Here is a 72089-nt window from a genome sequence, read left to right as displayed (position 1 = left end):
ACCATGGAGAAAGTTTGGAGATTTTTGTTTGTGGGCACAGTTAGAAAGTGATTTTGAGTCTTCCTGCAATTTTACTACATTTCACAACACAACTTAAACTTCATTCCAACTTGTAGTTCTAAAGGCCACACATTAGAAACATGATTCACAGAATTAACAGGGGCTAAGATTAAATACTATATAATGTCAACCTAGAACATGATAGTTATTTTTAAGTTTTCATTTTGTTATCTTAAAATACAGATTCCATCATTTGATATAAGCAGTTATTATCTAAGAAGAATAATTTAAACTGTACTTAAATGAAAAAAAGTACATTTGGGCTTGTGATAGTATGAAATTAAATTATTCCAAAAGGTCCTATTCTTCTATTATTAGAAAAGGGTATCATTGATGTTTGTAGACTTCTGATGGGTGAAGGAGTGTAAAAGGAGCACACAGATTAATCAACATGCATTAACTTATTAAGAGCAGTGTATAAATGCATTTAACACATGAATAAAATGTGAATCAAAACTGGAAAAAAGACTAACTTAAAAATTAACTATATTTACTACAAGAAAATTCAAACCTTTATTTCTCATTTGTTTTTATTTACTAAATGTAATGAGGAGTGACTCCTAATAGCATATTTTTCAGATATATTATTATAGCTTTAAGTAGAAATGTATATATTTTAATTTCTTTTATTTTTTTCATAGTTGGAATGCATTTAACTTTAAAATGGATGCTATGAATATAAGAAAGTTATAAGAACTAGCAAGTGTTTTGATGACTCTCATCACTAGCTAGAAAAAAAATGAAAAGCAGAACATTACCTGGTTTTTTTTCAAATGTGTAATGTATGTATATGTATGTATGATGCATATATGTAGACAGATAGATGGACTACTTTACTTTGAATTCTAGGATCTGAAGCAAGAGTTGTTTTTATAGTCGCCTCTAATGTTTATACTGTAATCTAAGAAAAGCACATTTAACAAAATCCTATTGATTTTCATCTAAACTTGTTGAATTTTACTATAAAATTATTTATAATTTATATTCATTCATGAATTTTTTCAAAGTAATTTATTGAGTGCCTATATATAGTAGGCACTCTGTTATCTATTACTACTACTGAGATAATGATGAAGCATGCTCAGGAGTTTAGAGTCCTTGAGTGATTGTATATATATGTATAAATAAAAGTGCCCAGATAAAAATATATACAAAGAGCTATGATAAAAAGACCAGAGATCCACTAGCTGAAGCCAGGGTGTCAGAGAAAGGTTTAAACTATTTGGTACTTGGGCTGAGCTTTGAACTATGAAAAAACCACTTTATGTACAAATATATCCTGGTTTGGTAACAATTTTTGTTACAGGAAAATTACATGCACACTACTTAAAATATCTTCAGTAAGGCTCACTAGCTAGGTACATCATGAGATAGCGTTTATTTTTATATTTCCTTTGAGTATATTTTGCTCAAAATTGTTGAAGCAGATGACATCACTAAGCCAAATCTGCAAGTTAGAACTGATAATGGCAAGATATCTGGGCGAGCAAGGCAAAACAATTCATCATTTTTAATGCTCTCTGAAGATAGATTACATAGTAATCAATAGTGATAGTTCCTCAGAAGAATGATAACAATGGAGAAACTTTTTACATTTTCCTTGGTCCAGGTAACAGAACTTCATTTTCATTATCTCACATAAAGGTCTAACATGACATCCAGGAATCAAGACCACCCAGTCATCAACAAAGGGCCTCGCAGAACTGAACCAATAGAATACTGACTACCTAGAAATCTCCTCATGATGAGCCGCAGTGACTCTTTATAAAATTGGAGCTGATTGCTTCTGATATAGTGGGGAGTTCAGGCATCTTATCATTATTGTTTTATTCTACTAAGCTCTCATTACATCATCAGAAAAGAAGATCAATACTGACTTTACCAATAAGGTTCAAGAAAAACAAGAATAATTATACCCATCAGTCCTCATCTTAAACAGAAGTGGCTGAATGTAATAGGATACAACAAAGATTATCATGCATTTTTACAATAAAGACTTAAGAAGGATAGTGATAGAAAAAAATGAAGAGAGGGAGAGACTATGTAATGGTAGATATTACACCTTGGCCTTTGATATCAGAGATCAACAGTGTAGAAAGAATCTTGAAGAGGTCCCCTTACCCTCGACTTGTTGATGCCACTAAGAACATGGGTATCATTTTAAGAAGAAAGAGAGAAATGAGACACGACTGAAATATGGGTAGAAAATGATAAGTGAACTTCTAGTCTGTGTTTGTTTCTAGGCTACTAAGTATTGTAAAGAGAGATCTGGGCTCAAAAAATGGAATAAAGATTCTAGTAGCAACTGTCCAACCAAATAGATATTTTGCTGTGAGACTCAGTTTTATCACAAACAAAAGCCAGTGATTTTATTTGGTCTTTTTGCTTTAGAAAAAAAACCCTAAGCATCAAGTAAAATGATTAGTGTGAATATAGTTTTAAAAATATGAAGTTTTATGAAAATAAGTATCACTCAAATTTACCCCATCTATGCCCATTTCTTCCTCAGTGTAAACACCAGTGCTTTTCAGACTTTTTCTTTCTTCTTTTTCCTCCTGTGACTCGTGTCTCCCTTCCATCTCCCTTTTCTTCCAAAATCATCAGGTCAAAGTGCCTGTTTAGATTGGGCCATTGGTAGGATGGATCTGAAGACGGCGGCTGAAGTTACTATCTCAGTAACTTTCTCCTGATTTCAGTGAAAAAAAGACTGGCAAACTATTTATGGCTAGGTTCTTAAAGCCAAAGAATATCAGAAAACAAACCAAAATCCTTCCTTTCTCACTTGTGTGTATGAGTCTTGATATTTGACCACCTGCATAGGGTGTCATGTGCAACATGTTTATTTTACAAACAAGCAGTTTGTGTGGTGGAACCAATATCTGAAAACAGAACCTTTTCCCCAGGCATTGGTTAGAGAAAAATAAGAATTAAAATGACTTTTTAGATTAAATTCCTTGGAGAGATCAGTAATTCAGAAAACAGGAGTGAAAGTCAAATCAATTCCTGACTCTTAAGTGACTTTGCTTGTTCAGGAATAAACAACTCTGCTGAATATTTATCAGATGTTCTCTTCCCAGTATCTTTTCTCTTTCTTGATTTTGTCTCTAATATCTATTAATTTTCTAATCATCATACTCCAGAAGATGATAGGAAATGACGTCAGCGTTCAAGTTTTGTGACCCGTGATAGTGATTTGGGAGGAACATACATAGTCCCTGGTCCTTGCCTCAAAGTTTACAAAGAATTAAAAAAAAAAAAAAGCTTAAAAATTAGAAGGAGTGACAGTCTATAAAGACATTTAGCAGTTTTAGCAGAACATGAAGTTACCTTAAAAACAAGTAGTGATAATTGGTTAATTAGAAGTAGAAGATTGGCTAGGTATTAAGAGAATTCTGGGAAGAAAGCATGAACATAAAGGAACAAAAGCTGAGCTATAAAGATAATTCTCCTTTTTTAATGTCTCCAGTTCAAAAAATATTGGCGATCTTTTAGATTTTAGGAAATAGTGTCGTGTAGAAAATAGTCGAAGTAATTAAAAGAGGATCATTACGGAGCAGCATGAGTAGTTTGCTTTATTCACTGATGATCCACCAATTTAAAAAATGCCGAATAGAAAAGAGATTTAAGTGTTTACATTCTCTAAGCTGATATTATTAATAGCTCACAATTCTATTTACTTAAATAGGTGTAGTCATCAGCATTAAGGGGATGAGCTGTTTCATGATTTGAGGGGTTTATCTCTCTAAAAAGAAGAATTGGTCTATATGTCCTAAGATTTCTAACTCGAATATTGTAAAATTAACTCTTTTTGGCATACATTACATGTTTTGACAAATTCATAGAGTCATGGTACCTCCACCATAATCAAGCTGCGGAGGAGTGCCATCATTCCAAAGAGACTCCCTCGTACTGTCCCTTTGTAGCCAAACCATCCTCCCTGCCCCCTTAAACCTTGTCAACTGCTGAAATGTTCTCTGTCCTTGTGATTTTGCCTTTATTGTGCTTATATATACATGTAGTCTTATAGTATATAAGCTTTTGAATTTGGATTCTTTCACTTTGAATAATGAGTTTGAGATTTGCCTATGTTCCTTTGTGTACCGAAAGCTTTTTCCCTTTTATTACTGAGCAGTATTCTACTGCATAGATGTGTCAGTGGGGTTTGGTTATTCGTTTCCCAGGTGAGAACGTTTGGACTGTTTCTGTTTTTTATTTGTAATTTCCAATAACGCTGCTGAAACATTCACATGTAGGTTTGCATGGTGAGAAGATACAACCATAGGCTCTCACTCAGCCTGGGTTGGTTTACTTACTACTGTTACAAAATATTTAGCAGGCTAGTGACAGAGTGTAAAGCTGGCCCCTTATGTGTCAGCATCTCTTGAAGACATCAGTTAACTACTTGACTACATTAGATTATCCACCTCAGGAATTTATCTTCGGTGATATCAAATGTATTGTGGGTATGGATTTGTCTTTTTGCTCTATGGGGCCTTAGCCAGTGCTGTTATCTGAGAGCTCACTAAGTTGTTGATCTTTTGTCATGGGATCTTACCTAACATTACACTGGACCAAGAGACCTACTCTACATAAAAAGAGATGCAGCAGGGAGATGTGATCATGAAATCAATGAGGCTTATTCCGTGCTGCCCCACTCAGAAGCTGCCAGTCTGGATAGAATAATGAAATAGCCTCATGAGATACCAACTTGGTGATGAAACTCTGCCATTATGGAGTATCATCCTCCAAAATGAGTTTATACTCTAAATAAACAATCATTGTTTTATTTGTCCTACATGTTCTATGGACTCAGGGGTAGGATACTTGGATATGAGAATTTAGAGGAGTAAGAGGGACTTGTCCTACTGTCACTCCAAGGGACTTACTTGGGTAAATTTGTATTACTCTGGACTCTGCAGGTTTAAAGGGTTTCCAGAGGAAAAATGCTTTCAGTAGAGGACATAGAAAAACTCTCATTCCATTTCAAACTCTGTCTGTCCTTTTACTGAGTTCATTGTGAACCCAGAGAATAAGAAGCAAGAAATAAATTTGACATAATCACCGGGATGCTGTAGGGCTGCTGCTAACCAAAGGAGAAATGTATGTTTTGGTATCCGGTGATCCAGTGAAGCCTTACTTGGTACTCTCTTGTTCATTTCTTACAGTAAAAGGACATTACAGTGAGAAGTCACAGTATGGTAATGGCCTAATGACCAGGGCTCAGACCCCTCAGCAGCGAGGGCCTGGGATGCTGGTGGAGAGTGAGGAAAATCTAACAGACTTGTGGAGAAAGAAGGTGATGGGTATTAGTTGTGGTGTTCTCAGAACAGCTGCAGTGGTGGGAGTTGTGGTGCATGTGACTAAGTGGCCTCTTGTCAGTCTTTCCTGAAAGAGACCCACCAAAAGGCCCCAGGGGATGGATGGAGATGTCACGGGAGTTACCTTGCTCATCTGAACTGCTCACCCAGGGACTGCCGCACAAGACGCATACAGACTGGTCTTTCATATATATTTTAGCCTTCTACTTTGATCTCTGCTTAACTGATCCCTGGTTTTGGGCTAGTTATCATGAGGGTTGGGGAATAAGGGTGTTGCTATTTTTCTCCTGTGCTTGAGACAGTGTTTGCTCAACGACGTTTATTTCTTTGGTTTTCTATTTTGATACATTATTTTGAGTTCAGTCATTGATGATTCCCCATGTTAATCCTGAGCAAATTACTTCACTCTCTAAACATAGATATCCACATCTGGAAAATATGGATAACAATGGCACTGGTTCACAATTTTGGAGGAATGAATAAATAACTAGTTTTGTTTGAATCAGGACGGTGCATTTATTAACTGAATGTGCGCTGGCAAATTATTTCAACTTTTTGAGCCACATATTCCTTATTTATGTACTGAAAATAGTTGTTAAAAATGAAATAATATTTCAAGTAAAATGCTTAGATTAGTCCAGTTTCTGTTATAGTAATTTGTTGCTATGATTGTTATCTGCGAGACTCTGGCTGAGCAATTCCAGATTCCCGTTTTTCTTGTAGTGAGCAAAGTTGTCAAAACAGTAAACATATCAAAGTGGGAATGTATCGTTGTAAGTCATATTTTCAAAACAGGTGTTTCTTCAGATGTGTGTTATGAACATTAACGTTATCATTAATTTAATTGGATTTCCCCAAACTGATAACCTGAATCTAATCATTGTCATGGGTAATCATTTATAATTCATCAGACTCCTTAAAGTGAGACTTGATCTCTTCCTATTTAGCTGGCTGTTTAGCTCTATGTCCTCAAAAGGATGTGACGAGCCAATACCTTACCTCAGGAAAATAATAGTAATTGCAATAATAATAGTGATAAAATGAAAATAAATGTCAATTCTACCATACCTGGCCTCAATTAGTTCTTATGAGATATTGAATAAAGAATATAATTAAATAATAGTTTAAATCCTATAAAAGTATAATTAGGCTTAAAGATAAAGCCAAGTGTTCTCCAGCATCAATTGTCCTATGTGTTTTTTAAAGCTTAATGTCCCCTTTAAATGAGACCGTAGCTATGACATTTCACAACTTCTGAGCCAGAGATGTACAATTAATGCAAATTAAATTTTGCTTGTATGTAGTGTTGGATATTTTCTTCTCATTTGCCATAACTTTCCCTTATTTGTATCCTTAGGCTCTTTGTGCTTCAGAATGAGAACAATAAAAATATAGATTTGCATATACTCTCTTTGATCTTTGCAAAGTCAGTCATAGTCCTAAATGTTGCTTCTGTGTGAGAAAAGAAAAGAAAAAAGATGAAAAGTCTCAGGTATTAGGGTCAGAGAAACTACTCAGGAAACTGTATCTAAAAATTATATTAGATAATATTTGCCTCAATATTGAACTTGGAAAATAAGAGAAGAGAGAGAAGATCAAGATTAAGTGTGAGAGAGAAAACAAGTTGCAAATTTTATACGGTATTTGTATAAAGATGACAGAGATCAGTTTTTAGAAGACTTATTATTTTTTTGGCAAGTATACCAAACTATAGTCCTAAAAGTAAACAGCATTCTGTCTCATCTCCCTTGGTTGCTCCTTAGTGTAATGACCTTGAATGATGTTGAAACAAGGTATTTGGCTTTTTTGAACCCTGGCTTCAAAGATACAAAGTATTCTTAAAAGTGTCTCCAACCGTACACTCTCATATTCTCATATACTGCCGAATATACCCCCAAAATTGTGTAAAATACAGTGTTCCAAAAGTTATTATCTAACACGCCTTCCAATGCTCTGATCAAAAAACAATGCCTTTATTCCTTTATTTAAGAGGAAGAATGAAGCATTTTTCTCTATAGACTTGAATTTCAGAAAAACTAAGTAAGTTGCCCAACCGGCTCTCCCAACCAGCTGACACCAAAACAGAAGGAGATTTCAAAACGTATGCCCATGTCCTGAATTGCAGGGTGCTAACATTGCTGTGTGCTCCTCTTCTTGCTCCCAGGCTGTTTGCAGTATTCTCTGATTGCTGCATTTCTAAGGAACCTTGACCTCATGAGAGGGCCCGTAGCATGTGTTCTGTTCGACGACTCTGACTCAAGGACCTGTCCATTCAGATGAATAAGGACCCTTATCTCTTGAAACACAGAGAAAGGAAAGGAAGTTTTTCTAAAGCCACACTAACGTTCTTTTTATTTTACACAAGATTACAAGATGGTTTAGGCATGTGGGTCAAAATTTGTTCTATTCCACGTTGATGGGCAAATACTTCTCCTTCATGGAAAATATTTAGACTGATAGTTCGGGATACAGATATATTTGGATTTTAATAGCAAAGAGTTACCGACTCATGGCCCAAGAGATCTACCTGTAGTATGTTTAGCCCTCCCCTCCCCACCCCCTCACTTCTCATAAATTTGCTACTGTTTTGGTCAGACAACTATAAATAATAGACCACAATGATCTCTTTTTTTTACTTCTGAGTTTCCCTGTGTTTTCTTACTATTTAATAACAACAACAAATGCATAAAGTGATGAGATGATAAGCTATTAGAAATATCTGAAACTCTAGTCAGTGTAACTATAGTGTTTATAAAGAGGTAACAAGAAAAAAGATTTATTTTGTTAAGTTTAATATTCAAAACATTTATTGAAATAATTCTAAGTTCAATGGGAGCTCAAAATGTTTGTGGTAAATTGTTTATTGTACTCTACTAACAGTGCAATAACAAAATCACAGTCTGTTGAAATTATATAAATATTTTTTTCTCTATATAACTTTCTTTTCACTTATTGGAATGTAATACAGGTGATTCTTGGCTTGTCTGGAAATCGAAATTCTCATAGTCTTGGGTCCTTTGTGAGAAAGTACTCAAGTCAACATAGATGGAAACTCCTAGATTCAGATAGCAAATCACTATAAACATATAAGCATATAGTTATCAGTTACCAAATTCCATTAGCTGCTAATGTAACTATTAATTACAATGTTAAGATATTGTAAACAATTTTTTAAATTAGCGAGAAAAAAGTTATTTTGTTAAAAAAAGAAATGTTGAGGAAAAAAATTCTTTGCAAAGCTATTTTGAATCGAGATTCAGTTTCCATATACTCAAGAAATGGTCCAGGGCACTGAAATGCAAATAAACTTTGAAACTGAACTGACTTTTTAATGGTACATTACATGCATTTAATAGAACTGGTATTTTCCCTGATTTCTAAACTTAACACTTTATTTTTTTTTCCAAAACCTTATCATTTTAACTGAAAATTTTATAAGTGTTAGCAGAAGGGAAAGCAATTCTGTAATCATGATAGAACGGGAGGGTTACCTTAATCTAGTTCAGGAAATCTTCCCTGAGGATGGGCTTGCTTGTGGAAGCTCATAGTTACTGACAATGAAAGCAAACCCCAGGTCTCCAACTGGTGTTCCTTGGGGCTAATACTTAAGAGACACCAGAGTAGCAGTCTTTTGGGCTGGACACCTGGTAAATACATTGCAAAAATACTCACTGTAGTTGATAAATGAGCTTGTATGTATACCTGCCTTTTGGTACTAATAGGTTGGTCATGTCAGGTTTTTTTTTTTTTTAACATTTTTTATTGATTTATAATCATTTTACAATGTTGTGTCAAATTCCAGTGTTCAGCACAATTTTTCAGTTATTCATGGACATATACACACTCATTGTCACATTTTTTTCTCTGTGAGTTATCGTAACATTTTGTGTATATTTCCCTGTGCTATGCAGTGTAGTCTATTCTACAATTTTGAAATCCCAGTCTATCCCTTCCCACCCTCCACCCCCCTGGTAACCACAAGTCTGTATTCTCTGTCTGTGAGTCTATTTCTGTCCTGTATTTATGCTTTGTTTTTGTTTGTTTGTTTGTTTTTGTTTTTGTTTTTTAGATTCCACATATGAGCGATCTCATATGGTATTTTTCTTTCTCTTTCTGGCTTACTTCACTTAGAATGACATTCTCCAGGAGCATCCATGTTGCTGCAAATGGCATTATGTTGTCGGTTTTTATGGCTGAGTAGTATTCCATTGTATAAATATACCACCTCTTCTTTATCCAGTCATCCATTGATGGACATTTAGGCTGTTTCCATGTCTTGCCTATTGTAAATAGTGCTGCTATGAACATTGGGGTGCAGGTGTCATCCTGAAGTAGATTTCCTTCTGGATACAAGCCCAGGAGTGGGATTCCTGGGTCATATGGTAAGTCTATTCCTAGTCTTTTGAGGAATCTCCACACTGTTTTCCATAGTGGCTGCACCAAACTGCATTCCCACCAGCAGTGGGAAAGGAGGGTTCCCCTTTCTCCACAGCCTCTCCAGCATTTGTCATTTGTGGATTTTTGAATGACGGCCATGCTGACTGGTGTGAGGTGATACCTCATTGTAGTTTTGATTTGCATTTCTCTGATAATTAGTGATATTGAGCATTTTTTCATGTGCTTTTTGATCATTTGTATGTCTTCCTTGGAGAATTGCTTGTTTAGGTCTTCTGCCCATGTTTGGATTGGGTTGTTTATTTTTTTCTTATTGAGTCGTATGAGCTGCTTATATATTCTGGAGATCAAGCCTTTGTCGGTTTCACTTGCAAAATTTTTCTCCCATTCCGTAGGTTTTCTTCTTGTTTTACTTCTGGTTTCCTTTGCTGTGCAGAAGCTTGTAAGTTTCATTAGGTCCCATTTGTTTATTCTTGCTTTTATTTATTCTAGGAGAAAATTTTTGAAATGTATGTCAGATAATGTTTTGCCTATGTTTTCCTCTAGGAGGTTTATTGTATCTTGTCTTATGTTTAAGTCTTTAATCCATTTTGAGTTGATTTTTGTATATGGTGTAAGGGAGTGTTCTAGCTTCATTGTTTTACATGCTGCTGTCCAGTTTTCCCAACACCATTTGCTAAAGAGACTGTCTTTATTCCATTGTATATTCTTGCCTCCTTTGTCGAAGATGAGTTGACCAAAAGTTTGTGGGTTCATTTCTGGGCTCTCTATTCTGTTCCATTGGTCTATATGTCTGTTTTGGTACCAATACCATGCTGCCTTGATGACTGTAGCTCTATAGTATTGTCTGAAGTCTGGGAGAATTATTCCTCCAGCCTCTGTCTTTTCTCTTCAATAATGCTTTGGCAATTCTAGGTCTTTTGTGGTTCCATATAAATTTTATTTTGATTTGTTCTAGTTCTGTGAATTATGTCCTGGGTAATTGGAAAGGGATTGCATTAAATCTGTAGATTGCCTTGGGCAGTGTGACCATTTTAACAATATTGATTCTTCCAATCCAAGAGCATGGAATATCTTTCCATTTTTTAAAGTCTTCTTTAATTTCCTTCATCAATGGTTTATAGTTTTCTGTGTATAATTCTTTCACCTCCTTGGTTAGATTTATTCCCAGATATTTTATTACTTTGGGTGCTATTTTAAAGGGGATTGTTTCTTTACTTTCTTCTTCTGTTGATTTATCGTTAGTGTAAAGAAATACAACTGATTTTTGAACGTTAATTTTGTAACCTGCTACTTTGCTGAATTCTTCAATCAGCTCTAGTAGCTTTTGTGTGGACCTTTTAGGGTTTTCTATATATAGTAACATGTCATCAGCATATAATGACACTTTTACCTCTTCTTTTCCAATTTGGATCCCTTTTATTTCTTTCTCTTGCCTGACTGCTGTGGCTAGAACTTCCAGGACTATGTTGAATAGGAGTGGTGATAGTGGGCATCCTTGTCTTGTCCCAGATTTTAGTGGGAAGCTTTTGAGTTTTTCACCATTGAGTACTCTGCTGGCTGTATGTTTGTCATATATAGCTTTTATTATGGTGAGATATGTTCCCTCTATACCCACTTTGGCGAGAGTTTTTATCATAAATGGGTGTTGAATTTTATCAAATGCTTTTTCTGCATCGATTGAGATGATCATGTGGTTTTTGTCCTTTCTCTTGTTGATGTGATGTATTACATTGATTGATTTGCGTATGTTGAACCAGCCTTGTGTCCCTGGGATGAACCCCACTTGGTCATGATGTATAATCTTTTTTATGCGTTGTTGGATTCTATTTGCTAAAATTTTGGTGAGGATTTTGGCATCTATGTTCATCAGTGATATTGGCGTGTAATTCTCTTTTTTTGTAGGGTCATGTCAGTTTTAAATCATGACTGTTTAAATGACTAGCAAATGAGGGCAACACTTTATTTTTTGCTTCTGATCATTTGAAGCATTATTGTGTTTTTTTCAATTAAAATTTTAAAAAAATGAAGTGTAACATATGAGTATGTATTTTAAGTATAACCGAGCACACGGGTCAATACCAAGAAACCATCTTTGTATCCATTTCCAGGCATTATTTCCCCACCAAGGGGTAACAACTTTCCCCATAATAAAAATGTTTCACTTGCTTTTAAACTTAATTGAAATGAATTATACATTATTACTATTTTATGCCTGGGAAATTTTGTTCATATAGGCATAAGATTTGTGAAAGTTTCGTATGTAGTTGTTATTTCAATCTGGTTGCTTTACTTTATCCATTGTTTTACTATACCACAATTTATTTACCCATTCTATGGTTCATAGATACTTAAGTTGCTCCCAGTTTGCCGAAGTTTGAATATTGCTCTATAAACATAGAATATATGTCTTTATTGAATATAGGCATGCGTTTCTGTTGGGTATGCAATATAGGGGCACTTTTGTCGATCCACAGCTTATAAAGCTATTAAACTATAGTTAGATAAAGCCAAAGAGTTTTACAAAGTGTTTGTGCCAATTTGTACTCCCACCAGCAATATTCAAGAATTCCTGCAGCTTCACATCTTTTTGATTTTTTTAAAACTTCTGGATCTATAGTGGGCTCTTAATGGTATCTAACTGTTGTTTTAGTTTAAATTCCCTAATGACCAAAAAAAAAAAAAATTCTAAATCTTTTCATTTGGAATTGTCCCTATTTTTAATATATAACAGGATAAAATAATTTTTACAAATAAATTTTTTCTATTTACATATTGTTTTAAAATGTTAAGGAAGAACCATTTTAAACGGCCTTAACTTTGCTGTGGTCAATTCATTCACATCACCTTTATTTTCTTTTTATTAAGGGAAAAAAGTTTCTATTTTCAAGTTTGCAAGTTACATTTGTAGAACCTTAATGGTTATTTTTCTTCATCTATCATGTTATACATAAACTAAAGTCAATATTATCACTATGAAATAAATATATTATTATCAAATACCATTTTACAAAATAAATTATATATTTATAATTTACCATTCCCTAACAATTTAAATAAATGCATTGCCTTATAACTATATTTTTTTGACATGATGATAACATTTTCTCCAACTAGTAAAATGACCCTTGGAAGCAGTGGGAAAATCAATAGGAATCTAGAGGAAAAATTCATCTAGATGAAAAACAGGCTTAAGAAATAAATCTATTCAGCAGTTTTTTTAGCTGGATAGATCTAAGGATTTGTTATTAATTGCATGTCTCCCATGTATACTATTTTATGTAGACTGAACTGATTCATTTATTACTTTTTTAAAAACCATTCTTCGTAATCTATAGATTTTCAGAATGATCTTTAACAAATATTGCCCCCAGCATGAACTAGATCATGGTTATTGACATTTAAATATTTTCTTATAAGCCTAAGAAAGGGTTAAATATTGCATTAAATTCCATAGTTATATAAACTTTTATAGCCTATTGGTTATGCTAGCATTGTATCACTTGTATCTGACAAACTTGTTCATTTATCTTAAATCTCAAAAACAATTATTGCACACCTTCTGACATGAAAAAATTAAATTAGCTTGTGTTCCATCATATAGAATTAATGTGTGTTATTATGTGATGTCTGTCCCATTTGTTCATTTAATTTATGACTTGTCAAAATACTTCTATTTTTTCAAATAAGTATCACATTGCTTTATTATTCTGTGGTTCTTGTTATTTTATTCTTGGTAAGTATTCCCATTAAGTATTTGCAAACCACAATTTGGTTCTATTTTGCATATACTCAAAGTCATGAACTTTCCTTGTATTTAAACTTAAGGTATCCTTGTCAGCAAATTACAATCACTATCCTTGCTGGAAGTTCAACTACTAGATAATTGTTTACAATATATATTATTTGTAAAATAACAATTTTAAATAGTAAAACACATAGCCTTCTTTGTGATGATTATTATTTTTATCATTAATTTTCTGCTTAAAAACTACATTTGAAAAAGATTATATTTTCTACAGCTTTTTCTGTAATCAGAGCATGTTAAATTCATTTTGTATCCTTAAGAAATTGGTGTATCTCTGCAGAAATATACTAATAGATATTAAGGCCCTATTTGAGATTCATCACTTTTATCTGTAGAAAATGTTATAGAAAGCAGAGGAGATAGTAAATAAGTTGCAAAGCTCAGGGAAATATTAAATTAGAACTTTTAAAGAATATCATTACCACTGTGGGTTTTTCCCCCTTTGATAATTCTGATAATATGTATTGGCATATGAACAGCAAATAACATTTTCTCTTTAGCCATTGAATTAAAAAATGAATGCATTCACAATGTAAAAATATTATTTAGTATTGATATATTAGCTACAAAAGGAAATACTGGTGGATACTGACCCATAATCAAAAAGACATTAGGACAGGCTTACTGGAAATTAAGAAGTGAAGTCAATATTATTTCATATTTAGATTCTCTCCTCTTTTTATTCTCTTTGTTCCCCATTTTCAGGAAATCTTGTCTGTATAGAAAATCTGAGTGTATTAGCTTCAGGCAGATGTTTATATTCTCTTGGCTTCATGTCTCTGGGAATAATAAAAGAAGGGGGTGTGGAACAGCAATGAATGTAAATAGTTGAACCAGTATACATTTTCTGAGCAAAAAGAAACCCATGCATACCCATTGGCATGTGAAAATACCTTGCAAAATTATTAGTCAGTCTGTATTTTAATAAACTATAAATTTCATTTTAAAGAAGACAGATAAAGTATACTGCCTTCAAATATATAACAGTTGGGTTTGGGGGAAGATGAATCTAAATATAATAATTTTTATTGTTTGTAAGAATCATCATTGAATTGACATAATTCTGATCAAGCCATCGAGAGTGATACCTGATATCGTCCTTGGGATAATTTTAAATCCTGTATTTTTCACTATTCTCTGAATGCAGTAGGATGAACCTGATCGTATTTTAAGTGGTATTTATTGCACAAACATTAATTTAATGTATTATTCTGTATAGAAGTACATAGTAAAAATAAATCCCATTGATCCAGATTTCTATTAAGTTAGAAATCAGCAACTCTTAGAGAAAAACTGAACTTTAACAAAAGGCTTTGGATACATAAAGGACTCTAAATATTGGAGGATCCCCTAAAATGTTACCATGGTATGTTTTATAACCATATTCTAAGAACCTTTCATTTGCACTTGCAATTACACAAAATCACAAACCAGCATAAATATTCACAAATAAAAGAGTAAGAATAAAAATGCATGTGCTGTGTAGAAAATTTTGAAACGTTCATTTACATTATTCATTGACTACAGATGTAGCAATATAGCAGAATGTGAATTTGCCACTGAAGTTATGTTCCCCATATTCATGTGTGACTACCGGCTATTTAAGCAGCATACCCATGCTTTCTTTAAAAGGAAATGAAAATCTACTGAGTGTTCAAGGTTGGATGAACCCTGCAATTTCTCCTAAAGCCTAAGAAATTCATTCACTGGAAGACAATTAAAAGGAGGAGTCTTTGACATTTTACAAAAATCATACAATTCCAGTTACTGTTAATTTCATTCTTCTATGTGAAGTTGACCATAAAATAGAGCAAATGATTATTTTGTTTTCAATTTTGTAATTTTTAGATGATTTTATGGAAGAATTGTGTATTTTCAAGTAAGGCTAGCCGTTTTTCTAAGATAGAAGAGGAAAGAATTTGGCAATTAACATGTCCTCAAGCCATGTTGCTCGTTCTATAACAGATCAACTTGGGCAGAACTTATATTGTGTGCTATTACTGTAAAGGAGAAAAGAAAAGAAACCTTGATCCTTCTCTTTAAGAAACTACTATCTTACTGAAATGAGGTATATTACCACTCACAGTTCTGTATCACCTTCAGCTTCATAAACATTTTGAAATACAATATTCATGAGTAACTTCAGTAATTAGAATTGTAAAACATATTAAAATGGCTCACAATTGTACCAAAGGATAATCTCCATTTACATTTTTTAAAAATTAATATAGGTACATGATTTTAAAAATCCAAGGAAAGAAAAGTTATAAAATTATTAGCAAATCTTCCTTTTCTTAATCTTTATTTCCTGTACTCAAATGTAACCACTAGTAAGAGTTGTATGTTTAATTCCAGAATTAATACATATATGCTAACGTATATGTATATATTGATATGTATTATTTTAATTTATGCAAAATTAGTTATATTATATATAGTTTTATATGTATCTTTTTTTCCACTTTATATAATTTGAAGATTGTTCCTTATCAAACGCATAATTTTCCTGTGTCCTACCTAATGAAAATTTAATTTAGCAGTTTGTGTATTTTCCAGATTTACTGTGATAAACGTCTTTGAACGTGGATCTTGGCTAAATCTTATTTGGTATTCTTTTAGTACAGATGTATCAATTTTGAATTATTATATACAAGATTGAAATTTAGTAAAACTGATTTAAGCAAAAGGATAATTTACTGAATAATGCAACTGAAACTTCACATGTTTTTGATTTTAGTCATAGCTCCATCAGGTATTTAAATGTGCCATCAAGTAATTCTTGCCTCTATTTCTGGAACAGACTATCCCCATGTTGTGAACATGGTATTAGCTGTAAACCTGTGGCTCATCTTACTGGATAGTTCTTGTTGGAAGGAGAGATTATTCCCAAATAATTCAAGCAGGAAAAATCACAGAGAGTATTCTGATTGTCCTTATCCAGTTTTCTGACTAATTGTTAAACTGCTTTTGATGTTCAAGTTCAAGTGAGTAGGTCTCCATCCCATGCCTGAACTTATGTAGGACTGGTAGGTGGGGTTAGGCCCATCTGAGCCAAAAAAATGTTCTGCTTCTTTCCCAACAAGGAAAATGATGCTAAGAAGGAAAGCTCTACCTACATCTAGCACAGCAATTTTACATTCTTTTAAAATGGTACACTTCATCAAGACAAAGTAATTTGCCCTTAAAAATTATGTCTTTAAATCATGTCTTAGCCAATGACATCAGCCCGTCTTTCTTATACTTAGCAATTTTCTGGTATATCTATTGGAGTTGGGACATAACTGTTTTCATCCTCAAATTTCCATAGAGGGAAATAAAGCCTCACTTTTCCTGCTGGGAAGGAAAAAGTATGAGAGGAACACCTCCTTAAGATAGGATTCATTGACCCAATTGGTAAGATTGGTAGAAAAATAGTATGTTCTGCACAGCTCAGCCCTCAGTTTGTCATGGTACCAGGACCTTGCAAACTTCAATTCTCTATTTTCCATGTGTTAAGCTGGGTTCCTTAGTTTAGTGTTTTTTAAGTTCAATGTAAGGGAAATATAAGAGAAATCCATTGGACTTTATATTAAACTGTATCCTTATATGCAACTTTTATCAGTAATAATGCTCATATTTGATCTCCATTTGTCTGAAGCCTGGGTCTTTCCTGAATTTGGGGTGAGCCATTAAAAATCCCAACATATGTTATTTTGAAACTTTGAGCAATAATCACCAATACTAATTTAAGGACTGAAATAAGAGGTGGAAAGTTTGAGGTTTTTGGCTGAGACAAGTCCATACCCTTAGATGAAGAGGATTTTTTTATTGCAATAATTCAATTTCTGCAGTTGGCTATACTTGTCTCACTGGATCACAGCCTAGATCGCAGTTGGTAAAAGAGTCCCAGTAATATTCAGGCATCAAAATGAGATTCATCTGGCTAAAAAGAGTATAATAAAAAAGTTAGCAATATGATTTTTATGTTTATTACATAACACCCATGAGCCATCTGAGAACATATGGCTGGATGTATCTGATATTAGACTTAGACTAGGGTGTGACTATCTTTGCCTGGAATGCCTTTCAGAGCCTTGAGGTTTAGAGATAAAAGCTGAGCTGCCTATCAATAATACTGCGAGCATTTGCAGTGGAGCTATATAACTGCAGACAGGAGAGCAGTCCCAGGAAGGTGAAAATCTTACTTCCCTTATATATTGCTGACCAGCCTCCCTTTGGTTGACGCTAGGATCAGTTGTTAAGCCCAGTGATTAAAGAAAGTAAGATAATGGGGAGAGTGGGAGGAGTAAGAATGCAAACTCATCTCCAGAGAGGGAAAATATGGGAAGAACATATCTGTCCTCACCACCCCACCCCCAGTTCCTCCCTGAAGATTAGTAATTCCTAAAGGAAGAGTAATCGATGGAACTGGGAAGACTGAAACGGAACTGGGCAAGAAAGGCCCAACTCAGCTTTGGCTTCATCTCATCCTGCAGCTTTTCTGCTTTTCTGCCCAATTCTTTTCTCATCACATGGTGAGCACACTAAGGCAGCCTCCCTTGTCTGCTGTTTAAGCTTCTTTGAATTCAAAAGGGGAGTGTAAGAAGCATAACTGTTGTAAATAAGGATGTGTTTAAAACATGAAGTCATTAAACATTCCCAGGGATGTTTTGTTGCTAGTCTTTGTAATACACTGAATATAGCCGGGCTCCCGCAACAAAGAAATCATTCTGGCTTGGGACCAATGGAGCAATCATGAACAAGCTGCTCTCCAGTAAACTGTTTAATAGGCTGTTTGGGGTGCCTCCCTGCCCATGTTCCTATCTCTTGGCTCTAAAGAGCTTAGATAACAGGCTTCTGGTATTTTTTCTTATTTTAAATCTTTACATCAACATGTATTTTTATCCTCCTGTGTTTGATCTATCTTATTGGTAAACTTTGACATTCAACTCTGCTATGTGTTCCCAGAAATTTAAAGTCTTTTCTATTTCAACCTACCATAGGTTTCTTCTAAATCATTGTTGCCACGCATAGCATGCTTCCTAGGCATCCAGTACCACCTGTTCCTATGTCCCTCCCTGAGTCTACCAAAGACCATGATTTATACAAATATCATACATGTGATTTAAAGGTTTTGAATAAAATTCCCAGGCTTAACATTGGAACTTTCAGCACTGTTATTTTTGGAAATATTTCTTCATTTCACTGTCACTCTCTCTCTCTCTAGTAATGTATTTCCCATTAGTATCAGTGTATTTCCTCTAAAATAACAGACTGTGCAACAATAACCAAGAATAAATGAATATTCCAGTGCCTCCAGAGTAATTCATAGACTTGAATGAGAAGAAAATTTTACTGGAAAGGAATGAAATGTCATAAATATAGTGTGCTGGTTTTAAATGACCACATAGGCAGGACTGAATCTATTCCTTTGTCTGTGATATTTGCATTTAAAAATTTATGTCAATTTTTTTCTTTTTTAGAAAAAGATATATAAATATATAATGAATAAGTCCAAGCAGACCGGCAGAAATCACAAGCACATGACTAGTTTTTAGCACTGATGTAAATTTCCCTTTGTTCTTTTGTCCAGCCTTTCCAAAATCCTGTAAAAATCAGTATGGCCCCAAACCTGATCACTTGTCTAGTTCTTATAAACCATTTCCTCAAAAGAGCGAGAATGATCAGACAGCTACAGCAGTTCAGCTTAGAGGGAAAACGTAGAATGTCGTTTTCAAGGTAAGTATGCAGCTGTCTTCCTGTCACTAAGGTTTTTTAAGACAAATCTAATTAAATGTCTACCTAAAAAGGCTGACAGACTAATTCTTAGCATACTAATGAAATTTGTCAAAAGGTAGCACAACTACGATTCTGCTTCTATATTTTGCCTCTAGAGGGCTGGCAAACTTGGCAGCCCTTCTTATTTGAAGTAAAATGTATAACTGACTTCTTGACTAGGATGCTTATGGTATATACTAAATTAAATTGTGTTTCATGTTTTAATTGAGCTTTTTTACTCAATAGGAGCTAGAACATCAGGATGGGGAATGTTGAATGCTTCCTGAGTGAAAGAGGAATTTTTATTTGGTCTTCTGAATTAAATGTGTTAACTCTCTGGTCTTTATCTTTTTTTCCCCCTCTTGTAACATAGAGAGAAAACTATTGAAAATATGTATTTAAATTAGGAACTGATATCAAGTCTGAGTATCAACTTTACTTACTTTCCTGAGTTCTCATGACTTTTTTTTTTACTTTTTATTTTAATTGAAGTATAGTCAGTTTACAATGTTGTGTTAATTTCCAGTGTACAGCACAATGCTTCAGTCATACATGAATATACATATATTCGTTTTCACATTCTTTTTCACCATAAGCTATTACAAGATATCAAATATAGTTCCCTGTGCTATACAGTATAAGCTTGTTTACTTATTTTATACATACCAGTCAGGATCTGAAAATCCCAAACTCCCAATTTATCCCTTCCCACCCCTTTCCCTGCTGGTAACCATAAGTGTGTTTTCTGTGTCTGTGAGTCTGTTTCTGTTTTATAAATAAGTTCGACTGTCTTTTTCTTTTCTTTTTTTTTTAGATTCCACATATGAGTGATATCATATGGTATTTTTCTTTCTCTTTCTGGCTTACTTCACTTAGAATGACTCTCATGACTTTTTTTTTTTTTTTCTAATTTTAAGTTATGTAGCTGACAAAACCTTTCCAAATTCCAAGCTTATTATATGAAATCTAATTCTAACAAGCTTCCTTTCTCAACATTATATGAGTTTGTGTCTAGGGTCTGTATGTAATAATGTGATGACCAAACTCTTGGCAAAGTTGAACGTTATTCTATTGAGAGCAGATGTCCCAGTTGAATACCTATCTATGAGTTTGCTTTGTTTATTTATGTATTTCTTTATATTCATCACAATTCAAATGGAATTGTAAATTGTTATTTTTTTGAAAGATATATTTTTGTCTATGAATTGAGGTTTAAAATACGTACTACATGAGGGATTGGCTAGTGTCTCTATAGTGGTTCTTTAATTCAGGTTTATTGTCAGTATTGCTAATGTGTACAGATTAGTGCATTTAGTACTGCACTAATGCAGGCCTATGTGTCAGTTCTCTTAAATATTACTTTATCAATTGGTTCACAATTTAAGTATTTTGTTAGTACTAAGGCAAGGCTATAGTATAAAGGAAGCCAGTGGAGGTGAGCCCAAGGCATGCTTCTTATTGCATAATGGAGATCAGAAAAAATTAGCTCTAGGAAAACATATTGTTAATTTAAATGGGGGAAGAGTGCATATTTGTAATACCTCCTTATCAAATGGTTTGTTGTTGCTGTTTTTTTAACACTTGAAAAAAGCTTCAGATATACCTACGTATAAGAAAAGCACAGTGAGCTCCAGGTTTGTTGTATTTATTTGAGGCCGCGTAGTATGCATCACTAGATAGAACCTGAGCTCTGACTCCTGCTGAAAAGTGGTCCCTCAACACTGGGCTCTCATATATAGAGAGAGCTGTTGTTTTCCCCAAATTCATATCCCCATAGCTGTGATGTTGCCTAGGAAAGAGAAAGTCATCAAATGTGAAACTACTCACTAGTGAACTGGCCACTTTAAAATTCTACTTAAAACTAGCTTTTGTTCCTGCTACCCATGTCAGCCTCATTGCCCACCTCGTCATACGTTTACAGAAGAATGAAAATAGATTGTTAAGCATGACTTCAAATTTGGGGGGAAACTTTTAGGATTTGGTCAGGAGCATGTTAGGGTATCATATTTTTAAAACAAAGCCATTATCAAGATCTGGCCTGCAAAATCAGTTGACACCTGCAGGAGAGAAAAATCTAGAAAAATGACAAAAGAACGTGTTAAAGAGAATTAATTTCCAGTTATTCTAAGAATGTCATAGGAAAATTAATGAAACACTTCATATTTTTGGCAAAAATGTTTCTTTTAAAGTTCAAAGGAGATGAAGAATGCTATATTATAATGTCACATCATTTTGTCAAAAGTATTATGCAAATCAATACCTGATTTCTAGTTTTTACCAAGAAATATTGTAGTTTGTTCATTGCAAACTGAAACTCCATACTTACAGAAAAAGTGTGATTTTAAAAAAATTCAGCATTATCCCAGCTATTCACTATGAACTGTTGTTCCACATTTAAGTGAATTTACTATTAAGTAAAGTTCATTGGCATGTAAACTGCACCCCTTTTAGATATAGCTACTGATGAATCCGCCGTATATTCACATCTGTGTAATCACTAGCCTGATCAAGAGAAAGCACATTCCGTCACCCACACCTGAAAAAGTTTTCGTTTGCTTTTGGAACCAGTTCCCTATCTCACCCCTGGCCTTCGGCGATCACTGTGGATTTACTTTTTAAAAGTTTTGTAAATTTTGAAATGATTATATATTCACAGGAAGGGCTTGTTGAAGGAGTCATGGAGAGGATGTGAGCACTGGTTGACCTGGTCAAGATCCGGGGAATCAGAGGCTTCTTACACCCCAACTCCCTGGAACGTCTGTTCCACCCACTGCTCTGTAATAAAATGGAGCCACAGCAAGGAAGGAGCCTTGAGAGGGTGACGTCTTAGTCTGACCATGTGGACTGTATAGTGACTGTGACAGAACCAGGTAAGGCCTCTTAAGTAAACGCAGTACTCTGGCGAGCCCATGCGGAGATTTCCTTGTCTTGCAGCCGCCGGAGACGAGCCTGGTAAGTAAGTTTTCTTGCTTATTAAACCTGCCACCTACCAGTCTGGAGTAGTCTGCCTCTTTCTTGGTCCCTCTTTGCCCTCTGTGTATGGGGGGCCAGTTTCAAAGTTCACCTCGGAACCCAAGGTAGCTGCCTGCTGACTAGTGGTGGAAATTCAGATTCACGCTGGACCCTCGGGCTGAAGAAGGCGCAGTTTTCCTTTTGATCTTTGGCTGGAGTAGGTGTGTGTTGTCAGAAAGGTTTCCTTCCAGACCCCCCTTTCCCTGAGCATTTGGCTGGTGTGAGCAGGCTTTTCTTGGGGCTCCTTTTGCCTGTGCCTGTAGAAATATGGTTAATTTTTGTGTGAATTTTGAATATTGCAATTTTGATAAACTCACGTGAATTCTCATAGCTTTTTTGGTAGATTTCATCAGATTTTCTGTACAGGTGATCATGTTCTCTGTAAATAAAGACAGTTTTACTTCCTTTTCAATCTTGATCTTTTTTTTTTTTTTGGCTTTTCTACTGGCTGGAACTTTCAGTACAGTGTTGAATGTAGATATACATGTCTTGTTCTCCATCTTGGGAGAAAGCATTCAATTTTAGCAAGAAAGTGTGAGGTTAGCACAGGTTTTTCTGAAATGTCCTTTACCAGGTTCAGGATGCATCCTTGTTTCTTGCTTGCAGAGACATTTATGTTTATTGTTTGTGTTGGCTTTTTTATTTTTTTGATCTTATAATAAAGAATGGATACTTTTCTGTGTGTTTTGAGAGTATCATACGGTTTTTCTTTTTTAAATTGTTATAAAGTGAATTAGACTGAGAAATTTTCAAATAGTAAACCAAACTTGCATCCCTGGGATTAACCCCATAGAGTCATGAGATATTATTATATATGCTTTTGGATTTGATTTGTTAATATTTTATTTAGAATTTTTGCATCTGTGTTCATGAAGGAATTTACCTATAGTTTTCTTACAATGTCTAGAGTAATTCTAGTATCTTGGAGTGAACTGAAGAATCTCTCCTCCTTGTCAATTATCTGGAAAAGTTTGTGTAGAATTACTATTGCTATTTCTTTAAATAGAAGTAGAATCAACCATTAAAATTATAGGGGCCTAGAGGTTTCTCTATAGAAAGTTTTTCAACAAAAAATTCAATTGCATTAATAGATATACAACTCTTCATGTTATCTGTTTCTTTTTGAGTGAACTTGTATTGTTGCTATTGTTGTTTAAGGCGGGAGGGTACATGCTTTTATGAGTTCATTCCTGTTACTTCAGCTTAAGGGGTAGCAAAATCCTCTTTCCATTTAAACACTTCTAGTGGCTACTGTTTAAGGGCATGCCTACCCTATGCAGGGAATACCATGCGTAAGTTTCCTGCTGTATGTTCCTATCTAAGGAGAAAAAGAAAACAATACAGAAGATTGGATTGAAATAATGGCCTGTGCATTTTTTAAATTAAGTGATTAAAATTATAGAAAGACTAAAACTCTGCTTTCTAGTGTTATGGTAGAAATTGAAAGAAGTATTTTTTTCATGTTTAGAAAAATCATTCATCTTTACATGAAAGATAAATTTAGAAATCAAGTCCTGAGTCTTGAAAAATCAGAGATAAATTTCTTGACATCTGTGTATAGCTGGGAAATTATTCTGAACTTTAGAAATTTGATGAAAACTATTTCTGATAAATTTTTTTTTACTGATTTTAGTTTCCTAAAAAAAGAGAAAATGGGATCTAAAATTGTTCCTAGGCTTATAAAATTGTATTGTTATAGGAATATAAAATTATTTATAGCTTATAAATATATATCTAGAGAAGAACATCATTGAACAATACATCTAAAACCATGTTAGTGGTTAACTTTGAGATGGAGAGAAAGGAAGAGAAATCATACTGGGGAGATTTTAACAAAGGACTTAAATATGTTTGTGATGTTTTATTTAAAAAAATCTAATGTGACTAAAATTAAAATTTGCAAGATATCATATCTTTTATACCTATTTTTGAGAGTGACCTCAAACTTGAGGGAAAAGTAATTTATAAGAATATATATTGCTCCAGAATATTTTAAAATAATATTATCCAAGTTTCTAAAAATAACTTAGTTGGAATACCAAACTTCTCATTTATGGGTTTCTTTACAACTCATATATTTTTTTAAAGTATGTATGAATGTATGTGTGCATTAAATAGTGGACACATAGAAAAGAAAAATAATCAAAATTACATTGCTCCTTTTTATAACAGTCTGTACAGATATTTAAAAATTCTATCAGAAATGTAATTATCAGGGTCCCATTTCTTCCCATAGGCTTCATAGCTTTATTTAACACTTTTTGGAGTATAATAAATTAATGGCTAGGTTTGTACAGGAAAACCTTCATCTGGTTTTATAAATGTGTATGATGTTATGCAAAAGCTAGCCAATTCAGTGAAAAACTCGGTCTACCAAACCAGACGATTTTTCCTACAAAATCTCAAATAGAACAAGCACCATTTTGTGCAGATTTTTAGCCAACATTGATATTGTTTAAATTCACATTCTGATTATTAAAAGAAAAATTCTACTTATATAAATATATACTAGCTATTTTGCTTTGTTTAGAAGAATTCAATTATAATACACCTCAAATTCTTATCTATGTTTATAAAAATTAAAAATCATAAATAAGTCATGGTGACCACCTAGCAATTGAGGTTTTGATTTTATGAAATGCATATTTTTCTCCCTTTGTATCTCTTTCATTGTCTAGTGTGCTATTAGAAACTCATTACTGCTTAATCAACATTTGTTGATTTACTGATTAATTGAATAAAAAATAAAGTGACAATTGATCTAATGTCTATTTTTAATCCTAGTGATTAATCCTTTCTGTATATATCAGCACAAAATTATTTCCCATTTGAAAATCACAGTAATTAGTTTCTAGTATATAAATAATAGGTATATTTATCAAAATTTAATTTGCTAATTAATTTGCTCTTCTTGGCCTCAAAAGCATAAAGCATATGAGTTTGTATTTTTTATTTGAAAGCCCAGAATCTAAATTCAAAACACTAAATCTATGATATGGTGCTTTTTTCAGCTAAGTTACCATTTGTAATACTAATATATAATCAATAGATAACTAACTAGTTTCTATTTCCTTTGCATAAATTTAACTGATGTTTATTCAACAACAATTTAGTTCGTCAACATAGTTCAATTTAGTTGTTCAACATACATACGATATTCTTGTTACATGTCTTGTATTACATTTTAAAAGAATAAAAAGTTGGTTTCAAAAACTTAATTTCCTGAGGTTCAGCAATTACTTTTCATTCTTTAAGGCCATTGCTTTATTGAGGAAACAAGTATTTGTCATCTAAATTTTGATGACATCTCACAAGTTTGATTTTTTTACATTTAACACATCTAGTGATTAATTCATATGTCTGTGAGTGGCTAAATTTTATTACACCATTCTGAAGAATAAAAGATTTGTCACTCTTCTGAGAGTCACTTAACACTTGATCTAGTTCACATGGGAGAACTCTAAATTGATAGAGGAATCCCTGAGGAAGATCGCATGGCTGTGGATATCTTCTCTGGAACATAGAGTTTTATATAGCCACATACCACAGTAATGGGTCTTATTCCATAATTCATAGCAAGCTATTAAGTGATTTAATACACTTTTGGTTTTTATCTACAGTGCCATGAACTACGTCAGTGATAAACATGCTGCCTATGCAGGCATTATCATTCATTCTGTGCACTTCCGCTGTCTCCTCTCGGCTCCCCTCTGAGCCTATTTATCTTCAGAACAAGCAGCCCCTTCTGCATCTTCAATCCACTGGACTTCATTAGTTCATTTCTTTCTCAGACATGACCAATTGCCACTTTACTTTTCTGAGTCTTCAAAGTGTGCTGTATTTTGATTTTCTGTCTTATGAACTTTGTTTTCCTGCCCTTTCTTTTTGTAGCTCAAATATATCTTTTCATTCTCTGCTGTCAACCCAGGCGTCTTCATCGCTATTTCTGAAACACCATGTTATTTGAGGTGTACAACCATGAATTTTTTCACAAGCAGATGACATGTATTTTAATAACTTTTTAAAATTATCATACTGATCATTTGAAATAGAAATGCTGACAGAAATTAAAATACTGTATTTTCTCATTTGACTTCCGAATATATTTTCAGTTTTAAAAGACCTTGCTTTCTGCATAGAAACTTACTGTTTATCAACTTCTTTGTTAACTTTTGGACACTGTGAATTTTTTTATAGAAAACTTCTAATAAAGACAAATTTTCTAATTTTATATTTCTATTCTTCTAATCAGCAGACATTCACTAATAAAGAAGCTTCTCATATTTTCTAAGCAAACAGAAGTTTGTATTGTTCATCTCCTAAATCTGAAAAGTCTCATGATGATGGTCGGTTTTTAGTTCTAATTTTGACATAATGCAGTGTCTGGAATAATACCATTCTATTATCAAAATTTAAGAGGCAAAAGGGTATACATAACTAAAACTTTTAAATTATATTTAGTACTTAAATACATTAATCTATGGGGAAAAAAACTATAATGACCACATTTCAGATAAATAATACTTCTGTAGGGTATAATCAATAATCTAAAGAACAAGTGATTTAATATATTGTATAAAAATACAGATTCATTTATTTGGGGTAACATTTACTTATTGGAGAAGGAAAGGAAGTAGGACATTAACATATTTTATAGAACCAATATATAAATTCCAATTCAAAGAAATACAATAATTTATTGATCTACTTTAGTCATTTTGTGTATTCTATAAAGAATAATTTTTTTATTATTTTATTTTAATTTCTTAATGGATGTACTGGGAATTGAACCCAGGACCTTGCACATGCTAAGCATGCATTCTACCACTGAGCTATACCCACTCCCCCAAAGAATAATCTAATGTAATTGATAATGGTATCAAAGCTTAAAGATCCTGCAAAATATAAGATGGAGATTAAACTATGATTATATTTTTATTGTCTCACACAAAAACGAAAATACCATCTCTTACGTTTTCTGTTCTTGTCTATTAGACTTATAGTGTAAAAACCAGTGACCCTTAGAATTAGAATCTTTAACAAAACCCAGCCAAATGATGTGATAAGCCCTCTATTATCTCAAATAAGGGAACTTCCCTCCTGTCCTTAGTTGAGTGATAAAGCACTCATCAGGTCATAGAATAAGCTATTTTAGTTTTGGTGGATTTTTTTCCTTATATAGAAATAAAATCTGTCTTGTTGCAACTTCTGCTTACTGGTCTTAGTTTATTCATCTAGAGCTAGGTAGTGGGAGCGTTCAACTTCTGTAAATTATCATTCAGTTATTTAAAGACAAGTTATTCCTCAAGTCTCTTTTCTAAGCTAAGCATCTTAAGTTACTTCAAACAGATACTTATTGAGTTAAAAAGCCCACTTTTTAAAAACCAGGCTTATTGAGGTATACTTTACATATGGTAAAGTTTACTCATTTGAAAATATAGTTCAAATAATTATAGCAAATGATTTCTATAATGTAGCCGCCATACTAATCAAGATAAAGAGCAATTTCATTAACCAAAAAAGTTTCTTCTTGTAAATCCTTTATAGTAAATCCTACCTGCCCACAGTCAGTGGCAAGATGTCTTTTTTTTTTTATTATTTTCTGTTTAATCTATCTGTGTTTTAGACATCTGGGGTATTTCTTGTTCTGGTTTATTATAAAGATGCTGTGAAAATCCATATACAGGTCTTTGTGTGGACTTGTGTTCTATTCATTTCCCTGGGGTCAATACCTGAAAGAGGGATGGCTACATTTTATGGTAATTTGTGACTCAATTTTATAGAAAACTGACAAATTGTTTGTAAAGTGCTGTGATACCATTTTGCATTTCTATCAGAATATGTACAATTTCTCGCTCATACTTTATCATTTTAAATTTAGGGTTGTCTGTCTTTTTAAATGTGGCTATTCCAGCAGTATCTTCTCCCATCATTTTAACTTGCATTTCCCTGATGACTAGTGATGTGTAGGAAGGTTTTCTTTATTCTTAATGGCCTTCTATATAATTTTGATGAAATGTCTTTTCACATCTTTTGCTTTTTTCAAAAACTGAGTTTCTTGTTATTGAGTTATAAAAATATATATTGTAGGTAAAAGTCACTTAACAGATATATGTATTGCAGATATTTTCTCTTACTCTCTGGCTTGTCTTTTCCTTTTTGTAATATTGTCTTTGAAAGACTGGAGATGTTAAATTTTGTTGAAGTCAAATTAGTGTTTTTGCTTGTTTGGTTTTGCGTTGGGGTTAGTGCGTATGTGTCCAATCAATACATTTTTGCCTAAAGTATGATTGAAAAATCCACTTTCTTCTGGAACTTCAATTTTAACACTTTTAAGTCTCTGATCCATTTTAACTTAATGTTTCTGTTTGGTGCTAAATAAGAGTTGTTCAGTCATTTTGTGCATGTGAATATCCAAATATTCCAGAAATATTTATTAAAAAGACTATTGTTTCTTTAGTAACTTACCTTGGCAGTGTTGTGGAAAATCATTTGACCATGTATGTGTTGGTCTGTTTCTGGACTCATTAGTTTATTTTTTAGCCTTACGTATATACTAAACTGCCTTGATAACTATTGTTTTGTAAGTCTTAAAAACTTTAACTGAAGAATGTTTATATTTTGGCTCTTCTGAATATGTTTCAAAATATAGAATTCAGGGTTGACAGTTTATGTCTTCCCCTCTCGCTCTGGCTATTTTTAAGTTTCTCTTTATTTTTATTTTTTATCAGTTTGATCACCTATATGTGGTTTTCTTTATATTTATCTTCTTGAGGTTTAATAAGTTTAGCTCAGTAGGTAAATCTTGTTCTACATGGTTTGACATATGTTGGTCACTACTGTTTTTTACATTTGTCCTGCTCCGTCTGACTTTCCTCTTCTTTTGTTATTCCAGTTCCATGTATCTTAGACTAATTAATATTTTTGCAGAGGTCTCTGAGGCTGTTTTACTTTTTCAGTCTTTTTTTCCCTCAGATTTTTCAGAACAGGTAATTCTGTTCATCCTTTTTCAGTATCTCTAAACTTTTTCTTCTTCCATAATGAATCTACTGTTTAATTATTTATTTTAAATTTCATGTATTTATTACTGCAATCTAGAAATTCCATTTTTAAGGGAGATTTTGAGTTTTCTTTTTTTCACTTGTTGCAACCATCATTACTTCCCTCTTTAAAAGTTCTTTCCTGCTAATTCCAAGTGCTGAATCATCTTGGGTTCTATCTTTCCTGACTGACATTAGTCATTATTTGGTTTGAATTCTGTGACTTTATATTTTCAGTAATTGCTAAATTATTATTAACTTACTAGTAACTTAGTATTGGGTTCTAAGAAGTTTTAGTGATACATTGTATAGGATGTGGTACCTATTATTTCCCCCAAACTCCCTGAAGAGACTTTTTTCTATCAGGTATTTGATAATTGAGAAACAATGACTCGAACTAATGGAGTGTTGGTTTAAAATTTGGTTCCTGCAGATGTATCTCATTTTTATTTAATCTTAGAGTGAATCCTTATTTCTGACATACAGTATTAACACAGAAAATACAAACCTGCTGGGGTTCCAACATAAAGTGCAAGTTGTTCACCATACTCACGAAGTGAGCAGGAATCAAACACTAAACTCCGTGTTCTTTGCTCTATACAGCAGTTGCAGCCTGAGCTCAATTTTTAGTGTCCTGCCCCAGATGTATGCTGTTCACAGATCAGCCAATAGTTTGAGGAGAGTTTACGTATCTATTTGGGGACTTACACCTCTGTGACTGCCTCCACCCCCAAATCTGTAGTTTCTTCCCTTGATTTATAGCCATTCTGACAGCCTTACTCTCCATCCTCTTTCACTAGATAAGATCAACACTTCTAAGTTCTAGCCATGCTCTTCCTTGTGGCCTAGAGAGGGCTGTCAGAGACAGAACAGTATAAACACAAATCTCACCCTTATTTCAAGAGTTCCTTTCTTTCAAGGATAAAATATCTGCCAGTCTCTGCCTATTTTGATTGCTCTCCAAAATTTATTAAGTATTTATTAAAACCATATATTTTAACAAGGGTTTATAATTAATATCTATGGGACAATTAGTCAGTAAAAATTCTTCTGCAGTTTCCTGATTCTAAACATTTTTTCAGGGATCTTTGTTGAATAAAATTATGTTTCTCATTGCATATGTGCAGTAGTTATCTATTGCTGCATAACAAATTCCTCTAAAACATAGTGACTTAAAAAACAGCAAAGACCTATTACCTCAGTTCTGAAGGGGAAGAAATCCAGGTGCAACTTAGCTGCATCTTCTGGCTTAGGGCCTCTCACAAAGCTGCCATCAAAGAAAGGAGCAAGGCTGGATTTATCTTAAGGCTCAACTGGGGTGCAGTCTGCTCCCAGGCTCACTCATCTGACTGTTGGCAACCTTAAGTTCTCATTGTATTTGGCTGGCAATATCACATGGCCACATGGCCTCTCCTTCAGGTTGCTCACAACATGGTGGCTTGCTTCTTCCAGCATGAGGATCAACAACATGGAGCCAGTCTTTTGTAATCTAATCTCAGAATTGACACTATTACTTTTGCCATATTCAGTTTGTTAGAAGACAGTTGTCACTAGGTCCAGCCCACATTCAGGGGGAGGAGATTACACAAAGGTATGGATACCAGGAAGCACACATCACTGGGGCTCCTGGGGAGGGATAGATATGTAACTATTGCCATCCTTTCAAGTGTGGAATACCTCTGCCAATCTCTGACTGCCTTAGTCACTCTCTAAAATATGATAAATATACCCTTTATATTTACATATATTTAAATATAAATTTATGTATGTATATTTGGCCAGAGTTCATGATTAATGTCTGTAGGATAACCCATTATAAGACTTCCCTGCAAATACCAGGAGTAGAACTTTTGAGGCATTTTCTTGTTGAGTAAAGCTGTATTCGTCATTACTTATGATTACTCTTTATTTTATTCAGTGGCATAAAATGCAGGATTATTATTTCCCTTTAAACTTCTGTGTTAGTAGGATATAATTATTCCATTGGTTATTCTGTTGAGACCAATTTGCAAAGTCATAGAACAAATTATACATTGATAATACCTTTTTTGACTTCGTGTATGTCTTAATATCTAAAGTCAAACTCATTAGACTGTGTTAACATTTTTTAAAGAATTTGCTTATCTTATTCCTCCATTTTTCTCTTTAGGGAGTCATAATATTCTAATGGTGGTATATAAATTCTCTAGTGAAGAAATGTATTAAGAGTTGCAAAATTAATGACTTTATTAAGCTAAATTTCTCCTCTTAGGACAGCAAGATGTGCAAGTATTTGTGTGTGTGTTTTCATAACTTCTCTAAAAGATTTTAGCCATCATTACGGATGCTTTGCATGCATACGATCCTTGTGATATTATTCACTTTAATTTTTATTTTCAAAATTATTTCTCCTTTCATTTAATTAACTGTATTTATGCTAAGGTTTGGGCAACAATTTAGCTTGATATACAGCTGGATATTTCACCAAAATTAGTACAGGAACAGAATTATATAAGTGCTTATATACATTTTTTTAAATTTTACTTTCAGCACATGACAAGTTCTCCTTTTGCTTCCAGTATAGTGGATTAGAAGAATAGCTTGAGGTTGGAATCACATAGAGGAAATCACCTGTTTCCTGAATCTCCATGGCTGTAAGCATACCTGTGGTTGCTGACGTTAGAAAGGCTGATTAACCCAAGTGTGCTCTAGTTTCCTCCTCCATAAATTAAGGCTAATGCTTCTTTCCTCCAATCACTCATGGATACTGAGACTTAATGAGTTAACATTCGCTGAGTTCTTTCAAGTCCTCAAAGCAGTATCAGTGCTTTGGTGAGAATCAGTTTTCAGGTGAGAATCGTATTTATATCCTAGTTTTAATCAATGTGAAACAGCTCAGACTTGGAAAAAATAAATTTATAGTATACATGTGAGAGAGTTGTAATACTTGAAACTTCTAGTTTTCCATGGAGGTAGAACATTAATTTATGATATATTGCTCCACAAATTCCTTAGAGCAAAATGAATCATTGTGGAATCTTACTTTAAAAAAACCACAAAAACAAAATAGTTCTTATAAAGGGCAATTACGAACCAGTGCTTAGTCAGAATACCCCATGGTTTCCACTGCTGCTGCTTAGCACTTGGGAATCCTCTGCAGTTTTCCCCTCATTTTCCTTGGCTGGCTGCTGCCAGGGCTGTCTGTTCAGTCCTTCTGGTCTCTTGTGCTCAAGATCTGGTCAGGATGGTGGGATCCAGAGACAGGAGTGAACGAACAGCGGAGGCAGGAGAAAGGGCAGATTGAACAGTTGGATAGAAAATTAGATACACATAACTTTGTTCCCCTCACCTCCCTCAGGAAGGCTCTTATATCTGGTCATCTCAGATGTGTCTAGCCTGACTCTATTTCTCATACTCCCTAATGATCATGTTTCTCATCCCAGATCTCTCCTGTAGCTCTGGTCTCTGATATGCAAATTTCACAATCAGGAGGAATCTGATTCTAGACATTTTTCTGAGGTATGGGTGGGTTTCCCGCATCTGTCTAGAGGCGTACACGTTGACACCACAACTACGTCTTGCTTAGGAGTATTTTCCTCTCCTTTCCTCTGCCTCTGTCTCAGAAATAAGGGAAAATAATAAGCTGTAGCTGTGTACAGTGGCATCGAGGCCTGGAATGAGGAATGGAGCACAGTAAGACACAACGGTCAGCAAAGAAACTTTTGAGAAGTGAGGAACCATCAGAAGTTGTTCGCTTTTTCTCCATTTTTCCGGCGTATTTTCTTTTCCGCTGCAAGGTGATTCCCCTTGTTGCCTCCTATTCCTATACCGCATCCTGGGATGCTATTTAAGTTTCCTCTTTACGTGTTACCACTCTTGCTCTTGGCCATGACTCCTCACCACCATGACCTACCATAGAACAGAAGTGCTTTATTGTTTTCATCCCAAGTAAATGAAGTATATATTGCACTGTAATCACTTATGCAAATTTGTATGTAAGATTTTTAATTAAAAGGCAGAAGGGAATACGAAAAGTGGTCAATTCATGCCCTCGCAAAAAATATCAATAGTCCTCTGCCTTTCAGAGGGCAGTGGGAAGAGATAAGAGAGGATTTTGTGAGGATAAGGCTACGTGGAGAAATAATAGCAACCCCAACTTAAAAAGGAGGAAGGGCTGATGGTAGATGTCTTGATCTCCCATTATTTCCTCAGTCCAATTTCTATTCCATGTCTGGTCAATAAAAGTGGTACTAATTAAGCAGAGGGTTGCTGAAATCAGTGCTACGGTCTCAGTCTTAATCAGCCACGAGGTCTAGTGTCATGCCCTTAACCTTTAAACAGAGCGGTATGTCACAAAGCGGGACCCCTAGAATTCATACTTAACCAGCTGCATTACCTTTTTCCTTTCACTTATCTCAAAAAATATAACCACGTGTTGTCCTCTGTGACAATTTTTGGATGTTGATTATTTTGTGATAGCTGGTTTCCACTCTAATTATAGATGTGGTGATGGTAACAAAAGGAATGCCTATATATATGCTACTGAAGTGTATGACAGGAGGCCTAACATCAGCAAGTTGATTACAGGTAGTCAGTTATGTTTTGAGTTGATTCAGTTTCATGGTGCCCCTTAGGAAGGCAATCATTTTATACAGTATTGTTTTTCTATGATAAAATGCATTGTATGTGCCAAATCATTGATACGTGACTGGTGATTCTGGAATGGCTTCTATCCATAATTAGGGCCTGTTTCATCATAGGCCAAATCACATCTCTTTTACTAAATACAAAACCTGCATGGTAGGATATTTGGTTTAAACACATTTCCCCCCAACTCCAGCAAAAAGTCATCCCTGGTCATTGATCATATCTGGGTAATCAAGATATACACAAACTTGTATAATGGAACTTCTTTGTTCAATCAGCTTTTTGAATGTGAAGGTTGGCTTTTCATCAAAATGCTCATTTTGAGATATTCAACAACTTTAATTTACATAAAGTGAAAAATAATGGCAGAAAAAAAGTTGAGGGGAAGAGGCTAATTATGATATAGTACTTTTAGGGAACTCTGTTTTTTGGCACTCATTGCTTATTTCTGTTCTTATTTTCTGTATTGCCTAACCGGGGAATTCAGTCTGAGTATCTGGCAACAGGGCTGTTCGGGGACATTTTCTGGGCTGTAGTGGCTGCTGCAGCTGCTGCTGGCTCAAGGATCTTTCTGGTGTCATGTGTCCCCAGGCCTGATCCTGCAGAGCAATCCGGGTGGTCAGGTGCTTCTCTAGCTTTGTCTTATTCTTTCTTAGCCCCTGTAAGATGACATGGGGAGGTGATTATAATTTCCTGGGGTGCTTCTTTGCCAGTTGAAAACATATGTCAGAAGAGATTGGGGATGTATAAGAGTCTTCATTATAGTGACAACAAGATCTCAGGGGAGCAATATGAATTAAGAAGAACTGAGAATTGAATTGAGAGAGGTCCTACCTTTTCTGAGTCATTCTTTTGTACTACACTAAGGGGACAGTTTAAGAGGCAGTGCTCTGAAAGAAGACTGTTTCTCTTCTTTCATATCTTTATGCCTGGATAATCTTTCCTCACTCCTTCCTCTTTGAAGCCCCTCTTTTGGTCTAGTGCAAAGACACTCTTTGAAACGGGGCACTCATTCATATCAGAGACAATGAACTGTAATTTCATTTAAAGACATGCCTCATGTCAGCATAGCTTTGTCACCATAACATTAAAAAATCATACTTTTTATGATTATCATGTAAAATGAGCTTTCCTTCTTTGGAGGCTTAAATATCATTATAAATATACTTTCAACTGTCTGTTAAAGGGAATACTGGAGAGTAGAACTGTTTACAAACTCATCATTAACCCTGAACATTTACTGAAAGATTAATCAGTACATGGTTGAAAATACATTTAATGTCCTTAATTAAAATAACGTAATTTAGGGACACATTTATCAGCATAAATATAGCACCCAAAAGTAAAATAATTCTAGTGGAAATTCAGTGTATTATGAGCAAAACTATCACATTAGTTTCTTGACTGAGAAGAGTCAAAATGCTACTGTTAATCTGTTCTTTGTCCACTGTCCTGCCCTCAGAACTTTTGTTCTATCTCTGATTTATGGTAGGTGCTAAATAAATGTCTGTTGTGTAAGTATTGAATGAACATCAATCTATCTCTGTACCAGCCTTTACATGTAGGCAGGCAGACATTGCCTGGGTGACTAAGCCTCCTGTGCTTCGTTATTCTGTCTCCCTGGCTGGCTCTCCCTCTCACTGACATCAGCATAGTTCTCCTCATATCCAGACAACGCTTAATGCCTTCATGTTCAGTGACTCAATCTCTGACTCACATGCATCAGAGCCAAGCCCCATAATAGCCTCAAATTTAAATTATCTACTTCTCTGTTGTTAGCGCCCTCAGATCTCTTCCTTCTCATTCTCAGAGCATCCTCTTGTTTTTCCATCAGATAATTCCTGGTGTAAGTCTGTATGAGAAGAAAATATTTTAGAGCAAGACCTATCATTTCCAGCTCAGGTCTTCTTAGTCGAGTCCTGAGTTTGATGTACCAAGTTCTCTAAGCCACTTCTCTCCCGTGTCCCTTTGTTGTGATGAAAATCAGTATTATTTTTAAAGCCTTAGAAACAAAAAGAAGAAAATACAAAGCCTTATCATTTGCCTATAAAATACTCAGAATTTTGAACTATAATATCAAGAAAAATGACAGTATGGCTGATTCGATCTTTCCTACGTCCTTTATTCCATGATGAGCAGCCGTTGAGAGACTTCAAAGTACACTCTGAAGAGTGAAGAGGGTGGGGCATCTCCCACAACAGTAGATTTAACATGTTTTGTTCTCTTAAAGGATAGATGGCCTTCTAATTAGACTTTTTCTGATTCATAGTAACTTTAATTTTAATATATACCTCTATTATTAGTATAATAATCTGCATATCTAACTTCAGAATATGAAGAGTTAAACATACATATGTATATATTTATGTATGTTATACATCATATACACATCTTTGTAAGATTTTATCATTCACATTATTAACATAAACATATTAACAGATGCTAATATTATTATTAACAGAATATTTCATAGGACATTAGATACTGATTTTAGGTGGTGCTCAAGACCCTGTGTGATTTTATTCCTCTCTAAATAATGAAATTCTCCCAAATCTTTGCTGTCTGGCCACTGTGACATGTTTTTAATTTTTCAAATTTGCTATGTGCAGTATCATAATTTATTGAGATGTTAAATCTTGGGGTTTTTTCTTCTTGGTTTTTTTCCTTCTTGAATGTTTCATTAAATTCACCAAATATTCAAGATTTTGTGTTCCCTTGCCTTGGGAGTACCAAAAACAAAAGCTGCAAGCCATTTGCTCTTTTTCAGTAGCCTGAGGTCCTTGAGAGGCTTATGCAAGGTGAGCGAGGAGAGCAGTCACCTTTAGGAGTGGGGAGTTGGTGGCTGTTAGAGCTGTACTGTTAGACATGTCCCCTGGTTGGCTTCCCCTAAAAGACCAGGTGATACATCTAGGGATATTATAATCCAGGGACCGGGGTCCTTTCCATGAACTGTTTCCCAGGCCCACAGTTGCACAGAAGTAAGGATCATAGAAGCAGACCACCCACATCTCCTTTTGTAACTAGACTGAACTACCTGGAGAGGCTTTCTGAATAGTCTGTTCAGGCAGAGATCTGGGCCATCATGTGGCTGTGAGACGTGTGGCAGGAAGCCTGGGTTATAGCAGATAGAATTCCCCATCATCTTGCGGGACTGGAGTCATTTTTGGTGTGTTTTAAAGGGAACTGTAAAAGTGATATTTCTTCTCTATCTGATTTTATAGTATGAGATTTCTATTCACGTCACTGCTTCTTTCTACCTCAAAGCTTGGGTCACTGTGTCTTTGGTTTCCATCTCTTCACCTACCTCCTTTGTGATCTGAAATGTCACTTTGTCAGGAAACACTTTTGTTACCCTCCTTTCCAGACTAGGTCAGTTTCCCCCATTATAAATCTGTATTACCCTCTGTATTTTTCCTTTGTGTCATTTATCATAATTTATGTAAATAATTAAAGTATTATTAATAATTGAATGCCTGCTCGCCCCTCCCCCTGTAACAAGTATATAAGGTCCAGAGTGAGAGGCCTCAGTCTGCATTGATTGCTGTTCTCTCTCCAAAACTCAGCATGGCTTATGTAATTGTGTAGAGCAGGCACTCAATGCATATTGATTGAATGAAAGAGTGAATAGAGAAGTGAACGCCTTAGTAAATAGACTTGGTGATGGAGTTTTGTCTTTTATCATTTGGGGATAGTAAGAAGAAATTGCCTAAGGCAGATTTCAAGGCACTCAGGAAACACTGGGTTTGCACTGAACGCCTACCAATTTCCCACCAAGGGTTCTTGAGAGGGATGTCTTTCTTGCAGATATTATGTTCCTCAAGCCTGAAGACCTTGACTCCTCAAGTCTCATCTATCTCACACACACACGCACGCAACACCCCCACCCTCCCCCACACACATACCCCCGCCACCACCATCTCAGGGGTAAAGAGTGATGGTCGCATAAAAAACAGAAAAGAGAGATTTATAACAGCCTTTATCACTAGATGGTGTTTATACTACTTACTAGTGTTACCGTTTTTTAAATGTCTGTCTTTTCTAGCTTATTGGAAACTAATGATGGGACCGTGTAGGGACCATGTAAAATAACGTAGGACTATGTCTGTTTTGTTCACTGTTGAATCTCCACTAGCTGCTACACAGATGCCATCAATACATAAATGAACAGAAATTAAATAAATTTGTGAATAAATGATTGGACGTGTTAATAAAGCAGGTTGGGTAAAGTAATATCAGTAGGGAGACAATTAGTGGAAAATACACAGTAAGCAACTTAAGAGAAAGATGCTTCTAAGACTAAAGTAGCAGTGATAGCAAATTGATAATTTGTTGTTAGTTATATCATGTTTCCTGGCTACGTTATCCCTACTCTGAAAGAAAAGCATACTTTAAAATCAATTTTGTATTCTCAGTTTTTAGCCCATGGAAGAGTTCATGTTTTTGTTGAATCAATATACCAGTGGATGGCATATCTTAGTCATTTTAGGGTCAGACTTGGCAAAAACTGAGAGAATGACTTCCTCCGTCCCATCCCACTTCAAACCCACACATTGTATTTTTCATTCCTCTTTTCTCTCCTTTAGGATTTTTTTTTTTTTTATTCTCCTTCTTTTGATGTCCTCAGAGTTTCTTTCAAAGGCACACTCTTGAGTTCGCCATTGGCGTTACCATGCCAACGCCTAAATTCTAGATTTAGTGCTCCTCAATCTTCCTTACTTTATTTCCCCCTTCAGAATGTTCTTTCTTTCTACCCTATATCACTGACATGTAAATAGGCCCTGCTTCAATTTTAAAGAGAAGTAGAGTGTGTGAAAAGGGTAATCAGTAAGTTGGACTAACCCCAGTGAATCAGGAAAATAAGACAATATAATTGAAATCCTGAACACACTTAGATAAATTGTTTTTTTTAAACATTGTTTATAAATTGTTCCAAAGTTGTTCTGTAAATTTTAGATACTCTTTTTTTCAGCATTAAAAAAATGTGTATTTTAAAGAACCAGAGGGAATAGAGACACCAAGTCTAAATTTCAAAAGGAGGCAGGAAACTCAAGGTTGTTACAAGAGGAGGATAAATCACTCAGGGAATTAGCAACACGGAGCCTTCCCAGACTAAGCTCAACTCAGCTGCCACCATCCCTCCAACAATTCCCTTCAGTACTTGCCTGTTCCTGAACAGCTGAGGTTGGCCTTTCATTTTCACAACTGAAACAAGAAATGAAAGAAATGTCTCTTCATTGTTTGTTGGTCCGGACTGAATTATATCCTCTGAGAGAGGAGAGACTGTGTCTTCTATGTTTCATGAAATGCTTTATCACTAGCAGTGAACGTTAGAATAGAAGCAGGTTTCTGCTTAGGTGAAAGAATTAAAATATTCTGAGAAGCACCCATCCCTTTGATCGAAACCATCTTTCAAAAAATACTAATATTGCTGACTCATTCTTTGATCCTCTGTTACCACAGGATGGAGATACAAGGTGGGGAAGATCCCCTCTGTTGACATCTCCCCTCGCTTTTCACTGTAATGAAACAGCCTGCCTAGGAGCTGAGCTCCACATCCATCCAGTTGCCTCTTTCCATTTCTCAGCTCCTAAGCTCTTGGCCCTCCCTGTGTTCTGCATATGCTTCATGCTTCAGATATCTGTTCATAGAAGTTTTCTTAGCTCAGCCTTCTCTTAGACCTGAAGTTTAAAGGAAGAGGTAGTGAATGAGTATTTCAGTTCCAGGTTTTTCTCTCTTACCATATCGGTCTCTCTTCACTAACAAGAACAGAAGATGATTTTGATACTATACTTTGTGAGAGCCACCATGCTGGGGACTAGAAATGAAGTAGGGAGCAAAAGCAGACTTCACCCTTGCCCCTTAAAAGAAGAAATAAATGTGTGGATGCATAAATTAAACAATTTTCATGTGACATTATGCATCCATAATAATTCCAGTTGAAGTGTTTTTAGTTAATTGGTAATCTGCTACAATTAATTTTTTTTAAACATAGGAGGTACTTCATCTTTAGCAGATGTGACCAAAAATAATGCTCAAGTGTCTTTTGTTAGAACAACCTAATAAACCTCTATTAATCTCATATCCCTTTACTGGAGTTGCCCCATTTGACAACAAAACCACTTGAAAAAGTTGTCGATAGCTCTGTCTCTAATCCACTCTTCCCTCAGTAACTTCCAAGCAGGTGTACATTCTCACCCCTCCACTAAAATGCTCTGCCACATTCACCTCTACAGGGCTTACTCAGTGGTCACTGTCGGCAACACTTGGAAGGGGTGACTGCTTCATCCTTTTTAGATCCTACTCTCTTGTCTGAAATGTTATAGGTTCAGTAGCATAGGAAGGAATAAACTATGGCCTATTTAACTGAGTTTCAGGAGGAAATTCATTTTACAGTTGAATAAAAGCTAACCCTTGACAACATTTCCCCTCATTCCCAGCCCTAAGTGTGAAAAAAGATGGCATGAGAGTATTAGAGCATACGTCTTGCTCAAATTAAAAAGAATTTCCCTGCTTTGGTTTTGTCCATCACTCTTGCCTAGTAAAGGGCCTAAAGGAAGACTTTTCTATAAGGAAGAAAAAGGGAGAGGGGGTGTATAGCAACTAACAGTGTTACCACAGAAGATAAAAAAAATATTCCCAGAAGGAGTTGGTATGGAACCTGTGCACAGTTTTATGTGGAGCTTTTCTTGATTCACATTGTCCCTAGTTCCTTTACAAGATGGCCAAGAATCCCAGTGAAATACCGCATTCTATTAGGCAGTTTTCTTTTGAATTTTGACTTCTGTCAACCCTGAAGATGATAATCATCTCACTAAATGATGCTATCAGCAGTTAGAGTTAAAGTTACAATCATCTCCATTTGATAAAATCTCTATGGCCAGATCTTTACCACCAATAACATAAGGCTGACTATAAAAAATGCATAAGAAAATAAGCCAAATGATCTTAAAATATGCATGTGTAGTAATATTCACTTTATTGCAAGATTTCAGTTTTATATTTTATTGCTTCATCCCCAGATATAGTCATTTAGTTCAGCTGCTTTTAAAACAGAGTTCACCCAAAGTTTTTTGTATCCTGACTGCTATGAATTGAATGCTTGTGTTCCTACAAAATGCATACGTTAAAACCTAATCTCCAGAGTGATGGTATCTGAAGGTGAGGCCTTTAGAAGGTAATTAAATTATGAAGGTGGATTCCTCATAATGGGGTTAGTGTCCTTGTACGAACAGACTCAAGCAAGACTGCTTGCTTCCTCTCTCTTCACACTTCAGCTTGTGAGGTTACAATAAGAAGACAACCACTGAAAACCAGAAGTGGGCTTTCACCAGACACTGGATCTGCTGACACTTTGATCTTGGACTTCAGCCTCCAGAACTATGAGAAATAAATATTTATTATTTAAGCCACTTAGCCTATGGTGTATTTGTTATAGCAGCCCATACTGACTAAGATAGGAATTGGTACCAAGAAATGGGGTGCTGATGTAACACACCTAAAAATGTCAAAGTGTCTTTGGAACTAGGTAATGAGTAGAAACTGAAAGAATTTGAGATGCAAAAGAGTTCTGACTCCAATTCATTCGAAAAGACACATGAACCCCAGTGTTCATAGCAGCACTGTTTGCAATAACCAAGACATGGAAGCAACCTAAATGTCCATCAACAAATGATTAGATAAAGAAGTTGTGGTATACTTCTACAATGGAATACTACTCAGCCATAAAAAAGAAGAAAATAATGCCACTTGCAGCAACATGGATGGACCTGGAGATTGTCATACAAAGTGAAATAAGCCAGAAAGAGAAAGAAAAATACCGTATGATATCACTTATATGTGGAATCTAAAAATACGACACAAATGAACTTATTTACAAAACAGAAACAGACTCACAGACATAAAAACAAAGTAATGGTTACCAGGAGGGAAAGGGGTGGGGATAGAGGGATAAATTGGGAGTTTGGGATTTGTAGATACTAACTACTGTATGTAAAATAAATAAATAAGTTTATTCTGTATAGCACAGGGAACTATATTCAATATCTTATGATAGCCTATAATGAAAAAGAACATGAAAAAATATATATATATATTCCTTTTCACCATCCGAGATGAACACAACATTGTAAAACAACTATACTTCAATTAAAAAAAATAAATATAATGAATTCCTAAAAAAAAAAGTTTTGAGAAAGAGCCAGTAAGAAAAATTTAAAGGCGATTCTGGTAAGGTGTTAGAAATGAGGCAAATTATAAAGAAAGCTGCTATCTTCTTATAGAACACATTAATGACCAGGTATAGAATGCTGGTAGAAATGGAGACACTAAAGGCCATTCTGATGAGGTCTCAGACAGAAATGAGGAACATGTTATTGGAAAATGGAGAAAAGGCAGTTCTTACTATAAAGTAGCAAAGAACTGAAGGGTGTCCATGCTCTTGTGTTTCATGGAAGGTAAAACTTGTGAGCAATGAAATGTTTAGCTGAGACGATTTCTATGCAAAGTATTATGGCTTGGTTCCTCCTGACTGCTTATAGCAAAATTTGAGAAGATGAATTCAAGATGGCATTGTTAAGCAAAAAGGAACCAGAACTTAGATTTGGAAATTTCTCAGCCTGTCCATATTACAAAAAATTAGAAAGCATGCTTGAAAGAGAACAGTAAGGGTGTGGTAGATGGACAATTTGATAAGGTTTAGTGTGGATATTAATCAGCTTCTCAATAGAAACCAGGAATAGAGATGGGATTTGATCAGCAGAAATCCTGTCAGCTCTGATGAAAGGAAACAGGAAACAGGAAACAGGATGGAGTGAAGGAAGGCCGTGAATGTGTGCTCTCCTTCAAGAGAAGTGAAGGAGGACCCCAAAGGTGACTCAGAGATCATCAGGGCCACTGCCAACAGAAACCATGGAAGTGGAGCAGCCCTGGGGGCACAATTCCTGTCTTGACATGGGCAGTGTCACTGAGGAGAGCCAAGGCTTGGATTGTACCTTGAGGAGCCATGTAGGTGACATTGTTACCCAACTAGGTCTAAGAGGGAGAGCATTGAGGTCATGGAATTTGCTTTGCTAGGTTTGGAACTTGCTTGGGACCCGTCACTCCTTCCTTCCTGTTTCTCCCTTTTGGAATGGGAATTTGGTTTCAGAGGTTCACAGCTGGAGAAGATTTTTGCCTTGTAGTGAATCATACATGATGTTTCACCCATATCTGGTTTAGATATTTAGATGAAACTTCGGGATTCAGACTTTAGAGTTGATCCTGGAACAAGTTAAGTCTTTGGGGGCTATTGGGATAGAATGAATGTATTTCACTTGTAAAACAAAAACATGAATTTTCATGGGCCAGCAGAGGAATGCTCTGGGTTGAGTGTGCCCCTTCACAATTCATATGTTGAAGCCTAATCCCAGTGTGATGGTATTTAGAAGTGGAGTCTTTTGGAAGTAATTGGGTCACGAGAATGGAGCCCTCACAGATGGGATCAGTGCCCTTAGAAGAAGAGACACGAGAGTGCTTGTTTCTTCTCTCTGTTCTTCGATCATGTGAGGAGGACACAGAAAGAATGATCTGCAGACCAGGAAGTGGGCTCTCACAAACACTGGATCTGCTGGCACCTTGATCTTGGACTTAGCAGCCCTCAGGACTGTGAGAAATAAATGCTTTATGTTTAAGCCACTGTCTGTGGTATATTGGTTATAGCAAACTGGGACTAAGACACAGACCAAGCCTTTAATCCGGGACATAAAGACACACAGGAAGCAAATGTGAAAGCCAGGGAGAGAGAAGAGCAAATCCATCACCATCATCCATCACCGTGAGCCACAGCGGCAGCGGAGTGAAGTGGCAACCTTCACACTTGGAAGGCAGTAACATCGCATCACAGTGAAACTGGGATTTTGTATGTAAATGTAATACATTTATTTAACTAATAATTTATACGAAGAGACAAGTTGTTATGAGAGTTTAAAAAAAAGGAAAATGAACATATGCCATGATACACATTTCAAAAATAAGACACATGTTTGTTGTATAGGAGGACAATAAAAGTTTACGTTCGTGAGACAAAAAGCTGAGTTAAATAAATTCTCCAAAGTAAGGGAACATAATGATTAAGTTCCTAATACACCACAGGCCTAAAAAAAAAATCAATGCTTTTCTTCATAGTTCCAATTCACAGTGTATGTAAAGACATCAGTACATTTCTTCAGGCATCATCATTATCCCTATGCAATAATCCAAAGATCAATCCATGAAAAATAAGCATGACAAATCTTGCAATCGCACAGTTCAACCTTGTATTTTCTTATTTTTTTCTTCCTAAAAGGCATTTTTTTTTCTATTTCACTGGATGAAACATGTCTAGTCCCCTGTGTATTTCCCATAGTTTATTGTTATAGTTGTATGAACGTGATTACAAGATTAGTAACTAAAGGCCCACAGGAGAATAAAGAAGAGGCTCAGCAAATAGCCTCTGCCCTTCAAGAGCTAAAGAAAGATCGACCCCATCCTTAGCAAGAATGTGGACAAGGCAAAAGTGACCTTTCTTCATCTGTGGTCCTCCTCCCTTCCTCCCATGATAAATATCACATGGGCAAGGGGGACCCCTGCCTTAGGTCCAATGCTTGAGAGCACTATTCCTCACCATTTGTGATCAAGGATGAAATTTGTGCCGTTCAATCCTTTGTAGGTAAGTATTCCCATCAAGTGTAATAAAAATGTGATCATTTTAAAGTGCAGTAAGTTTTCTAAATGCTTATTCTCAAGTAAATATTCCATACTTCCTTTCTGATATCCAGTTACCAAAAGTTTACGTCCTGGCATCAAGGCATAGAACGTATTTTGAACAGCACTGCTTAAGAGGGCTCTACATATCACCAACAGAAAATAAAGAGCATGTCAGTACCTCTGTTGTCAGGTCTGGTGCTCAGTGCAGGCACAGTGCAGTCATAGCTCTAACCATCCGCTCGTATGATTAACACCATTCCAACCCAAGGGAAACCCAGTGTTTCTCTTCCTCTGTGGACTCAGGTCCCAGGAAGAGGGGAGGTGAGTGCACCTAAATGCCCAAAGGTTTGTGCTTTATGCTGCTGCCACGTTTGAAGAGACTGCTTTGGAGCATTGGGAGGATGTGAGCAGAGGAAACATTCGTATAAGAAAAAAAATTAACTTGCAAACATTTCCTGTTAGCATGACTGTAATAGAATCATGCATAATAAAGCATTGTTTCCTACTAATGCCAAACATCAATTTCCTTGCTTTTCCTTTTGTTCCAATACATGATTCCCAGAGCTGTGTTATTGTTGCACAAAGCTGGTGAGGAATGCTGAACAAAATTAAACAATATTCCTCTTGAAGGAATTTACATATTCTCATGTATACATGTCAGTTACTTAAGAGGGGTGAAGCCAATTCTATACTTTGGAAACTAGACAGATATTTTATACTAAAAATATGACTAATAACTACATTTCTAAAAGACAAGTTAGTGTCATTTTTATAAATGCTTTGGATATACTTTTTTTAAAGTGAATTTTTATTTTAGAATACTCTTAGATTTACAGAAAAATAGTGAAGATAATAGAGAGCTTCTGTGTATCCTGCACCCAGTTTCCCCATTTTAACATTTTAGTTAATACGGATATTTGTTGTAATTAGTAAACTGTTACTAATAGATTATTAATTGATGTACAAATGATATTCAGAATTCTTTAGTTTTTCCCTAATACATTTTTTTTGGTTCCAGAACCCCATCCAGGGTATCATATTACATTTAGTGGTTATGTCTCTGTAGGTACCTCTGGGCTGTGACAGTTTCTAAGGTTTTCCTTGTTTTCGTGACCTTGACAGTTTTGAGGATTACTGGTCAGGTATTGTGTAAAATGTTCTTCATTTTGGTTTTTCTGATTTTTTTTTTCATGATTATACTGGTGTTCTGGATTTGGGGGAGGAAGACCTCACAGGTTTAAGTGTCATTCACATCACATCATATCATCACTGTTGATGTTTACTCTGATCGCCTGGCTTGAGGGAGTGTTTGCCAGGTTTGTCCACTATAAACTTGCCTTTTTCCTCCTTTCCATACTGTGCTCCTTGGAAGGAAGTATATGCAACCCATACTTAAGCAGTCAGGAGCTAAGCTTAGCCGCTTTGAAGATGGAGTACCAGATATATATTATTTGAAATTTTTCTGCATAGATTTGCCTATTGTCTCCATGTTTATTCAATCATTATATTGTTGTGGGCTCATAAATATTAATTTTATTTTTTGGAATGTAATCCACTGTTACTTTATTAATTCATTCTCAAATGATTCCAGCTGTAACCATTGGGAGCTTTTTCAGTTGGCTTCTGTATCCCTTTGATGTACCCTTATACTGTTTTTTGCTTTTGTTTTTCTCTCTCTCTCTCCTGTTCGTATTTTGCTTTGTTTTAATACTTCCTTACTTTCTGGCATTACAGAATGCTCCAAGCTCACCTTATATATTATGGATTTTCCCAAAGAACCCTGGTTTTTAAAATTTGAGTATTGTATTAGAAACCAAGCCCTCTGTGTTAGCTGTGCTTGTTACTATAGGGATATAGTTGTTTCTGGGTTCTCTCAGCTGACAAGGCAAGTAAATATGTGTGTATAGACTAACACTCACACACACATACACATATATATACACACAACTCTATATGTAATCATCTTTATATGAGGCCAAAGATGAATTCATATGATGTCTCCAGCTCTGATTCATTAACATCGGGGTCATTGGAAACTCTTCTCCCTTGCTTATCTGTAACCTTTCTCCCCATCCTGAGTGAGAAACCTGGCACTCACCATGGACTGAACGTTTACTTAACTGTTCCATTCTAGCATACGTGTATAGCAGTATCAATTGCTCATCCACACTCCTGTGGGAAACAACTTTATCAACTAGAATATGATACTTATGTACTCCATTTCCAAAATTAGTTAGGTCAGCCCATTTTTCCCATCTTCAGGAAATTTGTTTCATACATTTGTAACACAGCTAGATGATTCTGTTACATTCTGCATTCTGGCCTGGGATCCCCTCACTTCCTAAATGTTGTTTTAGATGTGCATATTTAAGAGTCACTCCTCCTGCAGTAAAGGATTTTGACACACACATTGTGTTGTGCCTGCCTACAGAATAGCTTCACCTCCCTACACTGTGTCCTGTGTTTTCACCTAGTGAATCTCCATCTTCCCCTGAAAAACTCATACAAATCACTCATCTGTTTTTTTTTTTAACCATTGCTTGAGTTTTGCCTTTTCTAGAATTCTGTGTGATTGGAATTGTACAACATTCAGCCTTTACAAACTGATGTCTTTCACATAGCAATTGACTTAAGATTCAACTCTGTATTTTCATAGTTCGATAGCTTGTTTTATTTTCTTTACTGAGTAATATTCCATCATGTAATTATACCAGTAATTATACCAGAAAACCACAGGGAGATATTTGTGATTTCTGATAAACCCACCTCAGGTAGAAAAGTGTTCTCAAAAATATTTTTAACCTTAGTCTTCCCCAGATAGCCAATTATGGGATATTCAAAATACTAAACTAAAAGACCTTTATTACAAAGTTATTCTATAACAATAATTCACTCCAAATTGAATTCCTTCTAGATCTTATGAAGACACATGCTTAGAGAGGAATGTCTGCTTTTAAACATAATTGAACTATATAAATTTAATGTGAACTGAAATTTAAAATAAACTTGTTCTTCTAGTTGTAAGTTGTAACTGCCAAATATGAAATACAATATTACAACAAATATCATAAAAACTTTCTACAGTATAGTGGTGTTTTATTAAGTCAATACTAAAATTCCATTTTGTGGAAACTACTTGCCTATAAGGTTTAAGTTTACTATTTGGCTCACTGGTTGTTAAATTTCAGTACAATGGAAGGGAAGACTTCAAACTGAACTGTAGAAAGCAGATTCTGACATTTACAGCATAATTTGTATAGGCCAAAGAGTGGTGGTAGGAAAAATCTCTCCCTCCTGGGCATTCATTTGCTGTGCAACTTTATAGTAAGGCCCTAGCCAATCTTCTTCATAAAGCAGGCAATGCATATAAATCTAAGATCTGGGGCATCATATACTATCTCCCCAGTTTTGAAAGATACTGGAGAATTTTTAACGCAAAAACATCGATTCTACTCAAACATAAAATTTGTCCTATAGACCTCTAGGGATAGAGTTTGTGGTAAGATATCAATCTAAAAGTGAGTTACAAATGCTTGAAAATCAAAGATATAAGATCATAAAAGGAAGTAACTTCAATTTTCTTAGTGGCTGGGGGTGGTCCACCAAAGATATCCCTGTCTTAATCCCTGGGATCTGTAAACATATTAGGCTACATGGCAGAGGGGCGTTAAGGTTGCAGGTCAAATTGAGGCTGCCAGTCAACTGATCTTGAGATGAGATTATCATGGATTAGTTTAGAGGACCGAGTGTAAACACAAGATTTCTTATAAATGGAAGGAGGCGAGAGAGTCCGAGAAAGATTTGAGGATGCTGTGCTGCTAGCTTTGAAAATGATAAAGAGACCACAGTCAGGGAATGCAGGCAAGTCTCTAGAAGCTGAAAAAGGCAGGGAAAAGATTCTCCACAGAGCCTCCAAAGGACTGCTGTCCGTTTGACATCTTAATTTTAGCCTAGCAAGACCCATTTTGGACTTCTGACCTCTAAAACTTTAAGATAACAAATATAAGTTGTTTTAAATCACGACACGTGTGGCAATTGGTTAAAGCAGCAATTAAGAACTGTTACACTGATTTTGCACATTGACTGAAGTAACTCCAATTTTAAACAAAATTCAAACTTATAAGAGCTTAATTTTTCCAAATAATCAACAGATTTGAACTAAGAGTAGATTTCACAGAACAGAACATATTATGGCATTGGTTTATTTGAGATTACAAGCATTAATAGAAGTTTAGAGGGTAAACATGTGACACATTCTGAAGAAAATATTACTGTAAATATTTCTGCTGTGTAGAAAGAGGTCACACCAAGGATTTTCATTTAGTTCCAATTATACAGAAACAACATAAACTATATTAATCACTAATCAAGCAAAAAGCTGGAATCAATAGGTACTTCTGTATTTTTCTACTTATTAGGTGAGGAATATATTGCAATTAACTGAGTCAAAGATTTCCATGTGTCATTAGCATTTTCACATGTTTCTGCTGAATCTAAATTGTGCTCATCAACTAATGTGCCATCTGATGACTTGTCAAAACTCTATGAAAACACTGTGGTAAAGTCAAGATTTTTATTTTAAAATTTTACCAGTTCAGTTTTATTCAGAAAATTTGTCAGTTTTGCTCCTATTTTTAGCTGAAGGAGAAATTTTCTTTAATCATTGAAGCATATTTTTCATGCCTGTATAGGATGTTCCATAAAATATCTTTTAAAGTGTTTACATTTTGTAAATGATCTTAATTAAACTTGGGCTTGTCAGTATTAAAAAAGACAAATTAAAATTTAAAAATTTTAAAGGTAACTGATGATTGCATTATTACAGAGTAATAGAGATGCATCCAAGACCCTGTGTATGTTCCTTTTTGCTCACCTTGAACCAGTACATCAGCACTTTCATTGCATTTTCAAAATATAACGTGTTATAATATTAATTTATTAAAGATTTTGTGGGGTGATTAGGGAAGGAAGGGACATCATGACACACAACATCTGGCATCTCACTCCAAAACTCTTCTTTTTTTTCTTCTTCACCCTTGCTTTTTGGCTATTTCTTCTTTCTTTTTAACTGTCTCGCTTCATAGCTCTCTTCCCAGTTTCTAAATTTAATTCTTTGTGCATGTCATTGTACTCAATAAAGAGTCCTGAGTTCCCATTCTCTTAGAAAACGGTAGATATTTGAAAATAAGATACATACTTTTACCTATATATATATTTTATTATTATATTATTATTAATATATATATTTCATTTTGTGTCACAACTGATTGAAATCAGTCGGCTTTGAAGTCTGTAACTTGGGAAAATAAACATCCTTTCCTATCTAGAAAATCAGTTAAATGCAATCAAATTAAGAAGTGCAAAAATACACACACACACACACACATATATATATATGCACTATAGTATATACAACATATTCTTTATAGTGTATGCGCATATAAGCATGTATATATGTATATGTGCTATGCTGTGTACTGAGACTAAATTGCATGTTATTCCCAACTCTGTTGCTAGAGGCTCTGTGACCTTTTAAAAGTCAGTTAACTGCTTTGAGCCTCAGATTTATCAGCTTTAAAATGAAAGGATTGACCTAGCTGGTCTCTAGGGCGGTTTTCAGCCGTAAAGCTCTATGATACTTGGAGTGTCATAGTGTGGCCTAATCCCTGCCATGAGGCACTTACTTTCTCGTTGGGGCAGCAAATGATAACAACTCTTACAAAGTCTCATACAGTGTGCGATACCTAAAAGAGCTAAATTAGAAGTGTGATAGCAGATACTTGGAAAACTTAACTTCATTTTGAATGATAAAGTTGAAGATGGAAAGACATTCTTGGCAAAATAAAAGCACAGAGTCTGGCATAAGCTTGCCATTTTGAAAGGACTGTGTTAGGACTGGCTTGGCTAAAGCACAGGTTCACCTGGGAGGTTGTGAAAAATGAGTTTTAATTGGTATGGTAGGGTCTGACTTTGGCAAGACTGAAAGATTAAGCAGAGAAATTGAAATTTACTTCCATAAGCAGTAGGAAGCTCCTGAAAGTTAAGGAAGGAATGATGTGATAAAAACACAAAGTTAGTCTGGCAATAACATACAGAATCCAGATTTGCAGGAGAAAAAGAAGAGAGAAAGGAAATGGCAGTGGAAAGGACAGCTAAAAAAATTTTTTTTAAGTTGAGAATCTGCTGAGTGTAGAGCGTTGTATTGTCCACTGCAGGTAACACTAGCCTATAATACAGTGTACCGGTAGAATGAATCAGCGTATAGTATGGACACCCTAAATTTGAAATAATGAGTTACAATTAAAATGAGGGTAGGGATAAAGAAGAAAAGAGATACAAGTAAGACATTTTTTTGAATTGACTTTTAAAGATGGTTTGGTACTTTATTAAATATGAAGAAAGAACAATCAAACATAACATGGATATATGAAATTGAGATTGGCAAAATGGTGGTGGTAGTAACTATGAAAAGGAACTCTAGAGAGGGAAATAGTTTGGAGAAAAGATAATAAATACTTTTCTATGAAGTGGTCTGTGAAAGGCAGTATTTTAGGAAGATAAGAAAAGGACATCTTAAATTGCTGATTCAAGAACTGAGTTTTAAATAATTTGTATCTGTTCATATTTTATACACTTGGAGAGATTATTTCACATCTAAACTTAGTGAACACTCTGTAATAAGTTTCTAATAAAATTTATACACACACACATTGGTTAATGCCAACATCTGAGTCATAAAAAAGATAGTTATTTTTGGTAGCAGTTGTTAATCATAAGTACTTGCTAATTTATTGCATACCCAAGTCTGTTACTAGAACCAGACATTATCAGTATGAATACAGATTCTGAGAAGGATGTGGGTGGAGGGAAACAAGGATGGCAAAGTTAAGAAATCTAACTCCTGTGTTTGATTCTCAACAAAAAAAGTCAGCCCCAATAGTGTTCTCTCTTGACCTTGAAGCCTCAAATATTCAAATTCACATTTTGTCAACTCCAGTGGAAAGGAACCTGCAATATTTTACATTGAGATATGAAGTTACCAATATGTTTTATAATTAGAATTTCTATGCAGAAATTTCTACCTAGATTCCAGTCTCTTGCCTGCATAAAAAGTTGGTACTCGGAGAGGGCATTATGTGAAGTTAAGCAACATTTAACCCTGTTCTCTTCATTACACCCACCTCCATTCCACATGTCTTTCATTTGCTATAGGCAGGCAGCATCTTTAACAATCATTGTATTTTGGGGAATCTGTTTAATTATCATAAGGCCCATTATTTATATGGAGTCCAGCAGCCAAGTGGAGAAGGACCTAGAATTGATCCACAGTGGGAAATAGTACCACATGCAGCTTAACAGATACAGGGTTCTATGAAAGAAGAGCCAATGGAACTCTTGAGAGACTGTTGTCACAAGTGATGAGGGAAAAGTCTAGCAGTGTAGGTTATTCTCAGCAGAAATTCCCAGGGCAGAGTAGACGATGCTTCCAGGATAATGCTGACCCATCCTCCTACCTTTTCACTTCACAATGAAAATGATTCCCACTGGCTACAGATAGAAGCCAGTACAGGAGATGTGGTGGCAGATGGAGAGATGATCGTGGCAGTTAACAGTGGAGAGAGCGGGGTACAGTGCTCCTGCACTAGCTTCAGGGAACCATCCGCCAAAGACAATGGACTGTTGGAGGGATTAGCAGTGGTCATGACAGTGGCTTCTGGGTGGTGGGTGACCTGCAGGATGTCATCAAGGTTCATGAGGAGATTAATGGGATAATAGGAGACAACAGAGCAGAGGATCCACAGGAGAACTGCTGGAGTAAATGGTCTAGGGGAGCAAAGCTCACTTTTTTGTCTTTATAGAAAGTTCTAACAAGAGAACTGAGATTCAGCCCTTGGCAAATGGGTAATTGTTAATCAAGTGTCTATAAGAACAACTGCTGATGTGACTTTACAGCCCCCTGGTGTGGGGGCTGAGCTAATGTCTCACAAGCTTTGCTTCTCCTGCTTAAACACTTAAACTTATATTGCATACTTTATTTCCTCTGTGCATATCCAGAAACCCAACTACCATCTATGTATCCATGCCTAAAAACACTCATCCACTCAGGAAACCTGTCTTTGCTTTTTATTAACTTGAAAAACAGAACTTTACAATTTGGTCTGAGGTTATAGTAGTGTGACTGTAAAATAATTAGAGTGGGTTTATTAAGTCACATAAGGACATTAATCTTACTCCTTTCGAGTCATGGCATGTAATTAGCAGACTTTTTCTGCATTAGTTTGATACTCACAGTATCGTTGTGTTTAATGTCAACCATAGCTCATATTTGTCTTAACAGTACATTTCTATTGCATAAAGATACTTTCTATTGGAACTTACGTTCAGCTGTCAGGACTGTAACTTCCAAATGCACATTAGTTTGTGGGGCTTTCAGTTTGAATAAAAATGATTTGATTAAATCAATGAGACACTGATAGTTGTAATAAAATTTGCATTAATTAACATGTAAAACACAACCTCTTAGATATGTTTAGGGATCCTCATTTGCTGTTATTTTTTATTAATTGTTTGTTCCTGCAAGACAGTTTCTTTAGAAATCCTAGCTATGTGATGATGGATGTAGGTCTCATTGTATAAAGCTGAGTTTTCTGGCCCTGTGACTGAGACTGGGAGGAGGTAATGAATAAATGATCATTTCTATCTATTATTTCTTCTATTTTTGAACTTCTTCCTTTCCTAAAAGCAAGAGATCACAACCAGGATTTATTCTCCTTTCTCCAACTGAGGTAGCAGATAAAAGTGTATCTAAAAATAAAACAGAAACTCATACCTTGAGGTGAAAACACTCTTTCTGTAGACATAACACACGCGAGGGCTTTTCCAGACAACATAATGTGTTCTAGTTACCGTCATTTTAGTTTTAAGAAAGAGAGAACTCTCTACCTAGCGCCAGCAAAAAGGAAGGGGTAGTGTATTTTCTTATAAAGATATAACAGGCAGTTGTATCCAAAGATAGGAAACACAGTCTTATGGGAACTGAAACTAAGAAGTAGGAAATTAAAGGTTCTCTCGTCGTCAGTTAGGAGCGGCATGGTCTCTCTAATCTCAGCATGTGTGCTCCTTGCTCTTGTCTCCCCGTTTTCCTGATTTATTACTCGCACTTTTTAATGGCCTCAGCTTGTGGAGGGCTTTGGCTTGCCTGGGTACCACCTCATTCCTGACTGTGCTTCATAGCTTGGCCAATTTTTTTTTCCTGACTCGACCTCATGAATGATCTGTTTCAGTATCTCCAGATAACTGACACATGCTTCTTGTTTTTAATTCAAGTACGCGAGAAAGCAATCCAGTTGACTCATCATAGTTCTTAAAGCCAGGCCACCGAAGACGCCTCTTAGGTCAGAGGTGCATACCTGAGGAGGGACACTAAAGTGACACGGAGTTTTGGGACCTGACAGCCTCTCAGCAGGGGCTGGGGGTGCGATTTCTCTGAAAAAGGTAGAAGTAGAACCGGCATTTGAAGATATAACATGGAATACAACTGTTGAAGACTTCTGTGTTAGACCATTTTCCTAGCACTGATGAGGGCAAGGTGATGTGACAGGAAGAGCAGCTGGTTTGAGGACATACAGACCTAATGTTCCTGGGGCTGAATTCTTTATTTATAAATTGATATAACAATACCACCCCAGCAATGTATAATATGTGAAAATCCTAATGTGGTCTTGGATCTCCTTGAAGCACTCAATAACACAAAGCCTTTTTCTTCTTTTTCCTCCCATTTACTAAAGCCTAGATCTTTAAGTTAGGTTAAGTAAACTTGGTAACCCCCAATATTTTACACCTTAAAAATATGTCTTAATTTTAAAAAATGTATATATATATATATATATATATATATGATTACTTCTGCTAGATTTTGGCCTACATTTTAAGTGGAGTGATACGAGATATATATATAGATATATAGATATATCTATATATATATTTAATTCTCTTCTTATAGCCTTAGTATCTTAATAGCTTCCATTTTCACACCAGTTTCTGCAAGTATTATCACAAACTAATCACATATAATTTTACAACGACTCTGAGAGGAAAGCAGCATTAATGTCATGCTAGGGTTCAGGAAACGAAAGCTCAATTTAAATGTGTGACCCAAAGCATCCCTTTTTTATTCATTCCTTCCTTCCTTCATTCATTCATTTAGTCATTCAGCTAATGAGCATTTATTGAGCACCTTCTGTGAGCCACGCACTGTTCTAAAGTGCTTGGGATGTAGCATTGAACAAAATGGATGGTGTTTGCTTTACTATAGTTTACATTTTAGTAAAAGGAGAAGAAAGGAAACAAAGAAAGAAAGGAAAAGGAGGGAAAGGAAGGAAAGAAGAGAAGGGGCAATGGAAAAAAACATGGTGGTAAATACTTTAAACAAGTTGGCATAATACAGTGTATTTAAACAGAGAATTTAAACAAGTTGGTATCATACAGAGTACACTGTAGTCTACTGTAGATTCAGTGGTCACTTGGAGGTGAATTTTAAGCTGATCCCTGAATGTGTAAGGCAACAGCAATTTAGGGAGAAACCAAATAGAGCAAAAGCTCATAGAGCTAGCTTATTTGACAAACAGAAAGCCATTGCTCCTGGAATTCAGGCTGAGGATGGTATGGGATGGGTTTGGAAAGCTAGACTATTAGGAATTTGGAAGGCAAACTATGAATTTTGAACTTTAGGTATAATAGGAAAGTGATGGGGGTTTTAAGCATGGAAGTAACAAGATATAAATGATATGTTCAAAATTTTTCTGCTGACTGTTGTGTGTTGAATTGATTTTATTGGGTCAGAAATGGGAGCAGGAAGGTCACCTAAGAGACTGTTGTCTGAGGGCGAGGAGAAGTGGTAATGGTAGACGTGTCACTGGAGAGATGATGATGGCTCAGGATATGTGGGAAGTAGCATTGAGAAGACTGGGCATGAGGGAGAGAGACAGAGAAATCAAGGGCTCAGGCTTAGATGCCAACTCAGGAAACTGCCTTCTGTGATTCCATTTATTGACGTGGAAAACATGGTTTGTCTTGCATAGGATTTCCATGCAGGAATTTCTTCCCAGTGATTCTCAGGAAGTGTAAGATTTCTTAGGATTTTCTGAATCCAAAATCCTAAGAAAAATCAGTTGAGAAATTGGGAGCTTGGGAAAAAAAAGTCTTATGATTCTCTTGAAAGATTGAAAGCCTAAGTGTGAACACAGAGATATTCCTGGTTTGAAGGAAACCACTGATGTCAAGTTGGAAGCAGAACAAGTAATGATGACGTTCGAGTCAAGGTGAAGAAGGGTCACAATTCTGAGAATCAGCGCAGAAACACTTAGGAGACAGTCAGTCACAACCTAATCAGCCAGTCTTGCTCATAGTTGCATCTGTGTCAGCTGTTGGTGGTGGTCCTGTCTTCTGCCAGCCATGAGGCATTCCTACTAATAAAATGGAGATTAATAACTTTGTGCATAGTAGACTTTATACAAATCTCATAAGGATGTTGTAAGAAATACCACATTTTGGAAATAAAATAGGACTTTTAACCTTGATAGGATCGCCCAAAGGTATTAATTGAAAACTAGCCAATAATGTTTGCAGGTGTTTTCCAGTTTTTGAATATTTGCTATAAGCTAATTTAAAAAAAATACTACTAAAATATTTTCAAACTAGTATGCATTTTATTATCTATGATAAGGAGCAATGAGTATAAAGAATGCTGGAAGGAGTTTATGAATAACCTATGATTTAGAGAATTCTCATGTCTTGTTCCCAAATTCTAGAGATTAATATCTTTTGGGAATGTAGAAATATTCACATGGATTTCAAATAACCCCTACCACCATCTCTTTCTTGCCTCAAGGTGACTTTTCTCCCACATTCACCAACAGTACTCAATTATTGATTTCTGTCACCTGTGCCCTCATTTCTCATCTATAGCTACTGTTCTGTTTTCCAATTCATAAAGGTATTCCTGTGATCAGTAACACTGATCTTGTTTCACAAGACACTATAACTTTTCCCAAAGGTGAGAAAGGGACTCATATTCTTCCAGGGATAAATTTGTTTACAACATTTCTAGAAATTTCTCAGCTCTTCAGCTATTTTGAGAAGCCCCTTGAGCTGCCTAGACTGCACTGCTTTGGACTACATAAACCACTTCCTTTTGGTCCCTGTCCCAGATTGGCTGTCACAGACACTGGGAGCTTGCTGTAAGAATGAATGTGTTCAGTCATTTTCTCACTGGTAAGATTCAACTGTCTCTCATGCCCATAGGATGTCCCTCATGGGGAACATTAGCTGTGTAGACACACATGTCCTGAAATGCCTGACTTCACAGCTCTCTGCTGTTTGTGTCCTTATTATGGAACTCTCTCATTTCTATTGAAAAAATGATGCAGTCTTTTTGTAATAAAGTCGAATGTGTTAAAAAAGAAAACAAAAGTATTTGCAAGTCATTTTTCATTGAAAGTGAAGATATTATTGAATTTCATAAGGAAAATAAAAATCTAACAATTGCGAGGTAAATCTAACTATGTGTTGAACAGAAGAATGCCAGTGACAAAACTAGCACTCTTTTTTAACCCATAAATATTAAGATAGTAACACAAACACAAGCGTTGTCTTTAATGGTACGTTGAAGTCCCAAGAATGTGTTCATGTGCATGATCTCATTTCATTCTTGGGGAAAAATCAGCCCCAGAGGTAGTAGTATTATAATTTCCAATTTTCAGATATTGAGACTGAAGCTCAGGTTTGAAACAACTTGTTCAAGCTGATACATTACTAGCCGTGAAGGAGCTCTAGTTAATTTATTCAGTGCAGTCTAACATTTAATGACTTGACTATAAGGATCAGCGTTTATGGGCACCATGCTAAGTACTAGAAATACAGAGATAGATAAGATGGATCCTTTAATATCATGTAATCCTAGTTGCTGTTTTTCATGTTTTCATCTTGCTTTTCTGCTTGCACTGGGTAGTAATGATGAAACCATATGATTTGAGAAAATACCAGTTGGGTCAGTTTGGCATCATTCTCTGTTTTCTCTGGACCAGTGTATGATGCTCAGGGGTGTCCTGGATCCTAATGCCTGTGGGGGCTGCATTACGCTCAGCCAACTCCTGATGACCACCGTTAGAGTGGTCCTCATTTTGTCACAGGAAATGTGCCAGGTCATTAATAAATCTTAATTGTCTTTTTTCCAGGTCTCATGTGTTTTCTCTCGTAGCTATTTTATTATTGATAGATCACTGATTTGTATATTTTTCCCACTTAATCTTTTTTGATGTATATACTCATGTAGGCTGTGTTTGAAATTACACCGAAAGCTAGGTTCAAAGCTATGGATCTTTAATGAGGCTACGATCTAGTGTTATTCATGACTGCCATAGATGTTGGTTATTTTACTGTGTACCCTCTTTCAATATGAAATCAGCTGACACCTTTTTTCAAATCATCCTCTGATTTATGTTCTAGGATTAAAATGATTTTTGTATCACAAAAATCTGGGATTTCACAATGAATATGTGTTGCAGATGTTTGATGAATTCAGGTAAAATGATATTTTAGCAATTGAATTATCCCATTAAAATGATAATATCACAGTGTTTTATATTAGACGTTTCTATTTTTGGCAGTTAAGTAAGCCTTTGAAAAGTAAAACAGAACTGAATAAGTGAGGACTGCTCATGAATTGCTTTGTGTGTATCGATTATAAATTGTCTTTTCTGGTTTTTTAAATGTTGATTACTAAGTTCTACATGCACAATCATAGTTGCAAACTAAAGGAGAACTTTTTCCAACCAGATTATGTAATAACTTATTTTTATTTTCCCCATATTGTCTTGCTCATAGGAAGGGGGAAGGCACAAAGTAAATGTATTTTAATTCTGTTTTATAGAAGTAGTTTAATAAAAGGTGCTGAGGATTCTTCTTAGAAACTATTTCTGATTGTAGATTCTACAAGGAATAAAATAACAGGTTACACATGAGAAAAGTGAAATTTTTTACAGTAGTATTAGATTTGAGGAGTTTTATGTCTATCCTGGGAAAGCTAATCATTTAATAGAAATATGTTTTATTTCCCCGTCTTTGAAATACAGACTTGAAGCTCCTCTTGAGCCCATTTCATGAAATAACGAGCCTTTTTAATGTGACATTAGCAGCTGTGCATTAAATGATTTAGACACAGAATTTACTCTCCATGAAGAGTCTACTTATTCTCAGCATAAACTGAAGAGATAAACTGGGGGTGCTAACGTGAATATTTCTAATGATTGACGTTTAAAAATCCAACTATCAATGTCCCTACATTGTATTCTTCAACCACCTTCTGTTTATCTTGTATTTATCTCTTTTGTTTCCATTGCTTTTATGAATCTTCCTCAAAAAAAATGCATCAAAAAACAAACAAAGATAAGATAAAGAAATATGTAAAGCAAAACTCATATCCATGTGACTCCTCTCATGTTTGGATTCTAGATGATCAAATACAGATGTTAAGATAAAAGGGGCAAAACCAAAAAACCTTGACTGGGAGTTGAGAGACTTTGATTATGATCTCATCTCTCCAGCCCATTAGCTATGTGATTAGGCAGAAGACTTCATATTTTGGGGTCTCATTTTCATCATGGGTATGTGCATGAGACTCCTTTCCAGTTCTAACAGTCAGTCATTCTGTAATTCAGGAAATCTCAATCCTGTTGTATCTCTGTTTCCACAGAAACAAACTATGAGTAGGGATGTGGGTTGTTCAGGAAATAGATGGCACTCTCAACAAAGATAATGACATATTTTAATGAAGGGACTACTTGAAATATGTGAGCAAAGGAAGCTAAGCAAAGATGATGGTGTATCCTGAAGCTAACTCCTGTTTGAAGATATTACCACTGTTAGGCTTGACTTGGCAAAGAGGAGAAGTTACCAGAAAGTGTGAAGAATGAAAGCTGTAGGAGGGGACTGCCCAACAGGAGCTCTGGACTTCAGTGGAGGGGTATAGACACTACCAACTGAAGCCTCGCAGTGATAGAGTTTGAAAACTACACCCTCAACTTCTTTCTCCTCCTTCCCTGAAATTACCTGATAGTGCTTTTCAATGGGTGAACCTAACATGGAGTTAGAAGGCCAGGGGTACCAGTTGATGCAGTCCACATAGGTCAGTTTTCTGGGCACACGGCAGGGTGGAGAAGGGTGGAGAATAGATCTGGAGTCACATGAAGAAGATTCAGCTCAGGGTCATCCTACTGATGGATGGAAAGGAAAGCAGGATACAGTGATAACTAAACAGTACTTTATGGCAAATCCTTTTCTGGATTTTAGCTGCCAAGTCCACCATGACTATACTATCTGGAAGTCTTAGGAGAAGCCTGCTTTATGGCTAAGAAAGGCTATGCTTATAGAATGGAGAGGGTGGTGAAAAGGGGGATTGAAAATAATTTATTAAGTAAATCTTGCCAAAATGATTCCTTTCAGATGTAATCCCTCACTTCTCACTTTGAAAAAACAAGTACTCTGAAGATTGCTATGATAACTGAAATCTTTGATTTTTCCCTGTAGTGTCCCCTTATAATGAAGTGGATGTAAAATGATGAGAATAGGATAATTCTGTAATGAAGAAAAAATTCCATGGGGCATACTTTCCTATCTGTAATTATTTTACAAGTGTCTATTTTGCGTGAAAAACAACATAGTTGTAAGGCATGCAAAGCTGTGCTAATGACCAGCTATATTTCCGTAAAAGCAGATGCCAAGAAAGCACAGTAAGGAATTAAAACCAACTGAGCTTACAATGAACACCGAAACTGTACTGTCTACTTTTGAAACAAATGAGCAGACTGTGTAAAATAAACGAATAAATATGCACACAGTTAACCATAGCTTATACCACAGAGCTAATTTGCCAGAAATTTCTTTATTTCCGTGTGTGAAAATTTGCTGGCTTAACTAGAAAATGCTGTTATTTTAAATATAGATGCCTCAGAAGATTTTTTATGATGGGCATTTCTATATACTCAAAATTGAGTGTACGTTGTAATGCTTGTCGAGTTGCAAGAAGATGCCTTAACTGTTAATTTTGGGAAAAGCAATATGTGGTTTCAAATCAAGTGGGTGAGCAAAATAAAGATTGCAAGAAATTGATTACCTCTCGCATTTCTTTACTTCCCAGGCAGCAACATTCTTGCTTTGCTGCTGTACTTACTCTAGCTAAAACTCATCTGATCTCTGAAACAACCTTCCTTTATGTTGTGAAATAAGCAGGGACTGAGATCTGGTTAACCTTCTGCTGCACCAGAGCAATTCAGAAGCACTCCTGTAGCTTTTAATGTGGCACAGGAATTCTACCAACGTACAGAAGATTTCATAAAGGATGCCAAAGCCTCACTCTGTAACATGTCTTTTGGGAACCCAGACGAGGTCATCTTAGATTTCATCTGAGGAAATACAGTGATGGTTTGCAATTCATAGCATCCCAGTGTTGTTAGCCTTCTTACTTGCATAGAATCCCTTCAGCACCATTATTTAATTTTTTACTTGTAAGATAAATGGGGCAAAGATTATTTCATCCATTGGAATGAAACAATGAAAATGAGTCTCAAATGTATTCCCAAAAGATAAGATAAACTTGCTTTACCCCATGACTTTCACTTACTCCATTCCAGGTATGTGTTCATCCACTTACATGTTTCATACTTAACCCTCTCAGGATTCCTGTGAACTTACTGCTATATACAATATTTTACGTGCAAGGAAAATCGGGCTCTGAGATAATTTTCCCAGTCACTAAGCCTGAGCAAATGCTCACATATGAGACTGTTTCTCTCAGGGACTCCTTTATTATTCTTCAGTGTCACACAAACTACTACTAATAGTAACAAAAACACCTTTTCTCTGATAAACAATAGAATAAAGCCACAAGACATGGGTACTAAAAGCAATATTACACTATACATAAGACAGTTACTCAATTTGTATTTTCCCCCAATTACTGGTATTTTATAGTTGTCTCTTATACCCTTTTTTAGACATTTAAACTTTAAAACTTCCAAGAAACAGTAACCTAACTTTAAATTAAATTTTAAATTAAAAGTTAAATTAACTTTAAATTAAATTTCATCTTTAAATTAAATGAAGTAACGTATATCACTGTCCTTTGTCCCTTTTTATTTGTTTGCATTAGGAAAGGAAAATCTGATGGTGAGGATTTTTAAAACATTTTAAAAAGATTTCTTCTGAATTTTATCCCAGCCACCAATTTTTAGCTACTACTGTCAGTATGCTAAATATTCAGCTCAAACCAACTGCAGAGAATGGAGAGAATAACTTGTTATGAAATCTAAATATGGTAGATTTCTATTTAACATGGTCTTTAGTCACATTACATACCTTAAACATATTTCTATATTTAAAAGGAATTATGCTAACTATAAGAAAGGTAAATCCTTTCCTCTAACACAAAATCCATTTCAGAACTTTGACATGCTATTAAGACACTGTATTTTATTGACTCCTTGGAATTATATTTGTTAACCTTTCGTGTACATGAAGAGTAAGAATTACTGGCAATGAAATTTTCCAAGAAAAAACTTAATATTCTTTGCAAATAATTGTTCTAGATAGTTGTTTTCCTTTCTTCCTAATTGCAGATCTAGAGTACATTTTCCTGCCTTCATTAGTTATGTGTGTCCATAGAATGTGGGCAAAACTGATGTACCCATCTTCTAGGACTAGTCCATGAAAACCACCTCTGAAATGATCTTCACCCATTGTTGACTGAACAGAACGGTCTTGGAGGACATAAAGGAGGGTGATACCATAAAATGGAAGAGCTTGTGTCTCCGAATTACTGTGTCTGAAGTCATCTGCCAATCACAGGTTGGTGAGTGTGACATAAACTTTATTTCATTCACTGCTGTGATTTTGGGGTATATGTTACAGAAGTTCAGTTATTATTCCTAATAAATTCCCAAAGTTTCAATTAACTGGGTTAAACATATGTTTGACTATATCAAATGTGTTTACATATTTTTGTCCTCTCTTCTCTACTTGGGCTGCCTAAAAACTATTTCTAATTTAAAAGCCATGAATCCTTTTAACATTATTCTAAGTTGATATGTGACAACATCTGCATGATCAATAGTAAAGAAGGAAGCAGTTCACACAGTCATCTAGATATAGCCTATCTCTTCTTAAATTTTCATCTATCTATTCAACTGATAGAATACTAACTCCAGTTCTTGCCACATAAAGTACAATTTATTTAAAATGCTTGTCCAAATAATTACATTTCTAGACCATCTAGAGTTTACCTGAAAGCAGGTTTGTGTGTCCTTCTCTTCAATGTCTTTTTTATAGCATCTTGCATTCTCTAATCTTACCGTATCTCATACTTAATATACTCTTCAGCTGTTTCACATGTTGCTACTAGTTCCAAAAGGCACTATGATAGTCTTTTAAGTGTCTTGAAACTTCTAGTTAAAAACAAAAACAAAATAGACTTGTTTTCTCTATTGATCGCATGTATTTTGATGTGTCTTCCACTTGGCCTTTCCAACTGAGAAAGATTTGAATGCATTCATGACATTTTGCCCTTAATACAATAGCAATGTTGGTTTTTACCTGAAAATTTATTATGGATTTGGACCGTCTTCCCTTTTTAAAACAGCTGACACTAAGCTCTGGGTTTTGAATTTATTGACAGAAGCCTGAGGATTTCAGACATCTTCAGAATGTGCTGAGCTCTTTAAAATCTTCAGCCAGAAGACCAAACCTAGCAATGATTCATTGTGAAAATCCTTATTGCTTGGTTTCTAATAATTGTAAAATGCTATGGAAGCATTCAGTTTCCTCCTTTTCTAATTATGCTATTCTGTATGGGCTGTTAGTTGTACATATTCTAGGAACAGTTTCTAGGAAAGGGAAGAGGCATTCCACACAGTGCTGCAGGTAGGCTGAGAAAGGGTAATCCTCTGACATGTTTGGGTTTATTTCTCTTTTCTGACCATGTTGATTCCATTATTAGGAGTTCAGTACAGTCTCAGAGCACCAGCTTCTGGATTGGCAGTATGTTGGAGCTGAACTCCATCTACTGAGGCTTACCTGTGGGAGACAGTGCATTCTCTCGAGCTTTTGTGATGGCAAATCAACTCACTATTAGTCTCCCAAAGATATCACGAAATAGATTTCAGATTTCCATTGTATGCATTTGGGATACTTGGCTTGGCATGAAGAACTAAGTCCTCACATGTTGCAGATGATTCCTAAGAATTCTCTGGTTACCACATTAGAAATGGAACTCAGTGAGTATTGGGTTTGGGCATTGGTGGTTTCAGCCAAAATGTGAACACATTAGGGACTGGAAGGACGGAAGGCAGTGATGATGCCTGAACACATTAGAAATGGGATCCAAGCAATCAGCCTTTTGGATAGTGACTAACATGAACAGTAGGGAGCTCTGAAGAGTGATTCTAAATGTCAGTCTGAGGACAAAAGCCAGAATAGCTGCATTCAGATCATTTGGAGATGATTTTAATAACTATTCACCATCCTCAGTACCAGAGATTTATTCACTATGTGTGGCAAAGGGAGAGAGAATCTTTATTTTAATAAAGAAATTAGTTTTTATAAATAATATAAAAATCAAGAAATCTTGAGGTTTTATAGTATGTCCATACAAATGCTCTCATCTGATTTATTCTTAGCTTTAATAACTGTAAGATAAAACACTATTTTTCTGTTTTCTGGTTTAAATTATTAAATGTTAACAGACTGGTGATATATAGGAATTGGGAGTCAGGATTTTGTTCACTAATCTCTTAATGGATGATACGAATCTGACAGACCATGGCTTTTTTTTTTTTTTTTTTTTTGACCTCATTGATTCTCTCTTTAAAGATTTCTCTGTTGCTCTAATTTCTAAGCTCTATTGCTTTCTTCCTGAAATGACATTTATTTTTAAGAGTGGAAAGTTTTTACTTTGTTATCAATGCTCCATTATTTTCTTGACCATGTTGTATGCATTATTTGTTTGTTTTATAAAATCTTAATTCTCATTCTGGAAGTTTTTGAAATTGTTGAAAACTTTTGCTTCTATCTGCTACCCCACCACTTACCTTTTCTTATTTTCTGCTTTATATTCTTCTTTTTTCTCCCTCTTTCCCTCTCAATTTTTCTTTTTCTCCTACTTTTTCTCTTCATTACTACTTACTATATGCAACAAATTGCCTTTAAACTTGACATACCAGGATGAGTAGTGATGTCCCTTAAAGCTCTTATTCTCAAGTGAGAAAGATAAAATAATTGCATACATGATCGTTGTAGGAAGCAGTTTATGATAAATGTGTGGTATGAGACCCAGTTTAAGCCTAACCTGGGATCAGTATATGGTTGGGCTCATGAAATAAATATTTACTTGAAGGACAAGGAAGCTTCCTGAAAAAGAATTCATTCCAACTGCAATGGAAACAGGCTTGATGATGTCAACTTGGCATACAGCTTAGGCTGGAAGACAATAGTGATACTAAATACTACTGGGTATTTGTCACCAAATTTATTCATGATAGTGAGCTTTCAGGCTACGAGTGAAACTCAACTTTATAAAGAAGTATGCCTCAGGGTTGACAGTGTAGGTAATATGGCAAGACAGTAGAGAGGTAATCCGTTGATTGCTTGCAGATTGCCTCATCTTTGTGTTTAGAGAGGAAGGAAGTACTTGACAAGAACTAAGAGCATTGAATAGATGGGAAAGTGGTACACTCCTGCTTCCATGTCAGATAATTTCCCATACACATTACGTTTTTCCATAGTTCTTGGAATACGTATGGCCAGTGAAATGGGAGGCATCAGGAAACCTTGGAAATTACGATTATAGAAATGTGAAGTGGAGAGTTATTATAGGTCTTTAAGAGATGGATTATTGGCTATGGGCTGACAACCAGAAAAATCCTAGTTTAAACCAAAAGTTCATGCATGTGCCAGTAGGCGTCACTGAGTTAATATTTTTCTTTCTATGCAATTCAACACGATTGGTCTCACTGAGAGGGCCTCTAGCTGCAAGGTCTTTTTGAATCCGTGTACATTAGAGTGAGGTCAAGAACCAGCATCAGAATATTGTCCCCAGGTTGATCACTGCCTTAAGTTTGGGGGAGTGCTCTGACCCCAAAGTCGAACTTGTATATAGTATGAGCTCTGTGACTGGTTGTGATTATGATGCAGCATAGGATAAGGACCGCCAAGGTCCCCAGTGGAGTGAGCATTGTAGAGTGAGAATCTATGTAGAGTACTGTCATTATAGAATGGGGTTCAATGGTAAATTGTATTCAAGTGAAGGAAAAGTTGCCGTGTAGATGTCAATGGGTGATGTAGCCAGGGATATGCATAATCCTGAGTGAGTTAGGAAACCACATAGCAGTATTATCAAGATGCTGAGAATGAAACACCAGCCATACCTGTATCATAAATGTAAAATCAACCAATTCAGAATACTGAAATATGCAGAAGTTTTGGCCAGGACATTATGTAGTTTTTTTTTTCCCCAGAATCTTTCACAGAATGGTGTCTACAAAGTATCATAATGGCAGAATAGCTCTTTGTAGATGAGCCAGTGTTTGCCACAGTGGGTCACTGCCTCTGTCATCTATCAAACTCCCTGAATGAACATAATGGGTGGATATTTTTATTGCGTTGCCTAGGGCTGCTGGAAATTCCAAGTCGTCATCTAGCAGTACAATGTGTATGAATGGGAGAACTAGGCACTTCCTTCCCCGACTCCACTAGAAACCTGGAAATTAGTCCCCTCATGCAACCAAATGTGTCGGAGAAAGAGGGTTGGCACCTCAGAGTCTCTAGTAAATGCTCCCAAATGATGAAACATCTTTTATTGGTTGTTAGTAAATGAGAATGCTTGGTTCAGAGATTCAATTATTTCTCCATTACCTATACCCTCTTGCTTACAGCTGGAGGCCACTCATATGGGAGAGGAAGAAACTGTCACTGTGATCTCCAATCTTGGCTCTGCAGTGCCCTGTGGGCATTACTTTTGTCTGATACAAGATGCAGAGTCAATTGTAAGCTTTTATAACAAGGTTCTGAACCTGAGTTCACATTCAAGGAACAGACACTGGTTTTGTATGTGACAAACACACTACAAGTTAGCAAGCTGAGAGGAACCCTAGAGGTTACATCTATCATGATTCCTGTATGAAGTTAGCAATCCAAACAAAGTAGCAGCTGAGGGAGCTGGGACTGAGACATAGAAATCCAATCTGTAGCAACGGGTAAATAAACACCAGGTGAAAACAGCTTAGAGTAGATCCTTGGGACATGGTACGAAGGAAGAAGGTGGTACCTGCAAGACTTCCTTTCAAAGTGTTTCATAATGAATAAAGAGTGAAGCTTTTGATATTTACATTTTTTAAAAACCCACTTTCATTTTAAGTTTGAAAATGGGGACTTATGTGACCATCTGTCCCATCCTAACAATCAACAAAAGGATGATAAACCATCACACGTAGTTTAAAAAAAAAATACATCATGGAGCTGAACACGCAAAAAATTTCTAAATGAACTAAACTCCAGAAAGTGGCAAACCTGTCATTTAAAAGACAGGCTCCCCGCCCTGCTAGAACTACAGAAGGAACAAGAATCTACCCTTAGATCTAGGGTGGGTGAGGGATGTGTTGGGCAAAGAGGGAGTAGAAACCAGCTAACATTTAAAAAATGTTTAGCAGTCTCCTGTGAGCTTCTGAGCCAGACTGGGTATCAGAGGAGCTCTTCCAACAGAACCAGTCTGCAGTCACTCAACGATTCTCACTCCTGCGTACAGTAGTCCCTTGGAAGTTGGTTGGGGGGGGGGTAACACCTGTGTCCCAAGGTGCACAGCTAGAGAGCAAGGCGTACTCTCCTTGACTTGAAAACCTGGAGAGATTTTTCACTCTGACAAAAATGTGTGACTCAGCTGTGAAGCAAAGGGAGCTTTCTGGAATCTCACTAGTGCTCAGATTGCAGGCTCCTCTGAAAGGAAAAATGATGATCCAGCCCACAAAAAAATGTAAAGTTAGTGGAGAAGTTAGTCAAATTACAGCTGCCCAGAGACCCTACGGAGATTGATTCAGCAACCAGTCTAGCAGCAAAGGTAGAAAAAGAGAAGGACCACTTTCCAGAGAGAAATGTTATTTACTTCAGTATCTACTGTTCCTTTAACTGAAACTTCAGACACATAATCTAAGATTATGAAGTACATGGAAAGGCAAAAAAAAAAAAAAAAAAAAAAGTGATCCACCCTTAAGAGAGGAAACAGTCAAATTCAGAGATGGCCCAGATGTTAAAATTATTAGTCAGAGACATTCAAATTCCTAAGATAAAAATGGGAAAGGTGGAAAACATGAAGAATATGGGAAATTTTAGCAGGCACATGGAAATTATGGAAGAATCAAATTGAAGGCAAGGATAGCCAGTTGAACAGACGATTACCTGTTTGATCAGTTAAGAATAAGACAAATAAAAGTGTTTACCTTTCCTTATTCCTTCTTCAGTGCTGTTTAGTTTACGTAGATCTGAGTTTCTGACCCATATTATTTTCCTTCTCCCTAAAGGATTTCTTTTAACATCTCTTCCACGGTCTACTGGCAACAAATCTCCTCAATTTTTGTTTTTCTGAGAAAGTCTTGATTTCTCTTTCACTGTTGAGGGATAATTTTACATAAAAGGAGAGTTAGGAGGCTATTTGTATAATATCTGTGGGAGATGATAGCCTGCACAGGGGCAGCAGCAAGATTGATGGATGGAAGAGGAATATCTGAGAATCATTTAAGATTTAGGTCAAAATATTCTGCTGGATATCAATAGATAGAGGAGATAATTTAGAGACTTTCAGAAATATGGCACTCACATGGCATGTGATAATAATATCAATAACAATAATAACAGAGCCAGAAATAGTCATTGACATTAATTGCATTCTTACTATAAATCTAGGACCATTATATATATTACCTTATCTAATTTAATACTTACAACTCCATGAAGGAGTTACTGTTTTTTATCTTTATTTTTTGAATGAGGAAAATCAAATGAAAAGAAATCAGGTGACTTTCCCAAGGTCATAGAGCTAATAAATGGCAGGTCCAGCATTTGAATAAGCCAGATTTGAATGACTGATTTCCTATAAGAGAAAGTTTTCAGTTATATATTGTGTATGTATGTAGTAGGGTAGAAATAAAAAAAATTTTTTTGTAAACCCCAATGTTATAAGAAGATTATGAACACAAGAGTTTGTTGTTCTATTATATTCTGATATGTTTATATATTTTTAAATGACTAGCAAGAAAACGTTTGGGCTTTGGAAAAAGAGTTTTAAATATTTACTTAGTACTTTTTGAAAGCACGTGGTCTCCCCTTTGTAAATGGTCAGAAAAATAAAGGAACTGTTTTTAGAAAAAAAGAAATCAACAGTTAGAATAAAAACTTAACAGCAGTGTCCGAGGAAACGTAGCCTTGGGAATGAAACTGATAAAAATTTTCATTCAGTGAGCTGATAGAATCATCTTTCACTGGAAACTAAAATAAACTACTAATACATATTTCCATATTTTACACTTAAAGCTGCACATATAAATACAATCCAAAGGCAAAACCCCCACTGACCTTTATATTATTAAAAGTCAGGGGCAATATAAAAAGTTTTGTTCTAAACCCCATGATTATGAAAGTCCCGTGTAAAAACTACTATTGCTAATAGAAATGTTTTAAGCCCTAATCCCTAGTAAATTATAGTTTTTCCCCTAAAACCAACATTTTTTACATGATATTTAAAACATTACTATTGTACATTAAAGTACCATAAGTAACAATATATATTTTCAGTTGCTTTCCTCACTCCCCAAATGGGAATGTCTGAATTGTAGCTAGTCAGCTTATCAATTTTGGTTTTGGTCATGAGTTTTACTTAATGAGAAATTTTGGCTGGTTTAGGGTAATCCATCAATTCTTATGGAAAATCAGCTTAAAACTCATGCCTTTCCAGATTTGGGGTGGGGAGGGGTGGTGGCTATACAAGATTATTGCTTGATAAGAAAAAATAATCAGAACACCATGTACTAGGGACTAGTAAATCAGCAGTAATATTCAAAACTGAATTCACTGTCTTCTCTCCCAATACTCTCCTGCTTTAAACCAATTTTTTTAAAATGGTGTAACCATTTTTCTAGTCACTCAAATACAATGGCTCTATAAATTATTGACACATCTCTCACATTTATGTTCCACATCCAAGCAGTTGCCACATCCTGTCTCTCCTATCTTTGTGTTAGTTTCAGTTGACCCATTCTCTTTAACAGGTTAATAATTCAGTTTAGCTTAATATCTCATTCTTGGACTGTTGCAATAGTATCCAACTGTTCTGTCCATCAAGTGTACTACTTTTCCCCAAGTATTTTATCACTGCCCAATTGTTCCTTCTGAAATAGGACATTGATTGTGTTACACCAGTGGTTTCCCAAAGTCTTTAGAGTAAATTCAAACTTCCTAATTTAGTATTCAACACTCTCCAAAATCTGGTCAGAATATCACTTTCTGGACATAGTTCTTACTGGTCTCTCATACACCCTACCAACCAAACTAAAGCACAAATTCTTCCTTCAATATGGCTGACCACTTTTTTCCAATTTAATTTTCTTAACCTTATTATTTCCACCCCTTAGGATAACATTCTCTCCTGACTGTATGTGTTAACATCCTATCTATTCTCTAAGAGCCAACCTATGCACCACGTGACTGTTATGAATTCTGTCATCTGAAAAATAATCTATTCTTGGCTTCAGTTCACACACTGCTTTGTTTTTCTCTTAACATATTCAGAGCACGATTCATGTCTTATGGATTTTATATCATTGTAGTCCATCATAGAGTATTTTGCCTGCTGTAAACATTCAATAAATACAAGCAATAACTTTTTGTATATCAATAGAAAAACTCACGGGGAAAGGGAGAAATGTCATAAGCAATGGAGAATCAATTACTAAATTCAGACAGCTAAACTGCACTGGTAGCATGGCTATTGAGACAAAAAAAGTGTCATTGAACTTCTTGAACTTCAGTTTCTCCACATATTGCTATATAGAGTATTTTCCTTCACACAGAACCAAGACAGCTCAGTAGATACAATGGTGAGACTTATTGAAACTTGATTTGCAGTAGAATAATGACTTATGAAGGGGTACTAAGTCAATAGTTTAGAAAACTTTAAGTTTGTGGCAGCCAATAACAACATTATCTGACCTCTTTATATGTTTTGCTAAACATAAAAATCTCCTGCTCTTTTAATTCTATCAAAGTATTATGTTAATGACTTGTACCTAATAAATGCCCTAACTTTAAAAGTCTCCTTCTCCTTGTCCACAATACACTGAAATAAATAGAACATAAACTGTCCTATATACCTAATTCTTTTACAGCATCTGTAAAATAATCAGTATAAGTTAAACTTGATTACTGTTGATCAGTTTATCTAGTCTAAGCAGTTCAAAACTGGCCTAAGTAACAGAAGTAACTTATTCTAACTCAACAATAACAAGTTTATTTATGCATCTTCCAAATTATAAGGATGTGGGAACAAAAGTGCAGTGAAGTTATTTTTAAAAAGTGAAAGTTGTACAAATAACAACAACAACAACAACAACAACAACAACAACAACAACAATGTAAGCACTCCTTCAGTCCTATGATTAAGTGATTCTATTCAGGTGCATCACTCAATACAGTAGTGCCTGTTATCCTGAACTCAACTTTCAAAATTAACCACTGGCCTCATCATGAAGGAAGAGAAGTTCCTTCAGGCACTGCTTTCATGTGCGCCAGCCCTTCCGCACCACTTTTAGTCAGCTATTGCCTTTTACTCTCTTCCTCCCTGCTTCTTGTGCCAACTGTTAAAATCTTCAGCATAAACATGGAGTTGTTTCATTTTTTCATAATGAAATGAACTTCTTTAAAGTGTAATTTGCATCCAAAGTCCTGAGGTATTTGTCTTTTAAACCATGTTTCTCATCTGTGGAGTTGTCAAATTGAAAGCTGCATTCATTTTGTTAAATTTCTTTTATAACTTAATCCTCAAAATGCATTCTTATTTTTTAAATGGAATGATATCAAATTTACAGAAAATTTACAAATAAAGTTCAAGAGTTTTTTTACCCAAACCATCCAAGAGTAATTTTCCTATGTTATGCCTTCCCACCCCCAAACACATTAGTACACATTCTGTACACACAATGAATTCTCTTACATAACCATATACAAAGCTTCAAAATGAGGAACTTGACAGTGATACATTAC

This window comes from Camelus bactrianus, chromosome 7 (assembly GCF_048773025.1).
Source record: "Camelus bactrianus isolate YW-2024 breed Bactrian camel chromosome 7, ASM4877302v1, whole genome shotgun sequence".
Classification (NCBI taxonomy): domain Eukaryota; kingdom Metazoa; phylum Chordata; class Mammalia; order Artiodactyla; family Camelidae; genus Camelus; species Camelus bactrianus.
This window is presented reverse-complemented; position numbering follows the sequence as displayed.